Source organism: Chiloscyllium punctatum, chromosome 27, assembly GCF_047496795.1.
Source record: "Chiloscyllium punctatum isolate Juve2018m chromosome 27, sChiPun1.3, whole genome shotgun sequence".
Taxonomy (NCBI): domain Eukaryota; kingdom Metazoa; phylum Chordata; class Chondrichthyes; order Orectolobiformes; family Hemiscylliidae; genus Chiloscyllium; species Chiloscyllium punctatum.
The window spans coordinates 41,571,271-41,643,359 of record NC_092765.1 but is presented as its reverse complement, the minus strand read 5'-3'; positions in this window follow the sequence as shown (position 1 = coordinate 41,643,359).

The following is a 72,089-nucleotide window of genomic DNA, read 5'->3' as shown; positions in this document are numbered from 1 at the left end:
AATTCTATATTAGCATAATATGACAGGAAAGTACAACATTGCAGCCTTTACACCGAGAACAGAGGGTTTCTTTCAAACAAAACATTTGGTTAAAATTTGTGACAGAACGTTCTCTGAATTCTATGTACAGTCATAATGCCAACAGCAACTGCAATAGGATTCCCAATTGGTGAGGCATAATACAATGAGTTATAAGGATTTGAAAAGAAGATTGAAATGGGAATTATTGTGTGCAATGAAGCCTGTATTACAGGAAATGGATTGTTAACTGGAAACCTATATTACAGGAATCAACTGGAAGTGACATGTGGATTTCTACATTAGGGCACATGGAAAGGTTGGGGACAGTGCTTTTCTGCACAACATGAATAAATCAAAGACATTGCAGCACAGAAACAGGTTACTCTAAATCTTGGTACTGAATCCTCTGCAAAACCATCAGCTGTAATCCCAAATTAGGAGAAAGAACTGCAGATGCTGAGGATCTGAAACAAAAACAGAAATTGCTGGAGAAACTCAACAAGTCTGGTAGCATCTGTGGACAAAGTTTATAAAAAAAATCACACAACTCCAGGGGATAGTCCAACAGGTTTATTTGGAAGTGCTTCCAATTAAATCTGTTGGATTGTAACCTGGTGTTATCTGATTTCTAACTTTGTCCACCCTAGTCCAACACCAGCTCATCCATATCATGGCTAGGATCTGTGGAGACAAAGTCAAGTTAATATTTCATATCCAGTGAACCTCTTTCAGAACTCTCCTCTAAAAGCTGCTGAAATTCAAGTTGTCTCCCCTTTCCCCCCATCTTTTTAATATATTTTGATTCTAAGTACCAAATCTGTTTTCTTTTTAAGTAATATTTAGTCTTTGTTCCGATAGCAACATGTTCTGAGACATTCCATGTTTGATATTGTATAAAAGCATAGAATCTTTCTCCTTTTTCAAATGACAATGTAGAATCTGACTTCATTTTGTTTCTCATTCAAAAACTTTCGTCCAAATACAAGAAATGATTGAGTACATTGCAATAGGTGGAAGCAGCAATTATCTCCATTAGCAGTGGTGGATCAAGTGTACAATTTATTCAGAATCAACTTGCATCAAGTGCCTTCTAATCATAAAGTGGAGAACTGAACCCTAAGCTACGACTGGAATGACTATCAAGTGAATGAAAACGTTCTTCTCCTTGTGTTTTTAACCCTAACATAACTAATGAAGAAGATATTTATGTGCAATGTATCACCATTGGGGAGCCACTTTCAGAATGTATTGTGATTATTTTCTTTGAGTTCATGGTTTTGTAATCTGCAATCCTCTCTGAGGCCTCACATATAGTTGAACATGGATGTAACCGCATGATATAAGACTATCTCAAGTATACACCTGCAGTAGTTGTAGAGTTAGCATTAAAACACCCCCAATTAGTTTCAAAGCTTGTTACTTCATCAGCCATCAGATGTTAGTCAGTGAGCTGTATTGTTTTTAAATCCATCGATTCAAGATATGAACCCATAATACTGCAACTGAGAAAAAGGCGCAATAATAAATTCCCTGAAGTGTTAATGTACAATAGTAGGTAACAGTATTATTGATGTTTTGTTGCATGGTTCTAATACTTGTACAGTCACAACTAGCTGAATAATAACTAGAAAAAAAAAACAGTCTCAGTCAACAAACAGTCATTGCACACTATTCACCTCCATTTGACATTTCAAAATTAGGAAATGGGGTTACATGGTTGTAGTATTGATTATATTTCATTTCCCACCCGAGAGAAACAGTGCAGAGTGCTTTGGATGTAACCGCATGATATAAGACTATCTCAAGTATACACCTGCAGTAGTTGCAGTGCTAACATTAAAACACCCCCAATTAGTTTGTTACTTCATCAGCCATCAGATGTTAGTCAGTGAGCTGTAATGTTTTGAAGTCCATCGATTCAAGAGTTCCCACAACTCTGAAGGATCCATGTTGCATCTCTGAAGCCAATCTTTAATGTTCGAACTATGTCTCTAACGGCCTTGTCTTAGTCACTGGCTGGAATAAGGAGTGCCAATGTCACCGTATCATTTATTAATTTAATTATTTAAATACATCTTCTTATATTTCCTTTTTTATTTTTGAAAGCGCAAATGCTGGCAACCATGTTAACGTGTCAACATGAGACATTTTCTTCTCTGTATCTGGGCATCATATTGGTTTCTTTATCCCTGTGAAGTTACATATAGTGCCAACATCACATTCACAAATCATGTTCCAAATACATGGATTCTCTTTTCTAACTTGTTGGCTATGCTTGAAGTTCAAGAAAAGGATAAAATCATTCAATTCAAAACACACAGCAGGGTGGATATTTTTCTATGTTTAACTTGTCATTTTTATTTTCCAATTTTGCAATTGCTTCAGTCTGTTCAACTCAGTCATTTTTTTAAGAATCTATCAGTTGGTCTAGTTTCAACTGAAGATTCAACTGTCAGTAGTTTTTGAAGACAGTCAGGCTTTCTTAGCTTTTTTACATGTTGTTTGCTTTTATTTAGCAACTCTGCTGCTGAAACCTTTAACCATGCTCACTCTCATCTGTGATCTCAATTTTGCTGATGTGTGCCTCCCTTGTTTTCCATGCTGCACTCTCAATAAGCTCAAATTGATTCAAAATGCAGCTAGCTGCTATATCTCTTCCGAGCTGTCACCCACATTGTTATTCCCTGTTCCCCAAAGCATATTTCAAAAAGCACATTCTGGACTTTAAATGCTTCATAGCCTCATAAGGCTTTGTCTCTGCAGTTTCCTTCCGTCACATATTCCTTCTCACTCCAGTAAACTATTTGACTCTACTTTACATGGATTCCCATCCCAAATTTCATCCCACCTTGACCCACCTCTTTCAACTTCTGTCAGCCATCTCTGGTACTCTTGACCTAAATCACATTGATTCTCTATTACTTTCACAAAACCACCAGCATTTTTTACCAAGTCTTCCTTCCCACCCTTGTGCTCCAAAACTCATCATCTTTTCCTTATCACTGTCTATTGTGCTTTTCTTACTCAGAATTGCCTGGGACATTTCTTGCATGAGCTATGTGAGCCATTGAGGAGTTGTTGTCTCAATAGTAGAACTGGGGGAACAGAAAAGAACACTGAAACAGAATGCAAAGAGTGAGAAATGCAGAGATTGGCTTAAAAGTCTCTTCGATGCGGTGTCATTCTGATTCTATTATCTTATGTATAAATTGAAAATATGGTCCAGCAAGTTGTGTCAGGGCAGAATACACTCTGAAAATGAGAATGTGAATCTTGTCTTTAATTTGCTAGAGCTTGGCAGAGTTCAGATGGGGAAGGACACAAACAGCTGAGTAATCACATCAGCAACTAGGTCAGCTCTTACACCATATAGCCTCAGTTCCTTGTAGCAGTGTTTCTCAGTGCCAAATTTTAACTTTTCATTAGTTAACTTGTGCAATCTGAATTCCAGTTCGTGAGATGATGAAAACTGCAGGGAAGCTGGCAAAATGTAGAGAGGTGAAGAGAGGTGAAAACACATCAAAGTTATTTGCATTGAAGCAAAAATTCCAGATTACTACTCTGCTCAAAGGCCAGTATTAGATTCATTGTCTTCCGAATGGTACTTATGTTTTCTTTTGTCAATGATGGTTTGCCAACTGCTATTGCCTTCCACTCTCAGGGACAAGACAAGGAGGTAGGTCTCAATTGTACCTCAAAACAGGAATTGCACCCATTCTATTGGCATTATTCTAACCTAAACATCAGCTTTAAAGCCAAATAGCATTTTCCAAATGAATTGACACAAGCATGTGTTTAGATATGAGTCAAGTTAACGAGAGAGAAAATCTGGCAAAGGTTGCAGTTGGAGGACTTTTTAATTCCCATAATATGTCAGAATTCTGAAACTTAAAATATATCCTTAAAACTCACAAATAGCCCTATTGGCAATTAAATGTAATGATAAACAAATTCATATAGTGCAGAAACAGACTCTTCAGTCCACTTGTTTGTGCTGACCAGATATCCCAATCTGATCTAGTCCCATTTGCCAGCTTTTGGCCCATATCTCTTTAAACTCTTCCTATTCATGTACCTTTTGAGATGTATTTTAAATGTTACAATTGTACCAGCCTCAAACACTTTCCTCTGACAGCTCATTCCATACACATACACCCTCTGCGTGAAAATATTACCCCTCAGGCCCTTTCTAAATTTTAGTTTTGGACTCCCCCAAATCAGTAAAAGACCTTTTCATATCCACCCTATCCATGATTTTATAAACCTGTATAATGTGACCTCTCGGTTTCAAATGCTCCAGAGAAAAAGTCCCCAGCCTATTCAGCCTCTCCCAATAACTCAAACCCTCCAGTCCTGGCAAGATCCTTGTAAATCTTTTCTCCATCCTTTCAAATTTAACAGCATTCTTTCCTATTGGAGGGACAGCAAAAGTGAATGCAGTATTCCAAAAGTGGCCTCACCTATGTCCTGTGCAATTGCAACATGGCATCCAAACTCAGTTACTCAATATTCTGACCAATGAAGGCAAGTGTGCAAACTCTTTCTTCACCAACCTGTCTACCTGGGACTCCACTTTCAAGGAACTATGCACCTCACCTCAAAGTCTCTTTGTTCAGCAATACCTTCCAGAGCCCTACCCTTAACTATATAAGTCTTGCCCTGGTTAGCCTTAACAGAAAATGATGGAAATACTAAACAGTTCTGGCAGCACTAGTGGTGACAGGAACAAAGTTAATGCTCCATCTTAATAATGTTATACCATAAATGGAAATATTTAGCAATGGAACAAATACGTACACAAGCAGAGAAGGGTGGAGTTTAAAAAGGAATCATCCATGGGATATAGGTATAGTTGGCTGAGCCAAGCATTCATTGCCCATACTTAGTTGCTCTTGAGAAAGTGGCAGTGAGTCACCTTCATGTCTATTTCTCTATGTCTATTTGATGTAGATGGGCCCACAATACCATTAGGGAGGGGATTCCCAGATTCTGATTCAGTGACATAGAAAGAATGGTGAAATATTTCCAAGTCTGAATGGTGTGTGCTTCACCTGCAGGGGTAGACTTTCCATGTACCTGCTGCCCTTGTCCTTCTAGATAGTCAGACATTTGGAAGGTGATGACTAAGGAGCCTTGGTGAATTTCCGCATCTTATAGATGTCATGCACTGCTGCTATTGAATGTCTGCGGTGGAGGGAGTAAATGTTTGTGGATGTGGTGCCAATTAAGCGGGCTGCTTTGTTCTGGATGGTGTCAAGTCTCTTGAGTGCTGTTGGAGCTGCACTTATCCAGGCAAGTGGGGAGTATTTCAGACACACTCCTGACTTGAGCCTATTAGATGGTGGACAGGCTTTGAGGAGACAGGAGGTGAGTTACTCACTGCAAGATTACTGCCCTCTGAACCGCTCTTGTAGCCACAGCAATTAAAAGACTTGTCCAGTTCACATTATTTTATGCCCAATTCTTCTCCTCTGCCACTAGTTATTTATACACGCCCATGCTTACAATGTAATTGGGAATTGTTGGGTACAGCCATCACAGGAGTTAATGACCATTCTGAATTATTTAACTGATTCATTAAGCAAGGTGATAAAGATTTACCAACACAGTCGGCAGTCTTCAACAGGCTCCAGAATTCTTGCAAGTTTCAAAATCCTTTTCTTTGATCAATGAATGTAACACACATCCTGTGCTTTAAATTCCCTGAGTGTAAAATTCACTGAAGTTTAATAAGTTCAGAAATTTGAACAGATGCCATGACCTTGATTTTAACTCTATTTCCCAAGTTAGAACAAGTGATTATAAATTAGCAAATCTATTTACTGCCTTCTATCTGAAAGCCAAAAAGATCCTTTATCCGAAAGGAAAATACAGTTGATACTGATGTTTTCGGATAAAGGATATCAAACTTATATTGCTGGAATATTGTCAAGGCCATCACCTTGCAGTGTCTAGGGCCCCCAATGTTTCTTAATATCACCTGGAGAAATGAAATTCATTGACGTCTGGCATTTGTGATGCTGGGGATCTGTGCAGGAAGCCAAGATAGAAGAAGTTAAAGAGAGAGGCTCTGATAGAGTGAAAATTGTGCATGACAGCAACATGGATGATTTAGTTGTACTTATTGATTTGTATTTAATGCTGAGTTCTAACTAACTTCATTTTAGCTGTTGCAAGGACCCTAACACAAAGACTGGGAGTCATGAGTTGATGGAGTAGATGAAAATCTATTTGAAGAGTAGGTAGTGTCAAGATCTAAAGTTTTATTTAAAAGTTCCCTGCTCTAAATGTATAAATATAATAGGCTGTTCTTGTCAGAGTGGAGTACTTTGACTGTCAGATATACATCAGAACCAAAAACAAAGCACCTGGTCATACGGTTTCAGTAGAGATTCTTATTGACGTTTTGCTGAGGGTTAACATTAGGTTGTTATGAATGCTTGGCTGAGTATGAAATCCTCCAACAATCTCTGCAGGAGTTTCTGAGTTCATGGCTTGATTGAAATTTAAATAATCTATTCCAGGATCAGATTTGATGTTTGATTATTTGTTTTTCAACATTAAATGCCTGAGGAGATTTAAAAGGTTTGAAAGGGTTTTATGAATGGAGCTGTTTTCACTATCAAGTATGAGTGAAATCTAAATAGCTAATACGTATATTTTGATAATCTTGACATACCTCCTGAGTTCTGGTCATGTTGGGTACTAGGAACATGAATGTATGTGGGGACATGGTGGTTGAGTTGGATTCATATGTTTCAGATTGATTGCAGGTGAAATGAGATAAGGTGGCATGGAGATAAGGGGAAAGGAGAGCTAGTGGGCTTAGCAACTTACAAAACAACTGATATGTAGTCCCTGTGAAATGAGATAGGCCTTCTAACTAGCCCACTTTGATACTTATCCATCCCTTTAGTCACCAGGAACTGTTCTTAGAGTTAGACAAGCAGGCCCTTGGAGTTGCCAGGCCTCATTCAATCCATACTTAGCTTCCTGGAATAAAAAAAATCAAAAAGGATCCTTTAAACTGAGACAGTTTTGCCAAGTCAAGACATTTTCCAACTCAATCTACGCAGCTTGGCAATGATGATGTGGACCTTAGTTTCCAAGCCACATTAAGGTGTTAAAAATGTCAGATTTTTGAATGGTTATACCTTAAACTCCCCGTGTCTGTACGGGTTTCCTTTGGGTGCTCCAGTTTCTTCCCACAGCCCAAAGATGTGCAGGTTAAGTGGATTAACCATCCTAAATTGCCACATAGTGTACAGGTTAAGAGGATTAGCCATACAGAGTTACAGGGATGAGGTTGTAGGTGATCTGGATGGGGTGCTCTTCAGAGGGTTAGTATGGACATGATGTGCTGAATGGCCTGTTTCCACATTGTAGGGATTTTATAGTTCTATGATGATCAAATTATTTCTCCCATGAGAGAATTGAATCGGAAGTTTGGAAGGTGGTTAAATAATGCTTCTATGCAGCTATGATTCATGTTGTTATGGAGATGAAGTTATAGAAAGCCACTGTAGTATTGACTTCTAGATTTGTCTTAAGAAACACCTGACGCTCAGGGAAAGTGCAATCCAGAGAATCTGAGAGAGTGAGAGGGCAGAAAAAAAGGGGAGTATATGGTCTTGCATTTTTAACAGAGGAAATAATATCTGTCATTTATTGCATGAAGCACATAGCTTATAGGAACATAAGAAGGAGTGGGCCCTTCAGCCACATTGCTCCACCATGTAGTGCTATCATTGTTGATTAACCAACCCAAATGCCTTTTACACACACTGTCCTCAGAACCCTTAGCCCTCTGGGTAGAAAAATCCAAAAGTTCACAACCTTCTGAATCAAAAGAATTTTGCTCCTATTGGTCCAAAATGGCGTTCTTCTTATTTTTAAATTATGCCTCCTGAACCTAAACTCCACAACCAGGGAGACATCTTAAATACAACCACCCTGTCTATCCTTGTAAAGTATTTTGTCGATTTCAATTATACAATGTGTTATTCTTTTGAAGCTTTAGAAAAGGCAGGTCCAGCCTGACCAACCTCTGTTCATAGGACAGCCCTGATGAAGTTTGTTTCACTCCATCTGTAAAATCCTGGCTGAGCTCAGGAGAGAAAAACTGCACATAAATACTTCAGGTGTGGTCTAATCAAGCCCCCAGTACATTTGAAACAAGACATCAATACTCTGGTACTCAAATCTCTTGTAACAAAGACTAACGTTCCATTAGCCTTCGGCATACTGGACCTGCATGTTAGCCTTCAGTAACTTGTTGAGAAGGCCACCCTTGTGCATCTATATTTTCCAACATTTTACCATTCCTGAAATACTCTGCATATCTGTTCTCCCAAACAAAGTGGATAAACTCATGTTGAACTACAGTACACTCCATCTGTACTGTTCTTGTCCATTCTTTCAAATTGTCCAAATCCTCCTTAGGCCACTTTACTGCTTAGCTTTGTGGCAAGCAGCCCATTACCCTCCCGGGCCTTTTTCTCGTGGAGCAAGAGAAAGGAAGTGATTGAGTGAGATGAAAGTGAGCGGCATAACACTTTCAGCTGGAGAAAAGTAGAGAGATATTCAAAAAAACTGAGTAGGCAGAGCAGAGTCCATGCAGGGTTAGTAGAGTGGATATGAGTGAACAAAGGAAGGTGTTGCAGGCAATAGTGAAAGTAGTAGAGCATGAGCCTTTGTGAGAGGTGGGCACACTGGCCGAGTGTGATTGTGAGGTGGCAGTGAGAAGCTGATGGCTCTTCTCCTACAGTGCAACAGAGATGCTCATTGACTTTCTTGTAGCGTTACAGGGTGTTATTCCAGATGGCTGAAACTGCACTGACCCGGTTGTCAACCTTGGACAATACTGGCAGCGTTGTGACCGCTTCTGCTGCTGCTGGGAAGATTGATGGCCTCTCTCTTCCCCACCGCACCCACCAGGACCTCCAGGTTCCTCTTTGCAAAGCAGAGTATAACTTCCCCTTGGAGAAAGTGAGGACTGCAGATGCTGGAGATCAGAGCTTAAACATGTGTTGCTGGAAAAGCGCAGCAGGTCAGGCATCATCAAAGGAGCAGGAGAATCCACGCTTCAGGCAAAAGTCCTTCTTCAGGAATAAGGATGGTGTGCCAAGCAGGCTAAGATAAAAGGCAGTGGGGAGGGACTTGGGGGAAGGGCGTTGGGAATATGATAGGTGGAAGGAGGTTAAGGTGAGGGTGATAGGCCGGAGAGGGGGTGGGGGCAGAGAGGTTGGGAAGAAGATTGCAGGTCAAGAAGGCAGTGCTGAGTCTGAGGGTTGGGACTGAGAAAAGGTGGGGGGAGGGGAAATGAGAAAGCTGGAGAAATCTGCATTCGTCCCTTGTGGGTGGAGGGTTCCTAGGCGGAAGATGAGGCGCTCTTCCTCCAGGCGTCGTGTTGCCATGGTCTGGCGATGAAGGAGGCCAAGGACTTGCATGTCTTTGGCGGAGTCGGAGGGGGAGTTAAAGTGTTGAGCCACGGGGCGGTTGGGTTGGTTGGTGTGGGTGTCCCAGAGGTGTTCTCTGAAACGTTCCGCAAGTAGGCGGCCTGTCTCCCCAATGTATAAGAGGCCACATCGGGTGCAGCGGATGCAGTAAATGATGTGTGGGGAGGTGCAGGTGAATTTGTGACGGATATGGAAGGATCCCTTGGGGCCTTGGAGGGAAGTGAGGGGGGAGGTGTGGGCGCAAGTTTTGCATTTCTTGCGGTTGCAGGGGAAGGTGCCGGGAGTGGAGGTTGGGTTGGTGGGGCGTGTGGATCTGACGAGGGAGTCACGGAGGGAGTGGTCTTTCCAGAATGCTGATGGGGTGGGGAGGGAAATATATCCTTGGTAGTGGGGTCTGTTTGGAGGTGGCGGAAATGACGAAGGATGATACAACGTATCTGGAGGTTGGTGGGGTGGTAGGTGAGGACCAGTGGGGTTCTGTCCTGGTGGCGATTGGAGGGGCGGGGTTCAAAGGCAGAGGAGCAGGAAGTGGAGGAGATGCAGTGGAGAGCATCGTCAACCACATCTGAGGGGAAATTGCGGTCTTTGAAGAAGGAGGCCATCTGGGTTGTTTGGTATTGGTTGTTCCGCCTAGGAACCCTCCAACCACAAGGGATGAATGCAGATTTCTCCAGCTTTCTCCTCATTCCTGAAGAAGGGATTATTCCTGAAACGTTGATTCTCCTGCTCCTTTGATGTTGCCTGACCTGCTGTGCTTTTCCAGCAAAACATTTTAAAGCTATAATTTCCCCTTGCCTGCCATGATTGAGGCAATTTCATTAAACTGTGCAGGGTAGTCCTGGCTGGCAGCTCTGCACTACCAGTGATTGACAACAGTCTTTCAAATATGTTGGTGCCAAGGATCCTGGGATATCTCAGCAGTGGTGAGAACTCCCATCTATAGCGATTGAGATAATTGGGCTATCACTGAACCATTGGGGCACCATCGAGCATGGTACCTCACTGAGTTTGGGATGAGATGAGATAGTATGAGATGACATTCTAAACCTTACAAAGAGAAACTTTCCATGACATTTGACAAAAATGATCCTTAGCTGATTTCTTGAACGATTCAGCCCATAGTAATCTTTTAGTTTCTCTGCTATTTCTCTATTCCCCATTCTAAAATCTCTTAATTCTGCTTGTGATGGACTCACATACTTCTTAGTCAAGCCTTTTCTTTTTATATATCTGTAAAAACATTTCCTGTTTTTTCTATGGTTTTGTTAACTTCCATTCCTATTTTGTTCTGCCTTTTCTTATCAGTTTCTTGGTTTTGCTTTGGTATCTAAATATTCCTAGTCACCAGACATGCTACTTTTTCTGGCAGCTTTATGAGCCTTTGCTTCTAATCTCACACAAAACTTAACTTCCTTTGTCAGCTACGGTTGACTGAACTTTTTTGGGGAATTTTAATGCATGTTCCCAAACCAGCTCAGCCAATTTGTGTCTCATGCTTATCCAAATTATCCCTTGCCTTCATATGTTCCCTTATTCAAAGTTCACACTCTTGGTTCAGATTGAACAACCTCACTTTCAACCATAATATAAAATTCTATCATATTGTGGTCACACCTCCCTAAAGGTTCTCTTACAGCAAGATTATTGACTAATACTTTTATTATTAGATAAAATGCCATATCTAAACTACCAATTCCTCCAGTTGGCTCTTTAACACACAGCTCTAAAAAATAATCTCTAATTCACTCGAATAACACACTCTCCACAGCTTTGGAGCTCAGTTGGTCTATCCAGTCTATAAGTAGATTAGAGTCACCCATGATAACTATATTGCCCATGCTATAAGCTGTTCTCATCTCCTGATTAACACCAGGCTCCACACTACCACTACTAACTCCAACCAATGTCAACTGTCCCTTGCTGTTTCTTAGCTCCACCCAAACAGATTCCCAAATTGTTCTTCTGATTTGAGATCCTCCTTTACTCATGTACTGGTTCTATTTCTTATTCTCAGCAGAATTCTAACTCCTTTCCTTCTTGTCTGTCCTTCTTAAACATTGAATATCTTTAGGTATTCAGCTCCCAGTCCTGGTCATCATGTAGCCATGTTTCTATGATGGCAATTAGATCGTAGCTAACAATCAATATTTGTGCTGTTAAACCCACAACATTGTTATGAATGCTTTTTGTGTTCAGGCAGAGTGCTTTTAACTTTGTCTTTTTGTCACATTCATATTTATGAAACTGGGTTTGTGAGAATTTGAATTCCAATGGTTTGAATACAGTGGCCAAATGTTACATACCCAAGTTTGCAGATGACACAAAACTAGTTGGACACATGAGTTATGAGGAGGATGCAAAAAGCCTTCACAGAGATGTTGACCCTCTGATTGAGTGGGCAAGAACATTACAAATGGAATATAATGTGGATACATGTGAGGTTATCAACCTTGACAGGAGATATGGAGTATTCCTAAAATTATGACAGAATAGTAAGTGTTGATTTCTTGGGGATCTGGATATCCTTGTTCATAAATCACTGAAAACTAATATACAGGTGTAGCAATAAATTAGAATGATGAATGGTATATTGGCCACTATTACAAGGTGATCTGAGTAAAGGGCGAAAGGTGTCTTGCTTCAACTCTACGATCCTTGACGAAATCACACCTATAGTATTGTTGGGTCCCATTACCCAAGGGAGGATATACTTGCCATTGAAAGCATACATCAGGCGAATTCTGACTGAACTTTACTATGAAGAGGGGTTGAGAAGTGTGGGCCTGTATTCTTTAAAGTTTCAAAGAATAAATGTTTCTTTCATTGAAACAGACAACACTTCTAAAGGGCTTGACCAAGTGGATGTAGAAAGGATATTTTTCTTTTTGGTGGCTGTCTAATACCATGAGGTACAATCTCAGCATAAGGGGCAGCCATTTTAGACCAAGATCAGGAGGAATGTCTTCACTCAAAGGGTTATGAATCTTTGTAATTATCTCCCCCAGAGGGCAGTGGAAGCTCAGTCATTGTTTATGGTGAAGATAGAGACTGATAATATAATGACATCAAAGGATATAAGGATAGCTTAGGAAAATGGTGAGCAGCTATGCTCTGGATAAGTGAAGCAGCCTCTAAGGCTGAATGATCAGCTCTTATTCTTAAATTTCTGTTTCTATGATTTAAATGACACTTGATGAATTGCCTTCCTTGGCAAGAGGAAAGAATTTCCAATTCAGGTCAGTTCTGGGATTACGAGTTTTCCAGCTGGGAAAGGAGTAGAAAGGAAACAAGCCTGTCAAAGCAAAGAATCATTTGGATTGGTTCCTGGTGAATGTTGTGCCCATCATAAATATATAGAGGGAGCTTTTCAAGCATTGCAAGGGAGGATGACATGGTGGCTTAGTGGTTAGCCCTATTGCCTCACAATACCCAAAATCTGGGTTCAATTCCAGCCTGTGTGGAGTTTGCACATTTGCCCTGTTTCTTTTGTTTGCTCCCACAGTCCAAAGATGCGCAGTAGGTGGATTAGCCATGCTAAATTGCCCCATAGTGTCCGGTTATGTGTAGGCTAGCCACAGGAATTGCGGGGATGGGTTGGATCTGGGTGGGATGCTCTTTGGAGAGTTTGTTTAGTCTCAATGGGGCTGAAAGGCCTGCTTCCACACTGTATGGATTCTCTGAAATAAGGGAAATTTCAAACAGCTGAAAGTATAAATTGAACAGTGCTTAGACAATGTTACTTTTAGCTTACTTACTACAATAAAAGTTTTAAAACCTGAAAGCTTGTGTCATAGTCTTATAGCTGGTCACTGGAATCTAGAAAATCTTTCTAAAATTGTGTTGGTTTCTACGGAGATCCTAACCGCAGGAGAGATGCATAAACATACTGGGGCTATGAATTTGAGGGCAGAAGGCAAATGTAAATATCTTCCACATTATTTTACTGTCTAAATATTTATTTGCCAAAATTATGTGTTGAAATTACCCTGAAATAGATATGGAAATTGAGGGTAAATGTTTGCGCTTCTGCTAATTTCGAGTGACTGTCAGAGTCTACACCCAGAAGTTTATGACTATCATTGTTTGCACTCTCTACAGCATCACTGAGCTCAAAACAATGCTCACTTGGCATTTCAGAAGACAGAACTATCACATCGTTTAAAAGCTGCAAAGCAAACTGAAAATTGAAAGCCAGGATTTATTTGTATGGCTTTCATTTCAGATATTATCAAAGAGAAAGAAGGGGGCTTAGAGACGGTGATACATCCATAGCAACCATCCTTCCGAGTTCCTGTTTCATTTGCAGATTAGCAGGTAGTGAGTAATACTGCTAGCACAATCAATTGGAGCTGTCAGTTCCCTGCATAGTCTTTAAGCAAGCATAGAGAACATTATTCGAACCCCTTCCAAAGTTGGTGGGCTTGCTTCAGACAAGAGGTTAACGTGTTAAAAGTCTCAAACCTGCCTACACCCAATTTCAGTGGAAATGGGACAAACCGTACACTGTCCACTCATACAAGGTGAATTGGACACGAGTATTATAATGAGGCCATCTATTAACCATTCTGTGTGGCACTCCTGTTTCTTGCATTACTGAAGACTCAGTGCAAGGAGATGTGAAGGGCTGAATCTATGATAAATCTTGAGGACCAGGAGGTTTGGGAGTGGTTCTTCTATGCCCAACAAATGCCTCTCAATCCCACTGTCATGCTCTGCCTGTTCCTCTGATCATCTGAAATAAATCTAAACTGATGGTAAATATCAATCAGAGAACTAAGAAGAGTTTGTTGCTCTTATTTTGGATATGTCCATCTCATGAGTCCCATGTATATTCAATGCTGCACTGCAGTATCAGCTGAGATACCTGAGTTTAAGTGGCAAGAATGAATCTGGAGTGGATCACCTTTTGACTCAGGTAGAGAATCACCACTGAACTGCAGCTGATACCAAGGATTGACAAGTCAATTAGTATCACTAATAATACCAATATTTAACTGAGATAAAAGCCCTACTCCTACCTGATTACTGGAATTTCCTGTCACAAATAACATAGGAACAGTAATAGGCCATTCAACCATTTGAGGCTCTTTCAATATTCAATTAAATCATGGTTAATCCTCCACCTCAACACACTTTCTCACTCTATCTTTGTTTTATTCATTCATGGGATGTGGGCAATTCTGGCTGTGCCAGTATTTATTGCCCAGGCCTCGATGCCATTGAGAAGGTGGTGTTAAGTTACCTTCTTAAACTGCTGCAGCTCATTTGGTGCAGGTAAACCTGCAATGCTGTGAGGGAAGGGATTCCATGACTTTGACCCAGCAACACTGAATGAACAGTGATATATTTCCAAGTTAAGATGATGAGAGGCTTAGAGGAAGTATGCAGGTGATGATGTTCCTACGTATCTGCTACTCTTGTCATTCTAGATGGTATTAGTTCTGGGTTTGGTAGATGTTGTCTAAGGATCTTTGGTGAATTTTCATAGTTTTTCTTGGTGCTGAATATTGGTAGTGGAGTGAGTGAATGTTTTTGGATGTGATACTAATCTAGCGGGCTGCTTTATCTTGGCCATCCGAGGTGTCATTCTTATCCCTTGAGGTCATTAGTCTTCAGAATCTATTAATCTCTACCTTGAATGTACTTACACAACCTCTTAGAGTAGAGATTTCCAAAGATTTACCAGCCTCCGAGTGAAGAAATTCTTCCTCATCCCATTTTTAAATGGTCTACTCCTTATCCTGAATTATATCCCCAGAATTTAGATATATCTTACCTGCATTTAACCTGTCATGACTTTAAAAAATATATATAAGTATCACTTAGATCATCTCTTATTCTAGAGAATACAGATGTAGTTGTGTCAATGTATTTTCATAAGACAATCCCACCATCCCAGGTGTATTCCCTCTTTGGTAAGTATATCCTTCTTCACCTAAGGAGATCAAAACTGGACACAATATTTCAGGTACAAGGTTCTATACAACTGCAGCAATATATCTTTACTCCTGTGCTCAAACTCCTTTATCATGATTGCCAACGTGCCATCTTATTGATTGTTACACATGCATGTTATTTTTTAGAGACTCATGACATGGATACCCAGCACCCTTTTTGCACCGACACTTTCCAACTCTCATCATTTTAAGAAATATGTTGTCTTCCTCCTTTTTAGAATGAAATGGCTGCTGTTGCACTTGTCCAAATTATAGCCCATCTGCCCTGTTCTTGCCCATTCACTTAGTCTATCCAAACCTACTTGAAACTTCCTTGCACCTTCCTGCTGACTTATATTCCCAATTCATTTTGTGTCAATATTTTGGAGATTTTATAAATTGTTTCAAAGAGCTTATTATAGAACTTTCTAAATTTACTAACAGTTATTTTTTAATTGTATTTAATTTTATGGTAGTTTCTTTCAAACTGTGAACCTTGCTTATGTACAGCACTTTTCACAACTATTAGAAGTCCCACGTTAACCCAATGAAGTAATTGTTGAAGTGTAGTCACCATTGCATTATTAGGATTGCAACAATCAGTTTACACACAGCATATTTCTGCAAACAATGAACTGATCTGGTTTTGTGATGCTGGTTGAAGAAGACATATTGCCTAGGACATCAAGGATAATTTCCTACCCTTCAAAATAGTTACATCCATTGGAAAGCGATCATGTTTTGTGGTCTCAACCAAAAGGCATAATATTAGACAATACAATTTCAGTGCAGCACCAGCCCAGATGTCTGTGCTTAATTAGATCAGCAGCGATGTCATTGAATGGCGGGGCAGACTCGAGGGGCTGAATGATCTATTCCTGCTCTTAAATCTCATGATATCATGATCTCTAGAGTGGGACTTCAACACATAACCTTCTGAGTTAGAGATAAAAATGCTACCAACTGAGTTATAGATGTAACATCTGGATAGGCTGAGGTACTAAGCCAATGTTCTCTTTGGAAACACAGAGAGATACAGTAAGTTTAATGACATAATACAAAGAGTAGATGAATTCCCTTGCAAACAGTTAGGCCTAGATCAGCACTAAGAAAAACTGGGCAAAAGTGAGGACTGCAGACGCTGGAGATCAGAGTCTAGGTTAGAGTGGTGCTGGAAAAGCACAGCAGGTCAGGCAGCATCCGAGGAGCAGGAAAATCATTTCAGGCGAGGGCTTTTGCCTGAAACGTTGATTTTCCTGCTCCTTGGATGCTGTCTGACCTGCTGTGCTTTTCCAGCACCACTCTAAGCTAGACTGAGAAAAACTGGTTTATTCAAACATTTATTTTGTTATTTTTAAAATGTCCTACTTCTCACTTATTGCTTACCATATTTGCCAATATTATAATGGTGCGTACACTTCAATAATGTTTCACGAGACAGAAGAGCTTTGGAAAGTCACATTATGCATCATGGTGCACACAGTACAAGTTCATTCTTTCTTTTTTTTTCCTATTTAATGATAATGTCTTAAAAGTGACAAGAACCTGTCGGCGTTGAAATCTGCATCTCAGTTTTCAAAACAAGAGAAGTAACTTAGAGTGAGACAACAGGAGACCTCAAGCTTGGATATCTTCCATTTTTGTTGTTTAATATGCTTGGACAATACCCAGGTGCCTGAGCTGTAGTCTATGATGCTTGATGTAATATAAAATAGTCTGAAACTATTGGCTTCAACTAATTGACCTAGCAGAGGACAGCTCTTGGCAGAAGCCAGAGTTGAGAATTGGAGGTGAAAAACAGCCATTGTGGCTGCCTAGGTACAATTATGGTTTTCCTTTATCTTTGCTATCTCTGTATCCTGTGAAGCCTTTGACATATCTTGGCTCTGTGTGACTCCTTTTGCTATTTCAATTGCACAAGGTCATGTCTCAGCTGATGCCCCAGGAAATGTGCTTTCTCCAGAGATATTGGAAAGGAACACTGCCAACAAAGAATTGTGGTTGAGGAGGGACAGAATGTCTGTCAAAAAGTCCTTTCGAGTTACCAGATGATAATGATCAGTCTAATTCAGGCCACAAGCTGTTTGCCTTGTTTTCCTGGTACACATTCTTCCTCCAAAAATCATCACAAGTACGTTCCAGAGTGTTGCTAAAGAGCAAATAAATGGGATAGATCGCTGTTAACTGCACCTCATTAAGTCAGAAATTTCATATCTATAATAAGCCCTGCCAAGACGCATAGGCTGTACCTGTTATACTCCATACACTCTTTAATGATCCAATGTTAGATGACTACAACCCATTAATGCAGATCAAGATGCAATCTTTCTCTCTTTCAGCTAAATTGTGATTTATTTGCTTTTCAGTTAACCATGTTCAGTTGACTCTTTTGGGTAAATATTAGAACTTCTGTCACTCAAGTAATGTTTCTCTAAACAACAATTAAGCCAGTAAAGTAAGAAGGCATCCTATTGCACTTCACAGAGGCAATACCAAACAAATCATTTTACTGAACCACATAGAGTCATAGAGATGTACAGCATGGAAACAGACCCTTCAGTCCAACCCGTCCATGCCGACCAGATATCCCAACCCAATTTAGTCCCACTTGCCAGTAACCGGCCCATATCCTTCCAAACCCTTCCTATTCATATACCCATCCAAATGCCTCTTAAATGATGCAATTTTACCAGCCTCCACCGCATCCTCTGGCAGCTCATTCCATACACGTACCACCGTCTGCGTGAAAAAGTTGCCCCTTAGGTCTCTTTTATATCTTTCCCCTCTCACCCTGAACCTATGCCCTCTAGTTCTGGACTCCCCGACCCAAGGGAAAAGACTGTGTCGATTTATCCTATCCATGCCCCTCATAATTTTGTAAACCTCTATAAGGTCACCCCTCAGCCTCCGACGCTCCAGGGAAAACAGCCCCAGTCTGTTCAGCCTCTCCTTGTAGCTCAGATCATCCAACCCTGGCAACATCCATGTAAATCCTTTCTGAACCCTTTCAAGTTTCACAACATCTTTCTGATAGGAAGGAGACCAGAATTGCACGCAATATTCCAACAGTGGCCTAACCAATATCCTGTACAGCCGCAACATGACCTCCCAACTCCCGTACTTAATACTCTGACCAATAAAGGAAAGCATACCAAACGCCTTCTTCACTATCCTATCTACCTGCGACTCCACTTTCAAGGAGCTATGAACCTGCACTTTAAGGTCTCTTTGTTCATAAGCAAACATAAGAACAGAAGACAAAAACTCAATATGTTTTAGGAAGTGCCTTCAAGGAGGAAGTCACCAAGAGAATGCAATTAGAGATTACAGTGTTAGGGAGGGGCAAAAGCATGACAGGAATTGAAAACAATGACATGGAACTTGAAGTCAAAGTAGGCAAGCAGGCATAGGGTGATCGATGAAGACATTCAGAATCAGGGCAATGTTGATGGTTAAATGTAGGAGGCCAGGCAAAATTGCATGAGAATTGTGAAACCTAGGGGTATCCAATGTTCCTTGTAATTTTTCTTTCTGTTGCACAGATGTCCAAGGTCCATGAGCAGTAGTGGATTCTGAAAGTAGAAGAAATACATCAGCATCTGATGTCCATCTGTGGATCTCACCCGAGCCCTAACCCTGACCTTGACCTTACAACAGATTAGAGGGAATATTGGTGGTACCCAAAATATGAATGAGCATTTCAATAGTGAAAAAGAATCTGAGATAGGATTAAGACAGGAAGCACTAGAGGTGAAAATAGGTAGTCTTAATGATGGTGCAGATGTGGTCAGATGACCAGAGGTCCATCTCGCAATTAAATATAATACCTTGTTTGTGCGCAGTCTGGCTCAGCTTTAGATAATTGCCGAGGAGTAGGATAGTATCTATAGCTAGGGAACAGAATTTATAGTGGGGACTGAAAGACAGTGGTTTCAACTTTCATAATGTTTTACAATGTTCCATTAATTATTGAACAGTTTAGTAACTTAGAGACAGTAGTTGTGTCAAGAGGAGTTAGGATGAACTATAGTTCAGTATTGTCAGTTTACATAATGGAAAATGTTGTGTTTTCAGATGATGTCACTGAAGAGCCGAACAATTAGATGTGAAACAAAAGGGAGCCAAGAATAGATCCTTGGGAGACACCAGATGCAACTATTGGAGCATGACACAATGCTATTTGAGTGATTATCTGTCTACAATTCACTGGGTAAGAATGGAACTGGGAGATACAATCTCATTGAACTGGATGATAAAGTGAATGCAGAGCAAATTCAGTGCGGGTGGAAAAATATTTAGACATTTACACAAAAAGACTAAGGTGCCCATTTTTTTATTTTCATGTTCTTGAATATTTAATTACAATGCATATTACAGTCAAAATATAGGGAAATAAAATCAATCATGCTTGGAAAAATGTTTGTCCTTCAAATAAGCATTTTTAAAAGCTTTTAATATCACTTGTAATCTTAGAAAGCATTTGATTTTAAACTAGATTAGGTTTGGAGCATTCTTCTTTACTTCTGGCATTCTGAGAGAAACATTTTGATTTGATCCGACAACTACAAAAAAAAAGGCCTGTGATCACATGATATAACTCTTCAGTCAGCAAATGGCCCAAACCGTTAGGCTGTTGTATATGCTTAGCAGCCGGTCTTAGACTTCTTCAAATAGGTTATTTTATTTAATGTGACAGTACTTTCGTATAACGTGAGAAACTGGGTATGGATAGTACGGTATTAAAGTATCCACCAGACTTTCATTACAACTAGCTATTATATACAGATACTACATTCCCCAGTTGGTGAAGGTTGAGGTCATGCTTCGCCTTTGAGTTAGTCATGACCATAGTGGCTATGCATATGCAATTAGATACATTCACAATAATTTTATCCATGTGATGGTGGAAAATTTCTTGACCAACTGAGAGCACACCTGGGAGCAGTTGGAAACAATTGTATCTGAATAGCCTCTTAACTGTTGCAAGCTCTTGGACTTTTTCTATATAGACAAAGAAGAACCCTGTACTTTGCATCTAGCTTCGAAAATAATTCTGCTCTGGCAAATGTAGGATTTGCAATTCTAGCATTTGCATTTTGTGTGAGCACAGAGGGTAAGGTGCCTCAGAGTGAGATAAATGTTCATGATTCATCTATCTTTCAAATAACTGCAATGTACCAGCACCACTCTGTGAGATGGTTGACCTTCTGAATTATTTCATCTTGCTCCATTGCATTTAGTTCCACTTAGAGCTTGTCCTGAATTTGTACTTTTTTGGACGATCAATGAATGGGTTTGCATCACTCTTAAGATGTAATGCATTATTCTTAAAATTTTTGGTCATGTCAAATCCATCTGGTACAAGCGCTTGAGATTATTGACTGACTCAATTGTGTCATATATGGTCTGTTCTGTCACAGTGAGTATGGTTCAAATTTCACAAATTGTGACTATGTGTATGGTAGTTTTGCCACTGTTGGACCTTTGGTATCTACCAGGTAGAAGTTTTCAGGAAACCAAAATAAGCTTGGGTATTGGCACTGAAATGTGATTGTATTTATTGGATGGAATCAGTGAACCATTATATGGTGTGAGACTCTCTTATAGGTCATATCACGGAGTGCCCCTTGCTGAGATGCATTTCTTTCAAGATATGTAGTGGTGGTATGTTGGCACTTGCCTCTATATCAGTTTTAGAACTTACAAATGATTATAAAAGCTTCTGATCACTTTCTACTGCTGGCCTGTATGTGTAGTTGACATATGAACATATGAAATAAGAGTGGAAGGAGATGAGTCAACCTCTCGAGCCTGCTGTGGCATTCAATAAGATCACAGCTGATTTTGTGCTTCAAATTCCATATTCCCATTTCCTCCCGAATAAGCTTTGATCTCCAGCCTAACAAGAAACGTCCAACTCTCTCTTAAAAAATACTTAATGGTCCTGCCTCCATCGTCTTTATCCACAGTAGGAGTTACACCTTCAAAGAATTGGTGGAACATGATTTCCTTTTGACAAAATCATGCTGACTCTTCCCAATTACCTTGAGTTTTTATAAATGAGCTGCTATAATCTCTTCAATAATAGAATCAATTTTCTTCTGCATGAAAGATGGTTAACTAGCTGGCCTACAGTCTCCTGTACCCTGCCTCGCCTACTGATTTAATAGAGAGGTTATATTTGCTACTTTCCAGTCTTCTGGAATGCCTGAATCTAGGGAGATTTGGAAAATTTACACCAAAGGCTCTACTAATACTTACAATCTCTTTTAAGACCAGAGGATTCTTTTGAATAAGTCATTAGACCAAAGTCAAAGAGCGTATGACATAAACCTGCACTCAAGTTCTAAGGACCTGACTGGTCTCTCAAATCCATCTGGGCCCAGAGACCTGTTAACCTGGAACTCTATCAGTTTGCTCAACCGTTTCTCTTGTTACTGAATTAACAAAATAATTCCTTTCTCCCTTTCACATTCTGAGTTATAGCCATTACTGCATTGTTTTTCCATCCTTATAGTGAAGACATTGTTCATTTTGCACTCCATTTTCTTATTATTGACTATTAAATTCCCATTCTTAGTCTCTAGAGAATCAACACTCACCTTGCTTACTCTTTTCGTTCTGAGATACATGTAAGAACTTTAATAGTTCCACCTATCTGCCTGTAATACTTTAATTTCTTCCTCCTGATTAACCTTGTAACCATTCTCTGCCATTCTTTACATTCCTATGAAACTTTTACCTGTTATTCATTTTTCCATAGTTACATACTTGCCCCTATGTTTGATGCTTTCCCTAACTTGACAAATTTTACAACTACTGTAAACTGTTACTTATATTTTGAATGTCAGGAGCACAGTGTTTTTTTCCCCCACTATTGTGCTGTATTTCACTGGCCCTATCTTCCAGCTCACAGTGCACTTCAGTCTTTTCATTTTATTATAGGCAATCTTCAAAGTTTGGTTTATTGTGAAAGAAGTTACATTCTAATCAAAAGGAAATAAACTCTGTTTTCTTGGTGGTTAGTGCTCTATCTTCAGATCTGTGTACAGTTCTCCTTATTCATGGCTGTTCAGTGGTAAGGAATTGTCCTTTTATCTAAAATTCTCTGTTCTCTAAAGCTGTTATCTGGTTGGTCTTCAATTAGTTTTCTAAACATCTACCACCAAATATTAGTGTTTTCTGGATGGCCACTACTGCTGCCATGATCTGAGTTTGCCTCTACTTGAGGAAGCGATGTTATGCTACAGCCTATAAAATTAGAAATTGGATATAGCTATCAAAGTATTGAATGATCCAATAGAAATTTATTGAATCAATTTACCAATCATTGAGCATGCTCCTTTCATGCAATATAAATGTCATTTCCCCTTGATTTAGTATTATTGAGAATTATCCTGATAAGTGCAAGCCAAAATACTTTGACAAATGACATCATTTTTAAGCAATGCTTGATTACTTTAATTTCATGTTCCATAGGGCAAAATGACTACCCATAATTGTTAAATACAAATATTACATTCCCTCAGCACATAAGTGTTTGAGCTGGGAACAGTCTAATTGATTACTACAGAGCAACATGGTTCCACCATAATATTATGCTTCTGGATGATCTGAGTTAAGATTAAATACGAAGCCTTTGAGCCCTCAGTTCAGTGATGGTATCATGAACATCACACTAATCAATATACTGACATATAGACCATAAGACACAACAAGTACCAGTGATTTGAGTCGGTTTTCAGTCTAGGAGGATACAAAGTAAAGCAGGTCCTACACAAAGCTGGCGTAAAAGATGAAACAAGGGAAGGTTTTCATTTCTAGATTAAACATGGCTTCAGGAAGGATTGCAGGACACAATGACAGTTAATGTACTGTACAGTGTTCAGTGGTTTGATTATTTGTGACAATTTACTTTTCGCTAACTGTGCATGATTGGCTCCTGGGTGTGTATTCTGAAAAGCAAACAAAGGCAGTTGAAAGAGCGAGAAATCTGAGCTAGAAGCATGCAGTAGACATTTGTGTGAAGGAACAATGTGAAGGAATTGTGTGAATCCCTAAACAAAATTGTGATAGTTGTTGAAGTTGGTGTGTGATTTCTGATAGATCCAAGTTCAAGAAAGTATACGACAAATTGGCATTGAGGCTGGTTGAGAAAAGTCTTACTTTACCTTACCCTGCACCATTTCTGTCTTTGCTGGCTGATCTGCCTAAGACGTGGGATGGATGGGTTTTCGGGTGCAAGATCTATTTGTTCACTTGAGGGTGGACAGTCTGGATGTTGGATGAATCTGTAAGAAGGTAATGCTTATATAATGAATATTTGAGCAGAAACATTTACATTTGAGGTGACAGAACAAGTCTTTGTAAACTACTACAAGCCAATAAGAAGTGTGATGATTGAGAAAGACACATTATCCCAGAGATGGCAGGGAAATGGTGAACACATTAAGCAATATTTTTCAGTATTCGCATTTTGTGAGAAATTAACTGAAAAAAAATCAATTCCATAACTTTGGAACATCTTTTCATAGAAGACAATAGTTTAATCATGAAGGTATCTGTCACTTTTTCAATTCAAATCAAATCTGTTTGATGCAGAGAGGGCTATAGACATAATTTGCCCAAGGGTTAGGATTAAGGTCAGTGTGGCAAACCATCTCATTAATGTTTGCTTCATTAAGGCTGGATGTGATCAAAATCATGCTACATTGTTCAAGGAACTTTATTTGAATAAGTCTTCAGGCCAAAGTTAAAGAACTGCATAGCCTAATCCTGCACTTAAATTATAAGGACCTGATTGCGCCATCAAAATATACGTGAAATATTCCAAAATTCTGTTTTGACAAAAATAAGTAGATTTAGCTTTAGTGTCTCAGCCAATATTTGTCCTTCAGTGAACAGCATACAAAAAATTACCTGGGACACAATCCTACAAGGACTAAATGATATGGGTTACAGTGAGATTTATTGCCAAATTTGCAGGAAATCTGGGTGAAGTCTACCTCAATATTGGATGCACCCACTGTATCTTTTATACATCTGCCAAATGAATCAATCATAGAATCCCTACAGTGTGGAAACAGGCCCTTTGGCCCAACAAATCCACGCTGAGCCTTTAAAGAGTAACCCACCCAGACCCATTTCCCTATCCTATTTTCCTATATTTACCCCTGACTGATGCACATCCCTGAACACTATGGGCAATTTAGCATGGTGGGAGGAACACACACACACACACACACACAATGCAAACTCTCACAGCCAGTTGGCCAAGGCTAGAATTGAACCCGGGTTGCTGGCACTGTGAGGCAGCACTGCTAACACTGAGCCACTGTGCCACCCAGTATGATAAATGGTATGGCAAGTTTTCTCTGTTAGCAGCAATAACAGCATAACTTACCTCATTGATATTCAGCTTCATATTTTACCGAGCATGCCAAACAAGCTGGAATTGTCGACCTGGAAGTCAGAGCAGGTGCTGGGTGATGTCAGCCTGCTGCTGGCTGTGAAAAGCCTCCTGTCTTTTATCATGCAGCTGGTTGTGATACCTTGTTGCATACAAAAGGTTAATAAATTTCTTACATTACAATAGTAATTAGTTGTCAAGTATACTTTATTGGCTAAATTTCAATTATTAGGATGATCTGTCCTTGTGATAGCTGCCACATAAATGATAATCTCTCTTATTTCAAAACAATAAAGAATCAATAAGAATGAACAGTATCTATATGTGCATCAAATCACATCAGAGGTCTATGATGCCAACCTCCTGAAAAGGGAAAGTATTTTAATCAAAATTTTCCATTATATTCTCCATCTGCTTGCATTGTCAGCAGCACATTTTTCCTAAAATTATTTGTCAAATAATTTGTTTTCAAAAATTGCGACCAAATAATTTGTAAAATGATTATCAGAAGTAAAAAACCTTTAGTTTATGCTTTTAAGGAAGCTCAATGGATGAATTTATAAACACACCTGTCGCGGCTGGACTATTATTAAAATGTAGTTTTATAATTGCATATTAGTCAAATATTCTAATGTGTAAAATTATCTGCCCCACAGTTAGCTTTTAGACTAATAGTCTCATCGTTACTGACTTTTAGATTCGATTACATTTTTTGCAGAAGAGTAAAAGCTTAAAAGAATCGAAAATGAAAGTGCCAGCGTTTAATTTAGTGACTGAATGAACAAACTCTGAAATAACCATGCAAATATCTGGCAGCAAGCATAAAAAGACATATTATGTTTCTTATCCAGCAGAGAAAGACCAAACTCCCTAGAGATTCATACAGTCTCTCTACATTAACTTTCCTACGTGTTAGAAATCTCAATCCACGTTATTAGCCACATTGTACACCATTGTGGCATTATCAGGATATTAATCCGACTGGTGTATATACTTGCTCCCTGGGCTGCTGTTAGGCAGTGATAGAGTTGCTAGTACTTAACACTGATTATTCCTTAATGCACTGTTCTACCATAGCTGTGCATTCAAAGGCTCCAACTAGCTCATAACAGACGAAGAGGTGAACTCGGTAGGGGCTGACCTACTCTTCTGACAGTACCATTCTGCTAGATTCTCCCACTCAGTTTGAAAGCTGTAATATGCTTTGCTGCATGGTCAGCGAATCTCTGAAACTTTGGTACAAAACTAGTGCATGCTAAACCTACATAACACATCTGGAAGGTAACGCCATGAACACTGTCATAAACCACCTTACTTCCAATTTTTCTATTCCTCGTTGATATGTTGCCAAGCTATACAAAGTAAATTCCCATGGCAGCATTTACAACTGCGCTCAAAAACTGTTGGTTACTGTATGGAAGATTTGTCCCCTTCCCACTTTGTACCTACTTGTATGCAATAATTCTCAATGATGAAAAATTAAGACAGAGTTTGCAACACGGCTGGTTCAGTGTCATTTGGGCTTTCTAGTCTGACCCTATTTTATCTCGGCCCTAAATTCTAGGATTCCATCCTAATCTCATTCTCGCTCTCCTCAGTCACAACACTCCTCTAAACCTACTTCTTTGGCTTAGTTTATAGTGAACAGCCCAAAGTATTTAGCTGCACATGAAATTTTAGTAGATAATAATCGTATTGCAGCACCTTGGGATACTTTACAATGTTATAAATGGTACATAATCAGGGGGCCCTGGCTGACAAATGTTGCCAAGCTTGCTTTAGCATTTGTTTTTCTTCATGTTGGTGCCACTAAAGCTCAACAGAAAGAGCTCGGCATGCACAACATTTAATACACCACGTTTCATGATGAAGGAAATGTACAAGGGGTTTTTTTGGAAGCAGGTTGGTGAGCAGGTTGGCTTTATTAAACATTGAACAGAATCTGCTTTCTGGATTTAACGCCTCTTGCATTGTCCTCTTGCAGGTAATATTGCCGGTGTTCTGAATAAATGTAACTGGGTGTTTGACTTGTATAGATTGTCAGAGTAGGCTTCTGAAAACTGAATAACAGCTCTTAAGTTTTGGTTTGAAAGATAGCTTTTATGTTCGTTTACTAAATTCAATGAATCGTATTTTTACCAATGCATCAACTCTGTCATTGTTCAGTCCTGCCCCTCTGCATTGCATGGCCTTTATTTCTAAGCTTGCTTCTTTGAATCACCTTGTTTTCAGCTGCTGTTTTGCATCCTGCATTCAAAGGGCAAAATGGAAGTTCCAATTGTGCTCTGTGTTTTGGAGGAGGAAGATGAGTTTTGAAGGTGATGGGAATGGCCAATATGACCTTATGCTACAGTGTTGAATCCTATATCATCGACTCTCCCAGCCCTACTTCAGAACTCAATAACAATTGCTGCTGGCAATTCAACCTCACAAGAGAAATTGCCATGTAACTGTTCATCTTCCAGATGCCAAATTGTATTCCTTGGATGTTTTAACCTGTTGACCTTTGGATGGCCTGCTTTCTTTATGTGATCTGACTTGTATATGTCTCTAAATGTGATTAACTATTCATGGCTCATGAAGTGGCCTATTAAGGCTAATTTACCATTCAAACAGTGTGCCAGACCATCTCGGACCTAGACTGAGATAATACCAAGCAATTTCATGGAAATTACAGGGGGATTTCACTTTCCCTACCCCTGCACATCAAACATGACACAAAGAAAGCCAACAAGGACGTTTGATGTGTGAACATTATGAAGCAATGATGCTATTATTTATTCTTCTCTGGTAACGTGAATGTGATGTCCTAGTGTGTTAGAGAATCCAGTTTAAAATACAGATTTGTACAACACAAAAGGAAATCATTTGCCTCATCATAATTGTCCTGGCTTCTTGAAAAAGCTTTCCAATTAGTCCCATAGAACCAATCAGTCTTTCACTGTAGTCCTGTGAACATTTCTGCTTTGACTATATATCCAATTCCCCTTTGATTGTTCTTTTGACCCTTCTTGGTCCCAAAATGGTGGTGTATTTCAGATTAAAACAGCTAGACCTGTTCAAACAAAAGCTTCCTATCTACCACTGGTCACTTTACCCTTATAACTCCATTCTCTGATTGGTATATTCTTGCCAATGGAAGCAGTGGGGTTTTTTTTTTGTTCATTCATGGTATGTGGGCATCATTGGCTAGACCAGCATTTACTCTCCATCCCTAACTACCCAGATGGCAGCTAGGAGTCTGGATTCATGTATCGTCTGGGCCAGGGAAGGACAGCAGATTTTTCCCCCTAAAGAACATTAATGAAGCTGACACGTTCTTTATGACAATTGATCGTGGTTACGTTGAAATTGAAATTCCACTTCCCAGTGTGAACATATTCACTTATGCGGACTTTCACAGACTAGAAGAACATCTCAAAGCAGCTAACCCTGTTCAGAATAATGAGTTCTTTAAAAGACCAGGTGCCTTTCCAAAGGTGGAATGGTAGCTTCACCTTAGCTTGAATGTAAAATTTCAATCATTAAGACTGCACATTGAATGTACATGATGTATCAAGTACTGTATGATTGATATGATAAGAAGGCTATAGGAAAGGACATTATATGTTTGATGATATCATGTTGTCACTTGTCAGGTCACTTTGATTCTTGATTTTGAATTGGTCCATTTTCCAGCTTATTATTTCCTCAATGTCCTCAGCACCTCTATCATATTTATTCAAAACTGAATGACAGATAAATTCAAAATAGATAGCTCTTGAAAATGGATTTACTTTACATAGATTGACTCCCCCCACCCCCCCACCCCCCACTTCAGGTGAGAGCAGAGGATGCTTGCTTATATACAATCTCAATTTTCTGAAGGAGATTGGTGAGGCATTTTAATATGGTTACTCTCAACATTGACATTTTAAATCCAGCTCAAAAACATGTCTCAGAGGAAAGAAAGAAAACAAATAACAATGTGATAGAATAAAGAGAAAAAGAATATGAATGTCATTATTCAGAGATATCATGGGCATATCCATCTCATTTTCATTGTCATAATTGAACTGCTATAACACTCATTGATGAATTGTTTGTGACATTAAGCTCTTGACAAGTCATTTTCAAATAGAAGTGATCAAATCCAATTATCTCCAACCATGCCTTCTCTGGATGTGATGGTAAGCTGTTCAGAACATCAACATGTTGCTTCAGTTTTGCACTGAGCTCAATGTTTTCAGGATAAGAGATATAATGGGGCAGCACAGTGACTCAGTGGCTAGCACAGCTGCCTCACAGTGCCAGGGATCCAGGTTCAATTCCATCCTTGGGCAATTGTCTGTGTAGAGTTTGCACATTCTCCCCAGTCACATGGGCTTCCTCCAGGTGCTCCAGTTTCCTATCATAGTCCAAAGATGTGCAGACTTGGTGGATTGGCCATGTTAAATTGCGCTTAGTATCCAGGGGTGTGCAGATTAAGTGAATGAACTGTGGGAAATGCATAGTTACGGGTAGGTGAAATGGATCTGGGTGGGATGCTTCTTCTTAGGGTCAGTGCGGACTCATTGGGCCAAATATCCTGCTTCCACACTCTGTACTGGGGAGGCGAAAGTTGTCAAGGACTTCTGAATTTTTACAATTCCCTACTGCAAAAGGTTATGGGTGTTCAGTAACTAAGACTTTTCAAAACCAGTAGATATTGAGGCACTAAATCAATCAAGGGATAAGGGGATCAGACAGGAGAATGAAAATGATTCTTATGATCAGTGTGAATTTTTGAACTACACAACAGGCTTAACAGTCAATTTGCTGCTGCTTCTTAGATTCTTATCTTGGGTTTCTGCTCCTAGTTGCAGTTGGTAAGCATCAGTTGAGGATAGGATCAGGCTGGGTTGTAATACTCACAAAATGCTTCAGATAATGACAGCCATTGTCAGCCATGAACAATTACAGAGACAGATTACTAGACAACTGCTCTGATCTCACGATGAGGAGAGGAGGTGAAAAAAAAGGACTGACAGAGCAAGGGAAAACTAACAGCGATAAACCAAATGAAGAAAAAGTGATGACTGTCAAAAAAAATGTAATTAATTCATCAATTTCTTAAAAGTACAAGAAGATACTGGATCCATTTCAGGATAAATACGCTTATACATAGCTAATGCCTGTGACTTTAAGGTTTGACCATATCTGAACCAACAGTTGGACCAGTTAGTCTCATTCTTGTGACTGGGTTGCTGGTTCAAATACTTTTCAAAGCTTTGAGCACAAAACTCAAAATTAATCCTCCTGTGCAGGACTTTCATAAAGTGAATATTGCTGACAATGTGCCTGGAGAACATCCTACGATTACCATGCTTTGGGCTGTTTGTTCTTTCATGAGCTCTAAGTCTGGTAGATATCTACACTTCACTCTTACAGTCTTGCTTCTAACAGTCTTTCTAGGCTGTTACTATTCTGAGTCCCTAGCATCCCTATTTTGCCTTTATCCTAAAAGCAAAGCTCTCTCATTCTCTTTGTTGACACTTAGTGATATATGTGCTACTGGATACAGCTCACTCTAGTGTAATGTTTCACATTCCTGCTCCATTGCAAGCTTCTCTCTATTCTGCTTTCTCATACTCCTCTAATGCTGTCTTTTACTTGAGACATCAACTGAAGAACCATTCTGCCCTCCCAGATGGACATAAAATATGCTATGGCATGATTTGAAGAATCAGTGCATTAAAATAGGTGGCCTGGTCAATATTTACCTCCCAATCAATCTCACAGAAATAAAATCTGATGGTTATTATCTTGCTGTTTTTGGGAGCTTGCTATGCTCCAACAGATGCCCACTTTTCAGTGATTTAATTTTTCCAGTACTTTGCTGATTATAAAGTAATACAAAGTTTCACGGATTCCAAACGGACTAACATGCTATCTTTAGACCTATCCTTATCACTGCACAGCAGGGAATGGTAAACTTCAATAATACGCTTACAATAGTGTTTACATTATGGGACTAACACCAGAGATGGGTGACCCTTGCTTGTCAGTTGGTAAAGCAACATAAGTGACTAATAATGATCATGCATTTGATACTGGCCTGTGTGTCCTTTGTCTTGATTCAGTAGAATATCTGCATTGGAAAACAGGAGTAGCACCATGACATTAAAGTCAACTCTGTTTGTACAACACTGTTGCTTCTAAATCCACACTGCAATGTAAGCAGTCAACACAATTAATCTATTGCTGAGCCATTTTAGAGGAAACTCCCTCAAACACTAATGGGGTGATCAATGACCCAACACTTGTGGGGAAGAGATAATGCTCTGAAGGATTACATCACAGGAAATCGCAGAATGTGCAAGTGCTCAGTCTATGATTTTCTTGCCATTAATACAAATAGATGGAAAATTACAGACTTACTGCTTGTGTCTTTTCTAAATGAGCTCCTGAGAATGGGGCAGGCTCTGCAGGGAGCGCTAAATCATGGAATTGTTTCTTAAACATATTGATTTACAGTTTCACGCTGTGATTTGGTGACAAGTTACAATAGCTGAAGGGGAGCGAAAGCTTCTAGATCAGCCCCATAACTGTTAGGTACTTGTACATGGAGTTCCTGTCAAGTGTGTCAGTATTTCAAAACTTTATTATTTCTGAATTACCTTTGTTTTTCCAAGGTTTATCTGTGGGTGGTGTGATACCTATTCCTTACAATAGATGAACTGGAATAGTTTTCAGTCCATTGTCTACACAACAGGGGATCAGTTCTCAGAGTGGCTTTGCAGTCTAAGATTGCTAACATTTCCATTTTCAAACCTCTTATCAAGATTAGATAATAACTATAACAGTGTCAAAGATACAGCTTATCATCTTTTTTCAAACACAGCATAAATTATTTTTTAAATAAATAAATTACCCCCAGTATAATGCAAATCCATAATTCTAAACAGTCCTGTATTCATATTCTTGGATGGATTGCAGTCAACTCACTGGTATTTGGAATTTGGATGAGTTGCAAAACCCTTCCTGCTCTCTCAAGTCAATGTGAAAGATCCCATGGCATTGTTTTAAAGTATTGTCTGTTTTTTTCTGAAATCTTAGATTTGCCATTGTTTGCTTTGCTTCTTTGGTCCCAAACACGGTTTTACATGGAGGAAGGAGGGCTTATCATTTAAAAAATAATTCAGACACTTTGGATCCCTCAGCTAATGCTTTTCCTATCGTACATTGTGATGATGTCATTAAAATGCACCCCACTGGGCTTAAATAGCACAGTGTGTGCAGAGTTGATTAGAACAAAGAAAGAAGCACATGGAGAGAATCATCTTAATAATATAAAAGTAGGATGATAATTAAAAAAAGAAATACGGTAAGATTAGAGCTGAAAGTATCTCAGATTACCTTGTACAATTGTGCATAGTATCAATGTGCAAACATAACTTTAAATTTATTTGGGGGTGTGGCTGGCACTGGCTGAGTTAGCATTTAATGCCCATTCCTGGTTGCCCTTGAGAAGGTTGTAATGAGCTGCTTCCCTGAAACACTGCTAAATGTCTGATGTAGGGATACCTACAATACTGTTAGGGAGGGAATTCCAGGATTTTGACACAGCAACAATGAAGTAATGGTAAAAAATATCCACTTTGGGATGGTGACTGGCTCAGAGGGGATCCTGCAGGTGGTGGTATTCCCAGGTATCTGCTTCCCATTGTCCTTCTACATGGTAGTGGTCATGGGTTTGGAAGGTGTTAGCTAAGGAGCTGTGGTTAATTTCCAGTGCATTTTGTAGATGGCATATGCTGCTGCGATTGTGAGCAGGGGGTGGAAGGAGGGAGTACTTGAGGAAGTTGGCGAAAGTGAGTACTGCAGATGCTGGAGATTAGAGTCAAGAGTGTGGTGCTGGAAAAGGTCAGGCAGCATTTGAGGAGCAGGAAAATCAACGTTTTGGGCAAAAGCCTTTAATCAGGAATGATGCTGGGACCCTCGGGGGTGGAGAGATAAATGGGAGGGGGGTGGGCTGGAGGGGGAAGATAGCTGAAAGTGCAATAGGGGATGGAGGTGGGGTAAAGGTGATAGATCGGAGTGGAGGATGGTGCAAATAGGTGGGAAGGAAGGTGGACAGGTAGGACAAGTCTTGAGGATGGTGCTGAGCTGGAAGGTTGGAACTGGCGTAAGGTGAGGGAGGGGAAATGAGGTGAAATCCACATTAATGCCATGGGATTGGAGGGTCCTGAGGTGGAAGATGAGGCGTTCTTCCTCCAGGCATTGAATGGTAAAGGGAGTGGCAATGGAGGAGGCCCAGGATCTGCCTGTCCTCGGCAGACTGGGAGGGGGAGTTGAAGTGTTCAGCCACGGGGTGGTGGAGTTGGTTGGTGCAGGTGTCCCGGAGATGTTCTCTGAAGCACTCTGCGAGTAGCTGTCCAGTCTCCCAAATGTAGAGGAGACTGCAGTGGGAGCAACGGATACAGCAAATGACAAGTGTGGAAGTGCAGGTTAAACTTTGATGGATGTGGAAACTTGTGGATCTTGGGTAGAAGGTAGAATTGGGGCGGTGTGGGGTTCCCAAATTATGAGGTTGGAAACTGTGGGTGAGCAATCCCCTGAGGTGATGAGGTTGTGTATGGTCTGGAAGATGATTCCTGAAGAAGGGCTTATGCCCGAAACGTCGATTCTCCTGTTCCTTGGATGCTGCCTTACCTGCTGCGCTTTTCCAGCAACACATTTTCAGCTCTGATCCAGCATCTGCAGTCCTCACTTTCTCCTGGAAGATGATAGTTTGGTGATGGGAGGTGAGGTTGTGGTCAAGGGGGCGGTGGTAGGAGGTGTCTTCAGGTTGGTGCCTGGCTTCAGCGGTGTAGAGGTCAGTGTGCCAAACTACCACTGCACCTTCTTGTCTGCTGGTTTGATGGTGAAGTTGGGGTTGGAGCAGAGGGAGTGGAGGGCTGCGTGTTGTGAGGATGAGAATTTGGAGTGGGCTACTTTGTACTAAATAGTGTCAAGCTTCTTGATTGTTGTTGGAGTTGTACTAAACTAGGTCAGGTAATGTATTAGCACAGATGGAAGATTGCTTAACTAACAGAAAGTAAAGAGTGTGGAGAAATGGGCGTTTGCTGGTTGGTGATCAGTGGCTAATAGTGTGCCTCAGGGATCAGGGTTGAGACCGTAATTGTTTGCAATTTACATAGATGATTTAGAATTAGGGATCAAATTTGTGTCAAAGTCTGCAGATGACACTAAAAAGAGTAGTAAAGCAAATGTACGGAGGACACTGAAAGTTTGCAGAGGGATATAGATCAGTTAAGTGAGTGCTCAAGGGTCTGGTAGATGGAGTACAATGTTAGAAAATGTGATATCACCCATTTTGGTAAGAATAACAGCAAAATGGACTATTATTTAAATTGTAAAAAATTGCAGTATGTTGCTGTGCAGAGGGACCTGGGTGTCCTTGTGTGTGAACCACAAAAAAATTGGTTTGCAGGTACAGAGTTGAAGAGTGTAGTGCTGGAAAAGCACAGCCGGTCAGGCAACATCCAAGGAGCAGGAGAGTCAACATTTCAGGCAGCAGCAGACAATTAAGAAAGCAAATGGATTATTGTCCATCACACTCGGGTTTATAGGGAGGTTATGCTGCAGCTGCATAGGGTGCTGGTGAGGCCATACCTGGATAGTGTGTATAGTTTTGGTCTCTTTATTTGAGAAAGGATGCGATGACAGTGAGGAGGTGCAGAGGAGGTTCACCAGTTTGATTCCGGAGTTGAGATGCTTGGCTTATGAGGAGAGATTGGGTAGACTGAGACTATACTTATTGGAATTTAGAAGAATGAGGGTGGGATCTATTAGAAACATACAAAATTATGAAGGGAATAGATAAAATAGAAGCAGGAAGGTTGTTTCCACTAGCAGGTGAAACTAGAACTAAGGGGCATTGCCTCAAAATAATGGGAAGAAGATTTACGACTGAATTGAAGAACACTTTCTTCACCTAAAGGTTGTAAATCTATGGAATTTCCTGCCCAGTAAAGCAGCTAAGGTGACCTCGTTGAATTTTTTTAAGGTAAAGATAGATTTTTGAATAAAGGAATTACAGGTTATGGTGAGCAGAAGGGTAAGTGGAGTTGAGACCATGAAAAGATTAGCTAAGTTCTGATTGAATGGCAGGGCAGGCTCAAAGGGCTAGATGGCCTACTCCTGCTCCTGTTTCTTATGTTCTTATGTTCTTATGCTCTTATGCCAGTAGGGAACATTCCAGCATCTGCAGTCATTGTTTTTACCTCGTTGATTTTAACTCTACTGCAAATCCTCTTGCAAGGATGCCTGCCTTGAAGAAGTTTTCCTCCTCTCTCTACAAGAATCTCAGGGAATCCCTCTCCCACTGCAACTCCCAGGTCATTTCCTCTGCCCTGAAGCTCTTCAACCATGTCGTGCACCTATTGTACTCTATGCTACTTTCTCCCCACCCCCGCCCTCTTCTAGCTTATCTCTCCACGCTTCAGGCTCACTGCCTTTATTCCTGATGAAGGACTTTTGCCCGAAACATCAATTTCGAAGCTACTTGGATGCTGCCTGAACTGCTGTGCTCTTCCAGCACCACTAATCCAGAACATTCCATCACACTCCTTATTTGTGCCTTGTAGATAGTGAACCAGCTTTCAAGAGTCTGGAGGCGAGTTACTTGTTCCAGGGTTCCTTGTATCACTATTCATATGGCTAGTCCAGTCAGTTTCCAGTCAATAGTAAACCCCTGGATGTTAATACTGGCAGATTCAGCGATGGTAATGCCATTGAATGTCAAATGGTAATGGTTAGAATCTCTCTTGTTGGAGACTATCATTGCCTGGAACTCGCATTGCACAAATGAAACTTGAAACTTGTCAACCAGCCCACGCCTGGACATTGTCCAGGTCTTACTGCATTTGTGCTTTAATTTCTGAGAAGTTGTGAATGGAACTGAATATTGTATAATCGTCACCAAAATATCCCCACTTCTGACCTTATGATGGAGGGGAGGTCATGGGAACCATCAGAAGATGTTCAGGCCTACCCTGGTAAACTGCTGAAGACATGTTCTGGAGCTGAGATGACAGAACCAAACAACCACAACCATCTTCTTTTGTGATACATTTGACTTCAACTAGCAGACTGCTTTCCCCAGATGCCATTGTCTTTAATTTTGTTTTGACTGTTTGATCCCACACCTGGTCAAATGCAGCCTTGATGTCAGGGGCAGTTACTTGCACCTCTCCTCGAGAAGTCAGCTCTTTCCTCTATGTTTGAACCAATGCTGCAATGGTATAAGGAGCTGAGTGGCTCTGGCAGAACACAAACTGAATGCTAATGAGCAAGTTATTGCTAAGCAAACGCTGCTGGTTAAAAACTGGTTAAGAGGACATGTGGTTGTTAAACCTCACAACAAAAAAGATATGATTGTCTATTGAAACTCCCTCCTTTCCTTCTCCCTCCACTTCCATGATAGATACTATCCAACACACAAGGTACAGTCAGTGCTCCTGAATTTGCTGCTACTTCCCAACAAACCCAATATCAAAGAAAAATCGTGCAAATAGTTTGACCTCACATGATCTGGTATTGTCAGTTTAGCTTATGTTTCAGTGCAAATGGTACAGCTTGTGGAGATACAGACGAATACAAGTTATACTGGTGCAGGAGACAAGAAACAGTTTTTCTTTTGCTGTTTTTGACAGCGTAATCTTCCCCAGTCTCATATTTGCTTCTCCTCAAGAATTTTTCCACACAACGAAGAGAAAAGATAGCCCAATGCTCACATATATCATACAGTCAGCAGCGTGAAGTTGAAGCAAAGCCCATTATCCCTTTTAAGAGAATTCCACATGGCTTTGAAATGTTCTACCCAACTTCCTCCGTTTCGGAATAACTGACTCTTCAGTCTCCTTGCTGCATTCTTCTCGGGAATGATTTTTTTTTGAAGAGAGAAATCGTGGTGACCGTGCGATAGAGCAAGTTTAATTATATTTCTTCTGGTTTTGTTCTACACAGCATCAGTTGCTTAATTAGACCTTGAGGCAAGGCACCCAATCACCGACCTTTATAAACACACTGGCTTCACTGAAGAAATGAAGAATTGATTGGAAAGAAAACCCTATTCAGTGCTTCACCGTCAGATTAGCTTTCACTGCCCAAATAACTGTTCATTTACGTCGTAATCCTTCTTTTATTTTCTATCAGCAGGGACATTATTAGATGCACTTGGTGGACCGATATTTTGAATAGCTTGAGTCCACATGTCAGAATTGTTCCCTTCCGTGTTTCAAACTGAACCTCATTCATCTCTTTCTGCTTCTTCGCTTTTGTCGATATTTCATAATCAACAACCTCAATTGTCAAAGGCTGAATTCTTTGAAACATACTCCAAGTCATATAAATTAGTAGATGCATGCAGACAGCATCAGTACTTGCTAAGTTTCATTTGTGCTCTTGTATCTCTGAATATAAAAAGTGTTGCTACTTTTAAGTCTGGTCCTACTTTTAAATGTGACTATTGCCAAGAATAAAGAAAGGATTTGCAGCTACAGGGTTGTTTGCATGACTTCGGGATGTACCCACGGGCTTTATAACCCATCAGATTGGGTTTTGAAATAGAATTGCCTTTGAAGTGTAGGAATTACAGAAATCAATTTGGGCACAGTAAGCTCCCACAATCAGCAATACAACACAATACACATTTCTACTTTAATTCTGATTAAAAATCAAATCTACACTTTGGCGCGTATTCAAAAACTGTAGACATGTGGGGAATGGCCAACCGAATAAAACTGATTGAGTTACTCTTTTAAATAGCCTTCGGAAATGATCGATCTCCTTTTCTAACATTTATGAGATTATTAGGTTATCTTGTTTTGGGACTGTGCCTTTAATTTGAAGTAAAATGAAGGGGGTAGCATAACTTGAGCGAAAGTCTGTCTGGTTAATTTGGTTATTAAAAGGTGAAAAGCACCCTAAGTCGTTTTGTGAGGGTACAGAGTACAAGATGCCTATGCTTAGAAACAATGGCTGCAGCCCGTGTGCTAACAGTGAGTCTCTGAAGTTCCAATGAAGTGCTGAGAATACCAGGTTGTGAAACAAAACCAGAGACTGCTGGAGAAACGTAGCAGATCTGGCAGCATCTAAGGGGAGAAAACAGAGTTAACATTTCGAGCCCTGTGACCCAGGCTATGAACAGTGGTGCATTACATTGTTCATTCAGTGTAAGATAGAAGAGAGCTGAGTTTTTAAGGATAGTTAGCTAGCATCTCTACCGGGATACAAGGCTCATGTGATTCATGTTGCATGGAAATGGAACTTGAGAGAGGAAGGATTTCTAAGATAGCCTGAAACACTCACTGATACAATTAGTCTGCAAGAATCTGGGAGACAGAGTGCTGAAAGTTTATGGAAGTTCATGGTCAGATTGAATTAAATGAAATTCATGAGAAGTTAAAAATAAAGCTCCTTAAAATCTCCCTGTTCAACCAGGCTTTTTGTCACCTGGTCTAATGTCTCTTACTAATGATTGGTGTCAAAATCTGGAGAAGAGTTTTGGAACATTTTGCTTCCTTGAAGGTGTTTTGTAAACATATAGTGTTGTTTCGAAGATCTCTGATGAGATGCTGTGAAAAAAGCTGTTGCTGGCCTGTCCTGCAGACTTTCCTTGTATGATCCAATGATCTAATCACAGACAAAAAGGCAAGTTTAGATCTTGTTTTCTCAAATTCGCTGTTCCCTGGAACCACATGTTAATGCCTGCTTTTCTACCATCTCATGATGGGTCCTGAGATCTACGTGTGGTAAATTTGGTATGAGTTAGCATGGATGGTGTAAGGGCAAAGAGTGATGAATAGGGACGTGGGTAAATAGCCACGGTTTTTTTCCCTCAGTGTCTAGGAGTCCAAAACTAGAGAGCATAGGTTTAAGATGAAAGGGGAAAGATTTAAGTGGAACCTAAAGGGCAACTTTTTCACACAGATGGTGGTGCCTATATTGAATGAGCTGCTTGAGGAGGTGGTGTAGGCTGGTGTAATTATGACATTTAAAAGGCATCCGGATAGGTACATAAATGAGAAGAACTTAGAAGGAGATGGGCCAATACTGGCAAATGGGACTAGATTAATTTCGGATATCTGGTCAGAATGGATGAGTTGGACCAAGCTGTACATCTCTATGACTGTATAAATTAGTGTGAGGTATTGAATTGCCACAAGGAGTGGGTAGAGGGGCACAGCTTGGCATGGAGTGTATAAGGGGGCCATGAAGGGTGGCATGAGGTAATGCGTAAGGTGAGGGGAGAAAATGAGGTGGTAGGAGTTGGCATGGTTGGGGCATGGGAAATGTGTGGGTGTGAGGGTGATTGAGGCGTGTTTTTAATTTCTTGTTTATTCCTGCCAGCTGGAAGAAGTGCCAGAGCATCAGATAGTCCCCCTCCACTCCTCACAGGCCTGTGTCTATTTCCGGGGGGATGTGGGGTTTGCCAATGGCCCAAACTTTTCTCTTTACATGCATCCCCACCCCTGAAATGAAAATGAGACTATCCTGGGCACTTTCTCCCAAATTGTGTTTGTGCAGCTGAGCATTATCCCAACTTTGCACTCCTGAATCAGGAGTGAAGATTCAGACCAAGGACAGACCTCTGCATTAACTCTCAGGCAGAAGATTCCTCAGTTTTTTCTCTGCATCTACATACCCAAATAATGAAGCACAGCCTTAAATACAATAGCTTTGGGTTTAATGCTAAAACGACCATAAAGTGTTGGAGATATTTGTTGCTATAGAAGCTGTAATGATTGTCTAATTCATTCATTTTGCTCCAGCTCTCCCTCGACAGAGATAATAAAGGATCAGAATTAGTTGTGAGAGATAAGCTCGCCTTCCAAAAGGTGAGAAAGGAGCACACTGCCTCAAGCTACTGTTCTCATCTTGGTTTTTAGCTGGCTGTCACTCACAGGTTGCAGCTTAAAAGTTTCCAAAGCTGTTACACAATGGGATGAGAAATTTTCTGCTTCTCTCTTTTAAGTTTCTAACTAAATTGGACAGACAGGTCAGGGGTTTCTTAACCTGCAAAATCTTCTTGCATTTGCAGACTTTTTTTTACTTCTTTGACATTAAACAGTTTTCCATTTAATGAAATGATACACTTCAGAAAAGTGATAAGAGTTTTGTCTTTGATGCAAAGTGTCAGCCTCTTCACTGACCATCTCCCTGCGATACCTGATTGTAAACCAAAGTTGGAAAACTTCCTGTGATTCTTTCAAGTGACGTGCAGGCTCTACTCTCTGGCAACACATTTTTACAAAGATTGTCACGGATATGAGTGAGCCAGAAATGTCAGTAAATAGGATGGAATGCTACACAGTATCATTTGACAAAATGCCTGAGTACCACCATTGCACATAATGGAAAAAAATTGGGTACTCAAAAGAAAAATGAGCAGAAAGTTAGTCATCGACTGTGGGTTGAATCTTGGATTTTTTTGGTTAACTGTGAGTTACATTAGATTTTTTGGAGGGTTTTTCATCTCGTGGGTTCCCTTGCTTTATCTCAACAATTGCAATGCATCGATTGCCCAACATGTCCCTATGGAATCTCTCATGTCCAATTCTAGACCCATCTTACCATGCACCATCCACAGAATAACTCACCATTCAACAGACAGCCAAGAGCCTGCCAAGAGATTGGCATCCTTTGCGCTCACCCCATGTTTGAAAGACCACTGTACACCTGGAGAAGCATTGGCAATCCCCTCACCAACAATACTGTGGCACAGCATCTTGGAGCTATGCTGTCCACAGCATATGGTCAGTATGGCTGGCAGAGAGAGATATTGAACTGGTGTATCTCAGGCTATGGGTGTTTGCAAACACATTGTCCCTGAGGTTGCTTGCTCCTTATCTCAATATCAAACTCTCAACTTCTTATTTACTGTAACATTTATTGTTTACATTTGTATGTCAGCAACAAAGTATAACTCCCCTGTTTAGTTTGGATCTCTCTCTTCACATGCACTTCTGAGACTGCTATCTTCTTTCTTACTGATGTCAGAGGCTTATTATACCATATATCCACCCTACTTGCTGTACCTTATTCCTAAAGTTCACTTTTATTATCTACTTAGATAGGCCTTAGAAACATTCACTATTGACATTGTCTCTATCATATTCTCGACTATCACCATTTCTAACTGCTCTCAAAGTCCCAATCTCACATGTTGAGATATAATGCAACTCCTTTTGAATATCCCAATATGCTTTCCTTGAGTTCAGTACTAAAGTGTCTGGAACAGTTGTATTATACTCTGTACACTATCTGATACAGTCAATATGTAGATGTCACATAATCTGTAATAATGATATTCAGTCACCCTTCTTTACAAATTAATACAAATCCAGTAATATTAATATCTTCCTGTTCCTCGTAAATGACCCTTCGGGCATTCTGAAAATATCTCAGCTGATCTATTTCCCTGATAACCATGGCTTTTGACTCCCTGCCCTGTAACTGGACTTTTTAACTCAGCTTTAAGGTTGACAGAGTTTACACCGGAGTCAAGTGTTGAACCATCACTGCTGCTTTTTGCTCTGCTTCTCTTTAGTTGTTTTACCGCCTCGTGTTCTTGAGTGGTAGGTCTGACCTGAGGATGTGCTCAAAACCTATTTTCTGTCTCCTTCCCATTCACAATGTCACTTGTGAGTCACCACTATAAACAGGCTTTGCTCGAGCAGAGTAGAGCTAGTTCACACAATGGGTTATTACTCTTCTTTTAATTCACTGTTGGGATGTGGATATTGCAGGGTATTACCCATCACAAGTTGCCCTTGAGAAGGTGGTGGTGAGCTGCCTTCTTGAACCATTGCTTGAACCATGACCCACAACATTATTAGGGATGCAATTCCAGGATTTTGACCCAGCAACAGTGAAGGAATGGTGAGACATTTCCAAGACAGGGTGGGGAGTGGTTTGGAGGAGAACTTGTAGGTGGCGGTGTTCCCATGTATCTGTTGTCCCTGTCATATCATAGAATTATAGTCCACACTGACTCTCCAAGGAGCATCCCACACATACCCACCCTCCTTTAATATCCCTGTTACCCCATATTTCCCAAGGCTAATCCATCTAGCCTACACATCTCTGGACACTATGAACAATTTAGCCTGGCCAATCCACCTAACCTGTGCACCTTTGGGCTGTGGGAGGAAACCAGAGCACCCAGAAGAAATCCACACAGATAGGGGGAGAATGTACAAACTCCACACAGACAGTTTCCTTAGGGTGGAATCCAACCAGGTCCTTGGCGCTGTGAGGCAGCAGTGCTAACCACTCAGCCAATGTGCTGCCCTACTAAATAGTAGTGGTCGTGGGATTTCAATGTGCTGTCTAAGGATCATTCAGATCAGAGTGACATTAAAGTCTTTCCTGGCTTTTCTACCTCTCTGTCTGACTGAGGATGGAGTGGAGAACAGGTCACTTGGTTGCTGCTTATCTCCAAAATGAATTTCCTGAAACCCTCGCTCACAAATTGAGGTCCATTGTCTGAAACTGATTTTTCCAGGAAATTGTATTTTGCAAAGATCCTGTGTTATAATTATTCCGTCTGCTGTGATTGAATAACATTTTGCTACTTTGATCCATCTTAAATTATAAAGCATCCTCTCTCTAAAATCAAATAAGTCTGTGGCTAACCATGGCCTCTCCATGGCTCTGTACACATTTGGCTGTGTCTGGCATTCATTGGTCAAGATAAAATGTATTTGTGAATGTCTTTTTGCTAACCCCCCCCCCCCCTCCAATGATTGCAGATTGCTACACTTAGATTTTCCCGTGTAGTTTCTTTCGGATTCCTGTTCCCTCCTCGATGTTGGTATAACTATTCTATGGTTATAAACCAATAAATCTTCTTCTATTATCAAGTGTTTTTAATACTCAGTGTTCCCTTCTGAGCATTTGGGCCACTGGTCCATATTACAAACACTTTAGTAGACAGAGTTTACTGAGCTTCAGAAATTTCCCTGAGTTTGTCCTCACTTACTGTTGAAGCAAAAATAGCAACATTTAAGAGGTATCTTGACAGATACATTAATAGGCAGGAAAAAAGGGATATAGAGTCATAGAACTGTACAGCACGGAAATAGACCCTTTGGTCAAACTTGGCAAAAGGTTTTCAGTTTAGAAAAGGTGTCATGAAAAGAGTTGAAAAGCCTGTTCCTGTGCTATACAATTCTTCATTCTTGATTACCCATTGCTGGAGAATAATGCTGTAAGATCATTTTCCTGCTCAATCCATTATTGTTTCTGAGGGTGTATCTTGCCTGGAACATGAATTTTTTAAAAATTCATTTCTGGAATGAGGGGTTCACTGGCGAAGCCAGCATGTATTGCCCATCCCAGAGGCCAGTGAAGAGTCAGTCACATTGCTGTAGGTCTGGAGTCACATGCAAGCCAGACCAGGTAAGGATGGTAGCTTCCTGCCCTCACAGACATTAGATGGGTTTTGTCAACAATCAACAATGATTGTGTGGTTTCTAAATTCCAGATGTTTATTGAATTCAAATTCCACCATCTGGAATAACAGTCCAGCAATAACACCACTGGGCCATCACCTCCCCTGCTGACAGTTGTACTTTATCAGTCCGAGCCTGAATCTTTGAACGTGTAGAGGCTTTTTTGAGAGAACGTGTAGAGGCTTTTTTGAGATTTCTTTCGATCCCAGTATGTTGTCTAAGAGATGTGGCTGAACTTGACCTGAAGTTTCAGTCCCAAGATGTAGTCTGCGAACATTTCACATTCATATGTAACTGCAATGCTTCCTCCTCTGCAGTTGCTTCCCCGATCAGTCTCAAACAAATTATTTGACGTAATATGGAACAATTTCCATGTTCCACCAGTTTGTACTCAAATAAGACTGCTCCTCGTCCTGTGAATGACATACCTGTGACTCTGAAAGTGAATAGGTCTGCACCATAATGTGCTAAAACATCAGTAAAAAAACACTCCTAAAACCACCTCATCCCCCTCCCCACCACAATATCCCCTCCCCATGTAATTGTAAAAGGTGTGACACTTACCTTTTTACTTCCTTCTTCCTCACTGTCCATGGGTCCCAGCACATTTTCCAGGTGAAAGTTTGATTTACTTGTTAATCTTTCAATCTGGGCTATTGCATTCACTGTTCATAATTCAGTCTGTACTACGTCAGTGAGACCAGATGCAGACTAGAGATCACTTTGTGGAGCCCCTCTGTTTATAACAATTATCCTGACCATCCAGTTCCTTGCCATTTCAACACACCATCTTGCTCTCTTGCTTAAATTTCCTTTCTAAGTCTGCTGCTGCTGTGTTCCAGTGAAACCCAAAGCAAGCTGGAACAACAGCACCATATTTTCCTCTTAGGGCACTGTATAAATAATAGGAATCAATCCTGAGTTCAACAATTTCACAACATGAACGCTGCCTTGCAATCTCATTATAGCCCCTTCAGCCACCCTCTTCCCAGAGTCTTGCTTGTATGGATTTGTTCTCAGCAGAGTGGGAGAAAGTGAGGACTGCAGATGCTGGAGATCAGAGCTGAAAGTGTGTTGCTGGAAAAACGCAGCAGGTCAGGCAGCATCGAGGAGCAGGAGAATTGATGTTTCGGGCATGAGCCCTTCTTCAGGAATCCTGAAGAAGGGCTCATGCCTGAAACGTTGATTCTCCTGCTCCTCGAATGCTGCCTGACCTGCTGCGCTTTTCCAGCAACACATACTCAGCAGAGTTGACCTATTTTACTACTATTCACACCTACCATCAACATCTATTAAAAATCTAAATAATTTATCCACTACCATTAGTAATCCTTTTGGTTTTTACTCTGGACAGTCCCAATACTGAACTTGTTTGTCCTCTAACCTAGTCAACAGCACAAAAAAAGCATGATTTACCAGCCCACTTCAGTTCCAAAGAAGAGTTACATTGCATGCAAAATATTAACTCTGTTAACTTTGCCCACAGATGTTGCCAGACATGCTGAGTTTCTTCAGTGTTTTATATTCATCTTTCAGATCTGCAGGAACCATAGTACTTCGGTTTGTTGTTCAAAAGCTGCCATCTGTGACTGATCCATGGCACCATTGTTGACCTCACTTCAAGAGGACTCCTGTAGGTTCAATGAGACTTGCTCACTCAGGGACAAACATTCCCAGAGAAAGTGAGGACTGCAGATGCTGGAGATCAGAGTCAAAAAGTGTGGTGCTGGAAAAGCACAGCAGGTCAGGCAGCATCCAAGGAGCAGGAGAATTGACATTTGGTCTCCTTATTTGACAAAGAATGTACTGCAACTAGAGGGGGTGTAGAGGTTCACTAGGTTGATTCCAGAGATGAGGAGATCGGATTATGTGGAGAGACTGAGTAGACTGGGAATTTATTCATTGGAATTTAGAAGAATGAGAGAGGATCTTATAGACCATATAAAATTCTGAAGGAAATAGGTAAGATAGAAGTAGAGAGAATGGCAGGTAAAGCTAGGACAAGAGGGCATTGCTTCAAAATGAGGGGAAGCAGATTTAGGACTGAATTGTGGAGGAACTTCTTCACTCAGAGGGTTGTGAATCTATGGAATTCCCTGCCCAGTGAAGCAGTTGAGGCTTCCTCAGTAAATATTTTTATGGTAAGATAGATCATTTTTTGAACAATAAAGGAATTCAGTGTTATGGTGAGAGGGCAGGTAGATGGAGTTGAGATCATGAAAAGATCAGCCATGATCTTATTGAATGGTGGGGGCAGGCTCAAAGGGCCAGATGGCCTACTCCTGCTCCTAGGTCTTATGTTCTTATCATGGTTCAACATGTCCATGCAAACCAGATATCCTAAATAATCTTGTCTCATTTGCCAACATTTGGCCCATATCCCTCCAAATCTTTCCTGTTGATGCACTCATCCAGATGCCTTGTAATTATTGTAAAGTTCACTGCCTGGTCAGGCGACTATGCAGATTCACTGATCCTTCTTTGTTTTCCCACCTCGCATGTCGTATTTGCTCTCCCACTCTCTTCCTCCTTTTTAAAAGTACTGTTGTTTTGTTGTTTTCTTTCCCAAAGTTCCAGAACGATGCAACAGCTTATAAAACAGTAATTACTGTTCCAAGAATTTGAGGAAATCAGCTTCAACACTGAAAGTACCTCAGAAAAGGAGCAGCTCTTAGAGCCACAATTTTCTCCCATCCTCCATCTTGCATTACAGAGAATCCTCACTGAAGTAGAACAGATGATCTAATCATCAACACATCACTGTAGGTGGGGTGTTGCCATGAACAAAATGGATGCTGCTTTTCTTACATTACAGCATAACATCCTTTCGGTTGTTACTTTATTATCTGGAAAGTGCTTTGGGATAACCAGAAGACATGAAAAGTGTTATCTAAAGCAATTTTTTTTTCATTTGAGTCACATTTAAGGGAAGATTTAAAAGAAGCTCAAAATTGAGAGATTTAGAAAGGAGGTTCTGTATCAAGCAGTGGGTGAGCTGGTACGCAAAGGACACAGATTTAAGATAATTGTGAAAAAGTATAGGAAAACAATGCCGTAGGGAGTTCTTATGATCCAAAACGCACAGCTTAAAAGGTTGTTAGTACATGCAATATTAACTTTCAAAATGAAAATGCATTTATACTTAACATATATCTAAAGGAATGAGAAGGGAAATGGGACTAATTAGATGTCTCTTTGAAACAGTAAATCATGGCGGGATGTACAAGTAGCTGTGTATCTGTGCTTTGAGGAGTGACTTTCATGGTGCATTTTGATCATTTTCTGTTTTGCACTTAAAGATTCTATAGTTCATTCCTTTTATATATATATAAATGTGTGCAAGCTCTCTGTGCTTTTCTTCTTCCTGTTCCTTTTGTAAATATTGTACATACCCTTCAACTCTAGCCAAAAATCCACATCTGGAATATAAAGGTCTCTGTTCTGAGCCCAGCTGTTAGCTGACCAGCACAAGCTGTCCAGGCATTTTTTAAAAGACAAAATCGTTTGAGATGTGGCAGTGATCTTTAAAATGGATGGGGATGAGGTATGTCAGAACTTGGCAAAGGAGAACATCGCAAGTCTCGGATAAAGTTCCCAAAGCTTCTTCAATCCACGCATCACATCCCACATTTCTCCCTGAGCATTGGACTCTTGATAAAATTGCATTCCAGGCAATTGTGAAGATGTCCATGAACTAAATCATTAAATATGCGCATAAACTCTTATTCTTACTTTGTCTGATTTGTGCTTCCGGCTGTAATCTGTGTTTGGAATTCAAATCAATAGCCAAGAAATTCATTTTGAATACTAACACTTATTAAAGCTTCTTTGTAGAAGCATACCATCACGGTGGCTCAGTGGTTAGCACTACTGCCTCACAGCACCAGGGTCCCAGGTTTGATTAGAAAGTGAGGACTGCGGATGCTGGAGATCAGAGCTGAAAATGTGTTGCTGGAAAAGCACAGCAGGTCAGGCAGCATCCAAGGAGCAGGAGAATCGACGTTTCGGGCATGAGCCTGAAGAAGGGCTCATGCCTGAAACGTCGATTCTCCTGCTCCTTGGATGCTGCCTGACCTGCTGTGCTTTTCCAGCAACACATTTTCATCCCAGGTTTGATTCCCAGCCTTGGGTGACTGTCTGTGTGGAGTTTGCACATTCTCCCCATGTCTGCTTGGGTTTCCTCCCACAGTCCAAAGATGTGCAGGTTCGGTGAATCGACCGTGCTAAATTGCCCACAGTGCTAGGTGCATTTTTCAGAGGGGAATGGGTCTGGGTGGGTTACTCTTCAGAGGGTCAGTGTGGACTGGTTGGGCCAAAGGGCCTGCACTGTAGGGAATCTAATCTAATTGGAATGTAAATATTCCACATGCGAGCTAAATATTTATTTTAAAGAAAGAATCCCCAGGAGCAAGATTTGACTGTTTTTAGTAGCAATGTGGTGGCGTGTAAAGTGATGAAATGAGATTCATGTCCAACATGATGATGGAATGATCACATGACTGTGAGACCAACTAAAGAAAACATACCAGAGTAGAATGAGCATGTGCAGAGTGATGCCTGAGACAGTTCACTAGAGAGATGCATTTGATAACTTATTGTGTACAGATGTAAGTAAAGGAGTGTAAAGGTGCTGAGGAGCCTTGACTAGAAATAAGGATCAAACATCCTCAAGCACAGAGTGTCAGCAGACGTTGGCTCCATGAGCTATTCCGGACTGGACTTTCAATGTGGAGAGTGCAGAATCAGCTCAAAGCCAAAAATGAAGCCTGTTGGCAAATGAGGGGAAAAAACCCTCCACAGGGCCCCACAGTACCTGAAGTGAAACAGAGTCCAAGAGACACTGTTTACAAGGAAAGGTTTTGAAAGCAGGCCATGATCTCATAAGACCTCAAGGAAAAGGGCCTCGATAAGGGGAAGGCAGGTAAAAGAATACTTCGATTATGAGGACAGAGCATGAGGTGACTCTGAATGGTGGCAAACCAACCTTGGAAACCTGGCTATAAACCAGTAATACACTGAAAAGAAAAAGCACAGATTGAAAAACTCAACAGTAAACAGGAACAGTCAAGTACTCATTCATGCCAATCTAGTACAATGGACTCCAGGCATGGCCGCTCCAGTAGAGACCTTGCCATTACTTTGACCTCTTAATAATGCAGAAGGCATACAATGACGCCAGAATGGGACCTCTGAAAATAGCAGGTTCAGTTATATTGAATAGCCTTGGACTTGCCTTCAAAGAAGCAAGGCTATCAAGTCAGTACACTTTATATCTCTTGGGCTCAATAGCTGATAAGACAATTTTTTTAAGAAAGTCCTTTGGAGAATGATGCACTGATAAAGCATTTAATGTATATTTTAAACTCAACAAAATTTAGTGACAGAACAAGTGAATTTGGTCAATCCACAAAGGATTTAACATGAACATTAGAACAGACAATCCATTTTGTTTTGCAGGCAGAAATCTTGTTGAGCAGAAATACACGTATTTGTCGAGATCTCTCAGACACAATGACGGTGGAAGATAATTTTGACAAAACCTGATGAAGGGCTTATACCTGAAATGTCGACTCTCCTCAAATGCTGCCTGACCTGCTGTGCTTTTCCAGCACCACACGCTTTGACTTTATGAAGGGTCAGTCAAGTCGAAGCAGGAATATCACCTTATTCGGCAGGAAAATGTTAAACGCGACTGCTTGTACATGCGGAGGAAAGTTCTTAATTTGTTTGAACGTACAAATTTTTAAGAGTTGGAATAGGCCACTCAGCCCTTCAAACCTGTGTCACCATTCAATATCATGACTAATCTGATCACTACACATTCCTGTCCATCCCTGTCAACTTTCATCCCTTTCCTTATTAAGAATCTTTCTGTCACTGAAAGCTCTTCAACTACGCTGCTTCCACTCAGTTTTTAAGAAAGAGAGCTCCAAAGTCTAACTGGCCTTTTTGAGAGAAAATTCTCCTTATCTGTATGTAAAATGTCTGACACTTTATGTTTAAACAATGATTCCTAGTTCTGCATTCTCCCACTCTTTCACTTCCAAGACGCCTCATCATCTTATATGTCTTAAGCAAGTTATATCTGACGCTTCCAACCACTGACAGATACAAACCTTGCCTTTACACCATCTCATCAGAATACAACACACCCGTAGGCCCACTGATGAGAAACAGTTTGTCAGCATGATTGAAAGTCAAGTGTTTGTACCAAGGACAGAACTGACAATATTGCTCAGGGTTGACCATTGTACCCAAGACAAATGGAGGACTAAGATCGCGTTTTGATCTCACGCAAATAAACAAGGCATTTAGGAGGGATATTAATCCTCTTTCATCTGTAGATGATACCTTGACAAAATTAGCAACAAGGCAAACGTGAGGACTGCAGATGCTGGAAACCAGAGTTTAGATCAGAGTGCTGCTGGAAAAGCACAGCAGGTCAGGCAGCATCCGAGGAGCAGGAACATCGACCTTTCAGGCAAAAGTCCTTCATCAGGAAATTTACTGGTTACTGGTTTATAGCCAGGTTCCCAAGGTTGGTTTGCCACCATTCAGAGTCTCCTCATGCTCTGTCCTCGTAATCAAAGTATTCTTTTGCCTGCTTTCCCCTTATCCAGACCCTTTTCCTTAAGGTGTTATGCAAAGAACAAAGAAAATTTACAGCCCTGGAACAGGCCCTTCAACCCTCCAAGCCTGAGCCAATCCAAATGTACTGTCTAAACCTGTCGGTCAATTCCTAAGCATCTGTATCCCTCTACTCCCCACCTACTTGTGCATCTTAAATTAATCTACCACCTCTGCTGGCAACATATTCCAAACGCCCACCACCCTCTGTGTGAAGTACTTGCTACGTGTATCCCCCTTAAACTTTCCACCTCTCACCTCGAAAGCACGACCTCTCATTATTGAATCCTTCACTCTGGGAAAAAGCTTGTCTCTATCCACCCTGTCTATCCCCTTCATGAGCTGAAAATGTGTTGCTGGAAAAGTACAGCAGGTCAGGCAGCATCCAAGTCATTTTCAGCTCTGATCTCCAGCATCTGCAGTCCTCACTTTCTCCTCGAAGATTTTATACCCTTCATGATTTTGTAAACCTCAATCAGGTCCCCCCTCAATCTTCTTTTTTTCTAATGAAAATAAACCTAACCTACTCACCCTCTCTTCATAGCTAGCACCTTCCATACCAGGCATCATCCTCATAAACCTTCTCTGCACCCTCTCCAAAGCGTCCACATCCTTTAGGTAATGTGGTGACCAGAACTGTACACAGTATTCTAAACGCAGCCGAACCAATGTCTTGTACAATTTTAACATGACTTGCCAGATCTTATACTCAATACCCCGTCCAATGAAGGCAGGCATACTATATGCCTTCTTGACCACTCTATCCACCTGTGCAGCATCCTTCAGGGTACAATGGACCTCCACTCCCAGATCTCTCTGCCCATCAACTTTTCCCAAGGCTCTTCCATTCATTGTATAATTTGCTCTAGAATTAGTCTTGCCTAAATGCATCACCTCACATTTGTCCGGATTGAAAACCATCTGCCACTTTTCCGCCCAACTCTCCAGAAAACGATATCCTCCTGTATTCTCTGATAGTCCTTTATGCTTTCTGCTACTCCACCAATCTTCGTGTCATCTGCAAACTTGCTGATCATATCAATAGTGCGCTCTTCCAGATCATTTATGTATATTACAAACAACAGTGGCCCCAACACTGACCCCTGTGGAACACCACTGGTCACCTTTCTCCATTTCGAGAAACTCCCTTCAACTACTACTCTCTGTCTCCTGTTGTTCAACCAGTTCTCTATTCACCCAGCTAGAACACCCTGCACACCATGTGACTTCACTTTCTCCATTAGTCTCCCATGGGGAACCTTATCAAATGCCTTACTAAAGGCCACGTATATGACATTAACAGCCCTTCCTTCATCTATCAACTTGGTCACTTCCTCGAAGAACTCTAATAAATTGGTAAGGCACGATCTCCCCCACACAAAACCGTGTTGCCTATCACTGATAATTATGAGGCCATAGCCTGCCTTCATGACCTTTCCTTTTCAGCAGTGTCGCTTGGACTCTGTTTAACTTGAGATCCTGGGGCAAGGTGTCGGTGGGGGGGTGGTTGCTGTGGCGGTTTTTTTCCCTCATTTGCCAACAGGCTTCATTTTTGGCTTTGAGCTGATTCTGCACTTTCCACATTGAAAGTTCAGTCCGGAATAGCTCATGGAGCCAACGTCTGCTGACACCCTGTGCTTGAGGATGTTTGATCCTTATTTCTAGGCAAGGCTCCTCAGCACCTTTACACTCCTTTACTTACATCTGTACACAATAAGTTATCAAATGCATCTCTCTAGTGAACTGTCTCAGGCATCACTCTGCACATGCTCAGTCTACTCTGGTATGTTTTCTTTAATTGGTCTCACAGTCATGTGATCATTCCATCATCATGTTGGACATGAATCTCATTGCATCACTTTACACGCCACCACATTGCTACTAAAAACAGTCAAATCTTGCTCCTGGGAATTCTCTCTTTAAAATATATTTTAAGCTAACATGTAGAACATTTATATTCCATTGATGGCAGTCTTCTACAAAGAGGTTTTAATAAGTATTAGTATTCACAATGAATTTCTTGACCATCGATTTGAATTCCAAACACAGATTACTGCTGGAAGCACAAATCAGACTAATGATTTAGTTCATGGACATCTTCGCAATTGCCTGGAGCGCAAATTTATCAGGAGTTCAATGCTCAGGGAGAAATGTGGGATGTGGTGCGTGGATTGAAGAAGCTTTGGGAATTTCATCTGAGACATGCGATGTTCTCCTTTGCCAAGTTCTGACATACCTCATCCCCATCCATTTTAAAGATCACTGCCACATCTCGAATGATTTTGTCTTTTAAAAAATGCCTGGACAGCTTGTGCTGGTCAGCTAACAGCTGGGCTCAGAACAGAGACCTTTATATTCCAGATGTGGATTTTTGGCTAAAGTTGAAGGGTGTGTACAATATTTAAAAAGGAACAGGAAGAAGAAAAGCACAGAGAGCTTGCACACATTTTTATAATATATATATATATATATAAAAAAGGAATGAACTGTAGAATCTTTAAGTGCAAAACAGGAAATGATCAAATTGCAGCATGAAAGTCACTCCTCAAAGCACTGTACTTGTACACAGCTACTTGTACATCCCACCATGATTTACTCTTTGAAAGAGACATCTAATTAGTCCCATTTCCCTTCTCATTCCTTTAGATATATGTTAAGTATAAATGCATTTTCATTTTGAAAGTTAATATTGCATGTTCTAACAACTTTTTAAGCTGTGCGTTTTGGATCATAAGAATTCCCCAGGGCATTGTTTTCCTTCATTTTCCCTATATTTTTTCACAATTATCTTAAATCTGTGTTCTTTGTGTATCAGATCACCCACTGCTTGATATAGTTCCTCCTTTCTAAATCTCTCATGATTTTGAGCTTCTCTTTAAATCTGCTCTTAAATGAAATGAAGTGACTCAAATGAAAGACAATTTTGCTTTAGATAACACTTTTCATGTCTTCTGGTGATCCCAAAGCACTTTCCAGATAATAAAGTAACAATCGAAAGGATGTTATGCTGTAATGTAAGAAAAGCAGCATCCATTTTGTTTATAGCAACACCCCACCTACAGTGATGTGTTGATGATTAGATCATCTGTTCTACTTCAATGAGGATTCTGGGTACGGGAGAAAATTGTGGCTCTAAGAGCTGCTCCTTTTCTGAGGTACTTTCAGTGTTAATGCTGATTTCCTCAAATTCTTGGAACAGTAATTACTGTTTTATAAGCTGTTGCATTGTTTTGGAACTTTGGAAAAACAAAAGATCAAAGCAACAGTACTTTTAAAAAGGAGGGAGAGCGAGAACAGGTACCACGTGGGAGGTGGAAAAAAAAAGAAGGATCACTGAATCTGCACAGTTGTCTGACCAGGCAGTGAACTTTACAATATCAACAAGACATCTGGGTGAATGCATGAATAGGAAAGATTTAGAGGGATATTGGCCAAATGATGACAATTGGGACAAGATTATTTAGGCAATCTGGTTTGCATGGACAAATTAAACCATAATAAGAAAATAAGAAATAGGCGCAGGAGTAGGCCATCTGGCCCTGCCATTCAATAAGATCATGGCTGATCTTTTCATGGCCACAGCTCCACTTACCCACCCTCTCACCGTAACACTTAAATCCTTTACTGTTCAAAAAATTATCTATATTCGTTGTAAAAACATTTACTGAGGAAGCCTCAACTACTTCACTGGGCAGGGAATTCTAGAGTATTACAAACCTCTGAGTGAAGAACTTCCTTCGCAAGTCAGTCTGAAATCTGGTTCCCCTCATTTTGAGACTATGCCCTCTTGTCCTAGCTTCACCCACCAGTGGAAAGATCCTCTCTACTTCTGTCTTACCCATCCCTTTCAGAATTTTATATGGTCTATAAGATCCTCCCTCATTCTTCTAAATTCCACTGAATATAATCCCAGTCTAATCAGTCTCTCTACATAAGCCAATCCCTTCAACTCTGGAAACAACCCAGTGAACCTCCTCTGCATCCCCTCCAGTGCCAGTACATCCTTTCTGAAGTAAGGAGACAAAACTGCATGCAGTATTCCAGGTGCGGCATCACCAGCATGTTGTACTGCTGTAACATAACCTCTCTGCTTTTAAAATCAATCCCTTTAGCAATGAAGGACAAAATTCCATTTGCCTTCCTAATTACTTGTTGCACCTGCAGACCAACCTTCTTTGATTCATGTGCAAGAACACCCAAGTCCCTCTGCACAGCAGCATGCTGCAATTTTTGACCATTCAAATAATAGTCCTTTTTACTGCTATTCCTACTGAAGTTAGTGTCTTCACATTTAATAAAACTGTTCTCCATCTGCTAGACCTTTGCCCACTCACTTAAACTATCTATGTCCCTTTGCAAAGTTTCACAGTCATCTGCACACTTTGCTCTACCACTCACCTTAGTGTCATCTGCAAACTTTGACACACTACACGTGGTCAGCAACTTCAAATCATCTATGTAAATTGTGAATAATTGTAATCCCAACACTGATCCCGAAGAAACACCACTAGTCACTGATTGGCAACCAGAAAAGCACTCATTTATCCCCACTCTTTGATTCCTGTAAGTTAACCAAATCTTGCTCCATGCTAGTATATTGCCCACAATGCCTTACATCTTTATCTTATGCATCAGCCTTCTGTACAAGCACCTTCACAAAAACCTTTTGGAAATCTAGATATACCACATCTACTGAATTCCCGTTGTCAACTGTGCTTGTAATGTCTTCATAGAATTCCAATAGATTAGTTAGGCATGACCTGTCTTTTATGGACACATGCTGTGTCTGCCCAACAGGAAAATTTCTATCTAGATGCCTTGCTATTCCTTCCTTGATAATAGACTCAAGCATCTTCCCCACTACAGAAGGTAAGCTAACCAGTCTATAATTCCCTACCTTTGTCTACCTCCTTTTTAAAACAGTGGCGTCAGATTTGCTGTTTTCCAATCTGTTGGAACTGCCCCAAAGTCCAGTGAATTTTGGAAAATTACCACAAATGTACTTGCTATTTCTCCCACCATCTCATTTAGTACCCTGGGATGCATTCCATCAGTGCCAGGAGACTTGTCTACCCTTAGTTCCATTGGCTTGTCCAACACCAGCTCTTTCGTGGTAATGATTATTTCCAGGCTGTCATCTCCCTTTGTATCCTAGGCAATTATTGGCATGTTATGTGTTCATAACAAAATATCTGTTCAATGCCTTGTTCGTTTCCTCATAACCCATGACTAAATCCCCCTTCTCATCATCTAAAAGGACCAATGTTTACATTAGCCACTCTTTTTGATTTTATATATTTATAGAAGCATTTGCTAGCTGCCTTTATATTATGTGCTAGTTTATTCTCATAATCTTTTTTACTTTTCTTGATAGCCTGTTTTGTGGATTTCTGTTGAACGTTAAAGCTTTCCCAAACTTCTAGTTTCCCGCTGGTCTTTGCCACTTTCTGTGCCTTCTCTTTCAATTTGATAGCCTCCCTTATTTCCTTAGACACTCATGGCAGATTACCCCTTTTCCTCCAGTCCTTCCTTTTCACTGGTATATACTTTTGCTGGGCACTTTTAAAAATTGCTTTGAAAGTCCTCCACTGTTTGTCAACTGTCCCACCATAAAATCTTTGCTTCCAGTCTACTTTACCAACTCCTTCCTCATCTTGTTGTGATCTCCTTTGTTTAGGCACAGGACCCTGATACTAGATTTCATCTTCGCGTTTTCTAAGCGCATTATAAATTCAACCATACTGTGATCACTCTTTCCAATGGATCCCTAACTATGATATCATTAATATTCCTGTATCATTACACAGGAACACATATAGGCTAGCTTGGTCCCTCATCAGTTCCATTATATACTGTTCAAAGGGTTTTTTTTCATACCTGGTCAGGTCCACACCCCCCAACAAACCACCCTCCCATCCTGGCATTGCAAAATCTGCGCCCACACCTCCTCCCTCACCTCCATTCAAGGCCCCAAAGGAGCCTTCCACATCCATCAAAGTTTCACCTGCACATCCACCAATATCATTTATTGTATCCGTTGCTCCTGATGCGGTCTCCTCTACATTGGGAAGACTGGACGCCTCCTCACAGAGCGCTTCAGGAAACATCTCAGGGACATCCGCATCAATCAACCCCACCGCCCTGTGGCCCAACATTTCAACTCACCCTCCTACTCTGCTGAGGACATGCAGGCCTTGGGCCTCCTTCACTGCATTTCCCTCTCCACCTGACATCTGGAGGAAGAACGCCTCAACTTCTGCCTCGGAACACTTCAACCCCAGGGCATCAATGTGGACTTCACCAGATTTTTCATTTCCCCTTCCCCGACCTTACCCCAGTTCAAACCTTCCAGTTCAGCACTGTCCCCATGACCTGTCCTACCTGCCAATCTCCCTTCCCACCTATCCATTCCACCCTCCCCTCTGACCTATCACCTCCATCCCCACCCCCATTCACCTATTGTACTCTTTGCTACCTTTTCCCCAGCCCCCCCACCCCCATTTATCACTCCACCCTGGAGGCTTCCTGCCTCTATTCCTGATAAAGGGCTTTTGCCCGAAATATCGATTTTTCTACTCCTTGGATGCTGCCCGACCTGCTGTGCTTTTCCAGCACCACTCTAATCTAGACTCTGCTTTCCAGCATCTGAAGTCCTCACTTTTGCCTTATTTTCATACTGTACAGCTCTGACACTGTGACTTTAATACTATTCTCTATATTAGTAAGGACACTGTATGTTAATGTCATTTAAAGAAAATAATCCCAACTTGAGCCAGTTTTTGGAATTTGTTGGAATCTTCCATTCTTGGTGTCATTGTAGAAATTTCATTTTCAGCCTCTGTAAGGCTTCATCATTTTACCTAAACTATGATACATAGAATTAGACACAACATGCTTACTGAAGCAGAACTAGTGACTTATAAAGGTTTAGCATTAATTCTTTGCTTTTAAAATCAATCCCTCACTTTACAAGAATTAACAATATGCATGAGATAGAAAGATTTGTGAAAGCTTCTTTTACCCTCATTTCCCAAAATGGTGGCACACACACACTTCCTGCAGAAGAGAAAGTGGGAGCTGTATCTCTAGAATTAAGTCATTAAATTAGTGTGTATGATGGGAGTCTGATAATTGATAAGGTGCAGTTCCTTAAGCTTTTGCTGGGCTTCATTGCAGCTGTATATAAAGACAGAGAGAGCTTGTCAATAGGGAACTGAAATGAGTAGGACAGGGAGGTCAGGATTTCAACTGCAGAAAAAATTTAGGTTCTTAACTAAGTGACCATCTGCAATCCGCATTTGGCTCCTTCAATGTAGGGAGATTTCACTGTGTACAGTGAATACATACACTATATTGGAGGAAGCACATAAATTGCTCCTTTAGTTTCAATGAGTGGTAGTTGTGAAGGACTATTAAAGAGATTGATGGTTCATGATTACTTTAGTCTACTTTTAGTCACACCATCAAAGTATATTCACCAATTAACCCAATATTTTTCTGCTTAACTGAAATCTATGTAGACTTCAGAATTTACTACCATGTGACTCCATTTAGCCATAATTAACAAAGAAATGCACTGCAGGAATTTGAACAAAATGAAGGTAATTCACAAATGAATTATTTTGACAGGCTCAACAGAAATAAAATACTGTGAATGCTAAAAATCTGAAATAAAACTTGTAGGTTTTCATTTAATTATTTAAAGACTGGCATCTTGTGCCAGTCCAGAATGACCCTGAAAGATAAGATTCAGATGAAGCTCTCAGATGATAAGTTCTCCACAAGGATTTTATTGCAAATTAAAATAAAGACAAACTGTGTACCGAATGCACATTAGTGCAAATACGTAATTTGCAATTGACCTGCTCGAACTCACAACCAAGTTCACCAAATCTGACAACAAACTCACTTGCATTCTCCATTTTCAGTCAAAATTTCTCTTTTTTTTATGATTCCCCATATTAAAGCTATAAAGTGATTTCACACGGTCTTGCTCACAATGACTCAGGGGTTACATTACTTGATTTTATGAAATGAACATTATATTATTGGGCCATTGAACTACAATGGTTGGATGAGTTCAATTAAGTTTTATGGACGTGCTACTTCTGAGCTCAAATTCTATACTGTGCCACAAATTTTAAGTGAAAATTATCAATCAATGCTCCTGATAGTTATCTTCTGCTCATTTGGCTGTTCATTCAATTTTCTGTGTTAGTTTATTTATAGATAGTTCAGGATATACAAGAAGGAGGATACTGAAGGGAAACATCTTTTCTGTGTTTTGGCATCAGATAGACCTTAATTTTATATTTTTCGTGACACATATTTGGAATTAGAATTAATGAAATAATTATTTATTTTATGGTATAACTGTGCCCCTAGTTGAAGCTAAAGCCAGGATAATCAGAAGTTTCCTTTTAGATAAGATTTTTTTAGATTAGCTTAGATTACTTACAGTGTTGAAACGGGCACTTCGGCCCAACAAGTCCACACTGACCCGCCGAAGCGCAACCCATCCAGACCCATTCCCCTACATTTTACTCCTTCACCTAACTCTACCGGCAATTTAACATGGCCAATTCACCTAACCTGCACAATTTTTGGAGTGTGGGAGGAAACCAGAGCACCCGGAAGAAACCCACGCAGACATGGGGAGAATGTGCAAACTCCACACAGACAGTCGCCTGAAGGTGGAATTGAACCCGGGTCCCTGGCGCTGTGAGGCAGCAGTGCTAACCACTGTGCCACTGTGTTACAGAGAGATAAACATAGAGCAGGGTACAGGTCAATGGCTCATGCAGATTTGTATATACAGATACATTCTATTTTGTTCAAGAAGTACACAATCTGTAGGTAGTCAGTCCATGTGACATTTTAGAAATTTCAACTTTGGAAATAGAACCAGTCTGACTCTAGCTTGGGATACAGACAGAATTTAACCTCTACCTTTAACACATTGTCTGAGCTGAGATGTCACCTTTTTTTCATAAAACTTTAAGTTATCCTGGGAATGTGACTTGAAAGAAGTCTGGGATTTATATATTAATTAATCAAAACCTGCACCCCATTCTATGTGATTAAAGACTTAACAGTAATCGAGGTATGTTCAATACACTGCTTCAGTTGGATGACACTATGATCTTTTACAATAAATTCTGTGTTCTATGATCCTGCCCCACTAGTTACCTGATGAAGGAGCAGTGCTCCGGAAGCTGGTACTTCCAAATAAACCTGTTGGACTCTAATCTGGTGTGGTCTGATTTTTAACTCATGTGTAAAGGAAAAAGAGAAGGTGAGAATCAAGCAGGAGATAAGAACAATAACCGGGATGTGGGATTAGGACAAAGTGCCTTTTTGGAAGGAGCATACTCTTAATCAGTTAATGTGGCAAAACATTCCAATATGTTTCATTGTCATCTAATAAAAAAAATTCCAAGTCAAAGTCAAAGAAGAAGACATTAAGATAGTTGACCAAGATCTTGATGGTCTCTTTGATTTTGCATCAATTGTTGTGCAATTCCATATCTACAAAGCATCCAATGGATCTCCAGACTAAAAGCTTTGCATCCGATGGAGTTTCTATTGTTGGCCACTTTAAGTTCTCAGCAGTCAACAGCAGGCTAAGTTGTGAAAGGGAAAACTGTAGCTTACCTTGTTAATAATGGTCTTCTCTGGTTTTGTGGTCTCTATAATCCCTCTTGGCACTGCAGTTTAGTCTGTTGAGGAAGGAGCACTCGAAAGTTAAAACTAAAAATATGTTTCACTTCATCTTTTTGCTTACAGAACATATCTGTGATGTTGCCTTACTGCTTCACTTACACTTTTAGGGTGTCAGTACTTTTCATTCCATTCATTTCACACAATGTGATGAAGATTAGTGGGAATCCAGAGGATTGGAAAGTCTTTAAAAATCAGCAGAGATAACTGAAAAAAAAAGTGGGAGAAGATGAAAAATTACAGCAAAAGCTCTTCATTGGGAAAGAGGCTGGGAGCACTGGGGGTGGAGAGATAAATGGGACGGGGGGAGGCGGGGAAGGTAACCGAGAATGCAATAGGTGGATGAAGGTGGGGGGTAATGGTGATAGGTCAGATAGGAGGGTGGAGGTATAGGTGGGAAGCAAGTTGGAGGGGTGGGACAGGTCATGAGGGCAGTGCCCTGAAATCCTTATTTCTCCTTCCCCCCCACCTTATCCCAGTTCCAACCTTCCAGCTCAGCAGTGCCCTCATGACCTGTCCATCTTCCTTCCCACCTATCCAATTCACCCTCCTCTCTGACCTATCACCATTACCCCTACCTTCATCCACCTATTGCACTCTCTGTCACCTTCCCCCCAGCCCCAGCCCCACCACCCCCCCCCCCCCCCCCCCTCCCCTTTATCTCTCTGCTCCCCAGGCTCCCAGTCTCATTCCTGGAAAAGGGCTTTTGTCCGAAATGTCACTTTTCCTGCTCCTTGGTTGCTGCCTGACCTGCTGTGCTTTTCCAGCACCACACTCTGGACTCCAATACTGTTTGTGTGTCTTTTGATCTTACATCACTAAATTTATTGACCACCACACTTACTCTGCGTCCTTCAGAAGATACCTGTCACTCTAAAGGTGATGTGAAGGGACCATTTGTGAGGTAAACAGAAAAGGCGCTCTCAAGGTTTCAGTAAAACCTGGGATCTAGTCTGGGAACTCATTGGGAGATTTGTGCCTTTCTTGGGAAAGAAAATTGAAGTGAAACAGAAAGCATCTGACTCAAGTGTGACAGAAACATAATATGGAGGGAAAAGTCTGCTAGGAATCTGTTGCAGGACCTGTGAGGGTTATTAATGTGTTTTGTATCTTGGAGACATAGAGAGATAACTTGAAACATGTTCTGTATGTGAATTGGGTTTTACTGCAAAAGTATTTTTAAAATGCCTACCACATAATGTCTTCCCACTTTCTTGCAGTTTCTCCTCTGTAGCCACATGGATAGGCTTAACAAGCAACACATAACACAGAGAACAGACAGCATGCAAGTAATTAAATAATGAACAATTAACAATTAACATACCAATTGTATTTTATAGGAAGACCATGCTGCTTGCAAAACCTGGTATGTATTATAAATGTCAGTCAATTCAGGCTTGCAAAGTGAATATTCATTCTGGTTCATCTTGTCTTTAACTTGTATGCTATGTTTATGACTGGAATTTACACTAAACAGACTTTCTTGGCAGAATAAAAAGTCAATTTTCAAATTTTTCCACTTTCAATTACATTTCCTACTTAAGAGAAGGATAATTTGAATGAAATTTCACTGACAACATTTCATACAACTCATTGCTTCACCATTGGTGTTATGCCTCAATTTGTCAAGCTGACGCACAATGCTAAGATGCAGTTGCAGCAGCTAGTGTTCTTCACATAACCACCGGAATGTTTTAAGCTCGAGTGATTTTTGTCCTTTGCCGTAAGTTTCCCCTCCTACTGCCAAATTGCTACTGAGCCTGTGAACCAAGCTGCAAGAGCTCGCAATATTAATTTTAACTTTGAGGCCACTAGTTTCATTTGTAGCTGGTTTTGTTCATCATGGTCCTATCAAACTTTGTACTTAAAGAGAAGCATATAGTCATTGAGGTATACAACATGGAAACAGACTCTTTGGCCCAATTTGTCCATGCTACCCAATTTTCACAATTAAACTAGTCCCATTTGGTCCATAACCCTTCATACCTATCACATCCATGTATCTGTCCAAACGTTTCTTAAATTATAAAATTTTTATTGCTTCCACCATTATCTCTGGCAGCCTGTTCCAGACACTCACCACCCTCGGTGTGAAAAAATTGCCCCTCTGGATCTTTTATATCTCTCCCCTATCATCTTAAACTTATGTATCCTAGTTTTAGATTCTCCTACCAAAGGGAAATGATGTTAGCTACCTACCTTATTGATGCCTCTCATGCTTTTATAGACCTCTAAAAGGTCACCCTTCAATCTCCTACATTTCAGGGAAAAAGACCCCAGGTTATTCAGCCTCTCCTGACAACTCAAACTCTCCACTCCAGACTCCTAGCAAATCTCCATTGCACTCCTATTTTAATCATACCAGAAACGCAGGTTCCACAGCAGACAGGACAGTAAAGGAATCAAAAAACGCTAAGGTCATTATAGGAAGTTGGCTGCATGCACAGAGTAGGAAGATTTGTTATTTTGAGCCGTGGCCTTGAGAGTTGGGTTCAATTTTGGACACCAAACTTCAGGAATGTTATTATAGCTTTGGAGTGCATACAGCACTAACTAACCAAACTGCCACTGCATGCCAATGGCGAAACATGTTAAATTATGAAACCATATTATATAAACCTGGCATGAACATAGGCAACTGCAAGGTTATCTAGTTGAGGTGTTTTAAATGTTAAAAGGATTCAATAGAAAAGATACATTGGGACAAGTCTGACTTTTTAAAAATCTAAGTGTCAGTTGTGTTGGGCTTTTTAGACCGTTTTTCAATAGGCAGTGCCACCTATTGAAATCTCACTGAATCTCCTTCTTTTGCTTATTGCAGCAGAATGCAGCCAATAACAAGGTGAAGGGACACCAGACCTCCATGTCCTCACCCCTTGCAAGGAGAGACTCCTAGCTCTCGTAGAGCACACTGGAACCATTCCTGCAGGATGCAAAAACTTCCATGTGCCACTAAATGAGTAAGTCTCACTCTTAATGCTATTATGACTCTCATCAAAACCCCACTGTCACTCTCAACTATTGCACAACAGTTCTAACCACTGCCTACCACAACCTTTCTCTCTTTTGTTTTGTAGATTCTGCCAACCTACTCACAACCAGGACTCTACCAGACCCATATCCTCAACGTCTGAGGATGAAGGTACAGAGGCCATGGACGAAGCATAGGGAAGGTTGCCTCCTATATCCCCCACCAGCCTAGGTACAGGGCCCTTGATAGGAACTGATTCTCCCTCAGCCTTTTAATTGATGTTCTTAGATTGCTTTTGTCAACTCCATCTTGTGATGGAGCTATGGCTTTAATAGATTTATTTTGTCTTTTTTTAAAAAGAGGTATTAAGACATAGGTATTGAGTTGTCTATTTGAATCCAATAAAGTAAACAGTTTGTGAGGCCTTGGGATTGCTTTTTAAAGTTGAAACAATAGAAGCTGCCTGAATGGGTGTGGTCAAGCTCCCACCATGCCAGGATTTTTACATTTAGTTTTTCAGTAGCAGTTGCTGGGGTCAGAAGCTGCAGTACATCCCTCCCTGTTAGTCTGTCTCTGAGTTTTCTTTTGATTTTCTTCCTCTTGGACTGGAGAATTGCATCCATTTTATGGAACTTGCCCCCCTTTGTTAAAGGTATGTTTATGTCATATTACTATGCTGGAACAGTTACTGTTCAGTAGTTAAATAATCAAATATTCTGTCAAGTTTTCTAATCAAATTAGGTTATTCCAATTTCTTCTTTTGTTAGTTCTATTCAAACATTATAGTTTGAATGGAACTATTTTGCTTTATTTGACCAATCAAATTGCATCCAGAAACAACACCTGGCACTTGCCTTTAAAATAAGATAAAGTTAGGGTCTAGGCTATCTTCTTCATATATTTTGAGAGGTTTTCATCTAATCTATTATAATTTTCAAACTTTATAGTGAACTTCATTTAAATTCACTTTGCTGCCTTCTAAGATATCTACTCCTTGATAACTTGAGGGCAAAACATATTAATAAAGTGCTTTTACATAACCTTCTATTTTTCTTGCATCTCTTCACTGACAATGATTAATTTTGACAGTTGATAGATCATTACAACTTTCTTCAACCATTTCAATCATTTTGTGAGTTGCCTTGTGTGGTAGAGAATCTGCAGAAAATTGTACTCTCTCTTCAGCTTCTGCTCCAAGTGACTCTAATTACTGATAATATGTGAACTATTGACAACTTATGCTGAAAGCATTTTGACTCTTGTGCCAGCATATTGGAATTTTCTGGCATAAATCAGCTCTCCTCACTTGAATTGGAAGTTGCCAATATCTACTAATTAAGATTAATTAGCAGGTGGGGTTGGAAGTTGGTAGAGCCAATCAGTCCATAAGGTGGAACCAACTTGAGCAAATGGTTTCAAGCTATTTCTTGTTTCTCTAACATTTGACTTCTTTGAGGTTAAGTGTGAGATGCAGGCTGTTGTTGTGTTGGGAATGCAGACATCTTCTATTATGTTGAGCTCATAATACCTATTGTTCACTTTTCATGAGACTGGAATTGAAGCCATTTATGTGCCGTCAAACTTTGGCCAATTTTTCAAAATTGTTGATCAAATTTTTCCAGATGGTATAAATGCAGGTGTCACTTCAGGAATCACTAAATTTAATTCTACAGGACAAACTGATTACAGTGAAACCATCCACATATTAGGACACAGGAGTTTAGGAAGTGGTGATGGCTGACTGAGCATAAACATTATCGAATATCCCATCTAACCTTTGTGAGTAACTAGGTGAAAACAATCGGGTGAATTATTATGGACATATTCTACCAGTGTTAGATTTTAAATGAAGAGACATTGAGTAGACTGGGACTATACTCATTGGAATTTAGAAGAATGAGGGAGGATTTTATAGAAACATAAAATTATGAGGTGAATAGATGAGATTGAAGCATGGAGGTTGTTTCCACTCGTGGGTGAAACTAGAACTAGTGGGCAAAGCCTCAAAATAATGGGGTGCAAATTTAGGACAGTGTTGAGGAGAAATATCTTCACCCAAAATTTTGTGCATCTGTGGAATTCCTTGTGCAGTGAAGCAGTTGAGACTATCTGGTTGAAGTTTTACGGCAACGATAGATAGATATTTGAACAGTAAAGGAATTAAGTGGAGTAAGTGAGCAGGTAAGTGGACTTGAGTTCACAAGGAGATCAGCCATGATCTCATTAAATAACGGAGCAGGCCAGAGGAGCCAAATGGCCTACTCCTGCTCCTTTTTTCTTTTGTGCTCTTATGTTCTTAAATGCATGCAGAGAGAATAAAAGAAAGCAATGGATGAAGAACATGCTTAAGAAAATGTATGGGTTTATCCAAATATAAATGTATGCAATGGACTTCAAATTTGCCAGTAATGGTGAGTATGCAATATTTTATTCAGGCATATTAAACAATGTAATGCACAACGTTCCATCAGATCATTGGTTCATGAGGTTGAATGGGTCCATTATTTCCCTCACCTCTTTGCCCAGTCACTGGACAAGTGTAAGAGCTTCTGACATTCAATTCTCTACAGACAGAGGAAGAGGCAGCTTAGAAATTGGCTTGTACTTATGCAAACTGGATGCAGGGTACCTACTTCATGCTGGAAGTGATAAGCTTAAGGACCATATATTGGACCTCAGATCTCATGTAACATTACTGTATTGAGATGCAGGTACAGAACATCGCTAGAGAAGGGGATTTCAAATCAGATCGTTACAATGCGGGTGCTGAAAGAACAGTAGTTTGTTTGGTAGGTTAGGGGAAGTGATCTGGATAAAGTAGGGAAACTGACAATGTTCTTTGGCAGCTCAGTGAGGCCAAGGGCCAGCTCCTTTGCAGCATGCATTCAGGTTAAAAAAAAAAATTAAATGTTTTCTTTTTTGATAATGGCCTTAACAAACGTTGGGGAGGTGGAAATAAAGCAATCTTCTTGGATGAAGCTGACCTTGCTCCAGCATGTTTAGGATAACTCAATGTTACAAAGGCATCTTCTTGTTCCTGTGTAAAGGTGAGATGCTCAATGATACAAAACTGACATGCGAAGAATGGTCACAAAGTGACTTGTTGATTATGCTGAGAGCGAAGAGTAGGCTGATCCAGGGATAAAGCTTTTAGACCGGGAGTGAAAATTAATTTTAAAAAAATACATTCACAACTGAAGCAATAAGTGCAAAGCTCCAAAATAAATCTCTGATAGAAATTTTAGTTTCTCTACAGTTCAATGGCAGGCGCACTCCATGACATCACTCAAATGTAGACTCATCAGAAGCTGCAAGCAGAAAGGATTTTCAGACAGAAATATAAGATTGTGGTCTCAAAATATAGAAAGAGAAGTCCATTTCTGCCCCTCTTACAGTCCTTAACATGTGTAGGAAGATAGCAAATTGTTTAGTGGGTCTTGAGTATCAGCACTAAAGGAACTGATCTGAGAAAGGATTTGAGTGGTGGAGGTGTTGTTCTCTGTTCCAGTTCACAGACCTTGGCAGTGGTAACAGTTGGTTTTGGGTGAGGAATGATCAGTGTGGTTGGCATCATTTAGCAACAGTGCACTGGATGGAGATAGGAAAGAGAGAACAGGAATCAGAGAGCCTGAAGAATAGTTTCATGTGAAATTACGAGGATCATTGGGAAAGTGATCTATCGGATATGTGTAGATACTCCCTGAGGCTCATCTCCCTAAGTTCAGCTGACAACGGCACTCATTGCCTTTGGGCAAGCCAACCCTGAGTGGAGGTTCTTGAGAACTTTTAAAGACTGTATTTTCAAAGCTATCTCTTTTTAAATTACCTAACTTTTCTTTTTATTTAGTCTGTCATGATATGATACATCTCTGAAACAGGTTGGACTTGAAACTAGATCTTCTGGCCTAGAGATAGGGATGGCACCTCTGTGTCATAAGAGCCCTCACTTATTTTCTTAATTTAACCTATTTTTCTAATCAACCTGTCCTCAGATGATACTAGACAACCTCTGAAGCAGGCGGGACTTGAACCTCTGTCTCTTGGTCCAGTGGTAGGGACACTACTACTGTGCTACAGTGGGCCCTTGCTGAGCCCTAACCTTTCCACTTACTTTTGAAATGATCTCTGATTTCTGCCCCTGAAATGGTTAATTGTCTTCACTGCTGACTGGTTAAGGGATTAGTTAAAATGATCCTTATGGGATTGAGCTTTACTTAAAATGCATATCAATCCAAATCCTGCAGGAGGATAAAGGTAAATTATCTAAATAATGCAGGAAATATATTGGTCTGTTTATTGTACATACTGGCTTCTTGTTCCATGTGCATTCTTTATATATTTCTCCTTTGCAGTTTTTGTGGTAAAGCTGTTATTTTTTTTAACCGGGAGTGGCTCGGCTGCAGACAGCTGGTCTGAATGAATTTCACATTTTCAATTGGTACCAACGAGATGAGCTATCAGTTATCTGAAATTGAAAAGATGTTCCCCAATGGCATGTAATATTACTTTACAGATAACAGATAAGGATTTAATAGTCTCTCTGGGACCTGTATTTGTGGCAGCTGTTGGTTTATACCAATGTTTGGATGGATTAATATGAAGCCATTTTGATTTGAAATCTACTTTGCCCCTGCAAAGAGAGCAAAGATAATGTTCAAGAAACTTCGTTTCATTTACCTCAAGTTTTAGTTCGGGCTGTAATTATTTAGAAAAAATGTTCACCTTTATTTTCAAAATTTTCCTTTTATTACGTGGGATTTTTGATAATTTTCTTCCTAGCTGTCTGTCTAGCCTGACACTTGCTGCTGTTTGTGCAAGTGTCTCAAGTCATTGACAGCACTTACAATTCTCCAAATGGAGAAGTCTGACATTGCAGGGGATGTGCAAGACTTCCTTACAGTCCTGCATCCACCACTCCCATTGACTCTTCCTTCCTTCTCCTCTGCAGGGGGAAAACATCCCAATCCTCTTCCTCACTTGGGCCATGATTGCAATTGTAGAGTCAACAATTGTGGAGAGGGTGAAGAGAGGAAGAGAATGGAGTGGGGGCAGATGGAGCCTCTTTCTGACCATCTCAACATTGTTGGTGCTGTTGTTAGAAGGGGCTGTTGTGACACAAGAATAGTGTCCATACTCCAGAGCCAGGAGGCCTGGGTTCAAGTCCCACCTCCTCCAGAGGTGTGCAATGACATCTCTGAACAGATTAATTAGCAAAAAATAGGTTAAAAAAAATTAAATATCATCCAATGTGGGAAGATGTACTTCTGGCACATTGGTCAATATCTCTGAGCCAGAAAGCCCAGGTTCAAGGCTTACCTAATTCAGGGATATGTAATGACAATATCTGCTTAGGAAAATATCTATATCCAATGTTGTATTGTTAGCATGAAATTTAACCCAGGAAATGCAATTCTGGTAACTTCCTGCTTTTGTTACAGGTTGGGCTTAGTTTAATGCACTCACCTCTTGAGTTAGTGTGCTGTAGTTTCAAAACCAACTTTAGGCAATTGAGCACAAAATCCAGGCTGAAATCCCAAGAGGAATGTTCCGCTCTTAATAATGTTATCCATGTTAAACCAAAATTTCTGTCTGCCCTTCCAAATGGAGGCAAATGAATTAAATTAAGAATTTCTCATGATTGATATTTATCTCTCAACTAACAACACTAAACTGCATCAACTTGTCAGCATTCCATTGTCATTTGTGGGAGTGTGCTGTGTGTAACATGCATGCTGTTGTCTGCATTACAACCATGATTATACTTCAGAAATACTTTGACTAGAATGACCTTCCTCTGTTCCTGCTATTGTTTTGCTGAAAGAAACAAAACAATAAGATACTGAACAATGTAACACTTACAAAGAGGTGAAATATGAGTTTTCCATAGGGTGCCAATTGATAAATCCTTCAGTGTTCATTGTTACCATAAGATCTGCTAGTCCCGACACTCATAAAGAGAATAGCATGCAGGGCTAAGAGGTAATTCAGAGAGGGCAGGAAAATAGCCTGATGATTTTTTTTTTGTCGGGAGGGTGTGGAGTTGGAGGGTGTGGAGGCGTGCTTTGAGACATCCTAACAGACTTTATAAAACCAGTCATTTTTATTTCTTGATTTGTCCAAATTATTCTCTCTTTTTGTTTATGTCTTGACAGAATTTACAGCTCACATTTACTTTCAGGCTGTAGACATAGAATATATCCATGCTTCCGGGCTACTCAATTCTAGTTCCAACCATCAGTTCCGTCCAAAATGGGGCAGAATTTGAATGGATCTAGCAACTCATGACTACGCATCCATGAGTGGCTGTGGCCATCGACAGCAGCAGAACTGTACTCCATCACAATCTGCAATTTCATGGCCTGCATATTCTCCACTCAACCATTACCATTAAGCCAGGGGATCAATCCTGGTTCAATGGAGAGTGCAGGAGGGCATGCCAGGAGCAGCACCCAGCATACCTTTAAGTGAGGTATCAACCTGGTGAAGCTACCAAACAGCCCTACTTGCATGCCCAAGAACATAAGCAGCACGTGAGAGACTTGTTTGATTAGCACTGCATCCACAAGCATCCATTCATTCCACCACCGACACTCAATGGCAGCAGTGTGTACTATCTACATGATGCAGTGCAGAAATTCACTGAAAATCCTCAGACAACACCTTCCAAACCCATGACTACTTCCATTGAGAAGGACAAGGACAGCAGGTTTTCAGAAACACTACCACCTTCAAGTTCCCCTGCAAACCAGTCACCATCCTGACGAGGAAATATATTGATGTTCCTTCACTGTTGCTGGGTCAAAATCCTGGAATTCCCTCCCTTAATGGATTTGTGGGTCAACCCACAGCAGGTGGACGGCAGTGGTTCAAGAAGACAGCTCCCCACCACCTTCTCAGGGCAACAGGCAATAAATCTTCGAGGAGAAAGTGAGGACTGCAGATGCTGGAGATCAGAGCTGAAAATGTGTTGCTGGAAATTCTCCACCCCTCTCACCCACTCCAACCTCTCACCCTCGGAACGTGCAGTCCTCCACTTCCTCTGTTCCAACCCCAACCTCAATATCAAACTGGCAGACAAGGGAGGAGCGGTAGTAGTTTGACGCACCAACCTTTACACCGCTGAGGCTCAACGCCAACCCGTGGACACCTCCTCCTACTGCCCCCTTGACCATGAACCCACCTCCCACCACCAAACCATCGTCTCCCAGACCATCCAGAACCTCATCACCTCAGGGGATCTCCCATCCACTGCCTCCAACCTCATAGTCCCACAACCCTGCACCGCCCGTTTCTATCTCCTGCCCAAAATCCACAAACCTGATTGCCCCGGCCGACCCATTGTCTCAGCCTGCTCCTGCCCCACCGAACTCATCTCTGCATACCTTGACACAGTCCTGTCGCCCTTAGTCCAAAACTCCCCACCTACGTTCGGAACACCACCCACGCCCTCCACCTCCTCCATGATTTTTTGCTTCCCCGGTCCCCAATGCCTTATCTTCACCATGGACATTCAGTCCCTATACACCTCCATCCCCCATCACGAAGGACTCAAAGCCCTCCACTTCTTCCTTTCCTGCCATACCAACCAGTACCCTTCCACTGACACCCTCCTTCCACTGACTGAACTGGTCCTCACCCTGAACAACTTTTCTTTCCAATCCTCCCACTTCCTCCAAACCAAAGGAGTAGCCATGGGCACCCGCATGGGCCCTAGCTATGCCTGCCTCTTCGTAGGATATGTGGAACAGTCCATCTTCCGCAGCTACACTGGCACCACCCCCCACCTTTTCCTCCGCTACATCGATGACTGTATTGGCGCTGCCTCATGCTCGCACGAGGAGGTTGAACAGTTCATCCACTTTACTAACACCTTCCACCCCGGCCTCAAATTCACCTGGACTGTCTCAGACTCCTCCCTCCCCTTCCTAGACCTTTCCATTTCTATCTCTGGCAACTGACTCAACACGAACATTTACTATAAACCGACCAACTTCCACAGCTACCTAGATTACACCTCCTCCCACTCTGCCCCCTGTAAAAACACCATCCCATATTCCCAATTCCTTCGTCTCCGCCGCATCTGCTCCCAGGAGGACCAGTTCCAATACCGTACAACCCAGATGGCCTCCTTCTTCAAAGACTGCAATTTCCCCCCAGACGTGATCGACAATGCCCTCCACCGCATCTCCTCCACTTCCCGCTCCTCCGCCCTTGAACCTCGCCCCTCCAACCGCCACCAGGACAGAACCCCACTGGTCCTCACCTACCACCCCACCAACCTCCATATACAGCGTATCATCCGCCGTCATTTCCGCCACCACTAGACATATATTTCCCTCCCCTCCCCTATCAGCGTTCCGAAAAGACCACTCCCTCAGTGACTCCCTCGTCCACACCCCCCACCAACCCAACCTCCACTCCCGGCACCTTCCCCTGCAACCGCAAGAAATGCAAAACTTGCGGCCACACCTCCCCCCTCACTTCCCTCCAAGGCCCCAAGGGATCCTTCCATATCCGCCACAAATTCATCTGCACCTCCACACACACCATTTATTGCAGCCACTGCCCCCCATGTGGTCCCCTCTATATTGGGGAGACAGGCCGCCTACTTGTGGAATTTGAGATGATTACCCACAGATCCCTGAGGTGGCAGAACAGGTTTACGAAGGCACATCCCTTTATCATTTGTGACTTTGAATATAAGAGCAGCGAGGTCTTATTGGAACTGTACAGAACTTTGGTTAGTCCATACTAGAGGAGAAAGTGAGGACTGCAGATGCCGGAGATCAGAGTCCAAGGACCTGCATGTCCTTGGTGGAGTGGGAGGGGGAGATAAAGTGTTGAGCCACGGGGTGGTTGGGTTGGTTGGTCTAGGTGTCCCAGAGGTGGGACACCCGGTCCAGCCAACCAACCCAACCACCCCGTGGCTCAACACTTTATCTCCCCCTCCCACTCCACCAAGGACATGCAGGTCCTTGAAATCCTCCATCGCCAGACCATAGCAACACGATGGCTGGAGGAAGAGCGCCTCATCTTCCGCCTAGGAACCCTCCAACCACAAGGGATGAACCCAGATTTCTCCAGTTTCCTCATTTCCCCTCCTCCCACCTTGTCTCAGTCCCAACCCTCGAACTCAGCACCACCTTCCTAACCTGCAATCTTCTTCCTGACCTTTCTGCCCCCACCCCCACTCCGGCCTATCACCCTCACCTTGACCTCCTTCCACCTATCGCATTCCCAACGCCCCTCCCCCAAGTCCCTCCTCCCTACCTTTTATCTTAGCCTGCTTGGGACACTTTCCTCATTCCTGAAGAAGGGCTCATGCCAGAAATGTTGATTCACCTGCTCCTTGGATGCTGCCTGACCTGCTGCGCTTTTCCAGCAACACATTTTCAACAGGCAATAAATGCCTGCCAGCCAGCCAGCCAGGGGTGCCCACATCCCACAAAAATGAATTCTAAAACA